We start from the raw sequence: 72,089 nt of genomic DNA on the forward strand, positions 1-72,089 counted from the left end.
TGGGTTGACGCCATTCTCTTGCCTCAGCCTCTCGAGTAGCTGGGACCACAGGCGCCCACCACCACACCCAGCTAATTTTTTTGTATTTTTAATAGAGCCACCACGCCCTGCCAAAAAGAGGTAATTTTCAACATGTAACTATACTAAATACTTTCGAATATTCTTTTCCATAACATTTATCAGAATTGCTAGTAACAGAAACTCACAAATTAGCAGGATGTTTTTTCTTCACTGCCTTTCAAGTATATCTATCCCTTGGAAGAGACTGAAGTGAGAAATTAAAAACATGAGAACTAGAAAGGAAAAATAGTCAAGAACATAGAAATTTTATTTGAATAATTAACACTATGTAGGAAGAGCCAGATAACAATAAACTTTTTATTTTTTAACAAAAGAAATTTTAATATGTTTTACTGTAGCATGACCTTAAAGGAAGGAGAAAAGGGAAGAAATGCTGATACGTTGCCTAGAAAAGATAGTGAACAGTTAAAAAGAAAAGAAAAGGAATGTGGGAAAGAAGTTGAAATGAAACAACAACTCAAACAGACTCTGACATCACTGGTCACAGAATTGAGGGCATTAAGAAAGAATTTGGATTAGGTAAATTAATTTTTGGTGAAAACTGACAGTAAAATTAACAGCCTAAAAATTAAGTTTCATCATGCAAGAGAAACACTCAGAGAAAAGACGTCGGTTTTAGAATGTTTCCAAAGAGACCTAGGCCAAGCACAGTGTCAAAAGAAAGAAATTGAACGAATGTATAAAAATGAACAAAGCAAAGTAAATAAATACGCCAAAGAAGCAGAAATCTATAGAGGACAGATGTGCTCAACTACAAAGAGAAAATAGGTTGCTTTGACAGCAACTGGATGATCCCACAAGAAAGCTGACAGTCAAGAAAAGACAATCAGTACTATCCAAGACCAAATCCATGCTGTTGTAAAAAAATCTAGCTGGGAGTGAAAAGCAGAGTCTTCTGCTAGAAGAGAAAAACAAGGAATTAATCAATGCATGTAATAATTTGAAAGAAAGAATATATCAATGTGAAAAAGAGAAAGAAAAAAGGTAAGTATCAAGAAAGGTATTTTTCAAACTGAAAGAAAATTTAAAGTAATATTTGGTTATGCTAGATGTTATGTATAGTTGAATATAAAAGTATGTAGAATAGCCCAGGCGCAGTGGCTCATGCCTGTAATCCCAGCACTCAGGGAGGTGGAGGCAGGCAGATCACCTGAGGTCGGGAGTTCAAGACCAGCCTGACCAACATGGAGAAACCCCGTCTCAACTGAAAATAAAAAATTAGCTGGGTGCGGTGGCAGACACCTCTAATCCCAGCTACTCGGGGGGCTGAGGCAGGAGAATCACTTGAACCTGGGAGGCGGAGGTTGCATTGAGCCGGGATCGCGCCATTACACTCCAGTTTGGGCAGCAAAACTCCATCTCAAAAAAAAAAAAAGAAAAGTGTGTACAAATACACTTACAATATAAGTGTATTTGCCGTGTTAGCCTAGAAACATACCAGCAAAAAGAAAGAACTGAAATATGCTTTACTTTGAGTAAAGAAATTATATCACTTTGGAAATGTTAAGAGGTTAAGTTACAAGTTTTTGGTAGATACAGACTAATATTTATGATGTAGACACACTGCTAAAATAATATTTGTATGTGGCCACATTTTAAGACCATGATGATGCAGATAAACAGAAATGCCTTGTATCTGAAATGAGTCTTTTGAAATTAAGATTCAATTAGGTGGGTTACTTTTTTAATTCAAGATTTCCCAGGTGAACTGAAGTATATACTGTTGTATCTCATAATACTTTTCATTCAGGGGTTTTTATGTATTTAAGTTGGTATAATTTTATTTTTATTCATATAAATTTGACTTTAATCTGAGACTGTTGCAATATCCCAGTATTATTATGACATCTCAATTGTTTAGAAGCATTTACTTTTTATTAAATCATAATTTGGGACAAATGTGAATTTCCAGCAAAACCATATTTGATTTAATCTTACCACTAGTATTTATAATTTGAATGTTCTTAAAAATAATTTGCCCATAATTTTTATTTCAAGGTTCAATGGCTATCATTTGGATATAACTTTGTCCCACACAAAGATAATTGTGGCTATCTGTGATTGCTTTGTTTGACATTGGTTCCCCATTTTCAATCTAATGGGAGGTGGCAGGATTCACATACAGTGAGAATGCGGTGAGTAGGGAAGAGATTTATAGGAGCTGAGGTCAGGGAGGGAAGTGGAGGCCAGGTGACTACCTAGAGCCTGGAAGGCCAGTGGACTTTTACTTGTATTCTGAGATAGAAATCTATTGGAATGATCTGAGCAGGCAATTGAGGATGTCAGTAGTGAGGTTTCTTTGAGCTTCTAATAAGAAGGAGGAAAAACGTTTTACAATGTTGCATTTTCTACTTCCAGCCCCACCCACATACTGATTTCTTTTTGAGACTTAAGTAGGAAGTTAAGCGTTACAAATGTATCAGGAATGAGTGAATAGTGAACTGAATCTAAGCAGAACACTAACTTGGCAGGAAATAACACCTTCTATGTCCTTAACTGAATTCAGTAATAAAGAAGCATGTATACACATAGGAAAAGAAGGTAAATTCATGTATGTGGTGCTATTTTTCAGAGTACACGTTAAATCTTATTACCATGATTTACTAATAAGGTAACATGTAAAATCAGTAACAAAAATATCTGAACAGGTAGTTATGAGACAACTTCAACAAGAACTGGCTGATACCCTAAAAATACAACCGATGTCAGAGCCTTCTCTAGAGGCTACACCACATTGCCATATTAATTTAGAAGAGACACAGGATTCATAGAAGGAATTAGGTAAAATCAGAAGTCAGGTATGTATGAAACATAACATGTCAATGGTTAATCTATAGGTGGTGGAATAATATCTAATGTTTTAGGATACTAATTGCATTGGATAGTTTTCTTTTTTATTTTTATTGTAATTAATTTTACTATCTTTATCGTGCACTTATTTCTTAACCTCTGATTTTTGTTCTGTCATGTTTTTCTCATAAGTATATACATTTAAAAAATAATATTTACCCTTAAGAAAGTTGGGAATTATACGTCATTCCTCACAGAAGTTGAGAGAGTTTTTTTCTTGAAACCATTATTTTTTAGCTGTTTCTCTACTGTCATAGTAAGGCAAACCAGATTAAAATCAGAGGATGTTTAATATAATGTTCCAAAGAAGTGTCTTACTGCTTGTCGTTACTTTCATGAATGGGTACAAAATCTGTGTCTGTTTATTGCATGAATTTCAGGATAAGTTGTACAGAAAGGCCATTAAACTCTTCTTCAAAATGCAAATGTTTTAGATTAATTTACAAAGTACTTGAAATGGTAGGCATTTCCTTCATTTTCGTTTCATTGTAAGTATATTGTAAAAGCATGGAAATACTCAGATCATGTAGAGTATATACATCCAAAGTAGAGAATTAAGAAATGTGTCTAGTAGATCCTGCCATTGGATTTTTTAAAACAACTGTGTTGACGTATAATTTGCATACCATACAGTTCACCCATTGAAAATATACAAGTCTCTTAGTATATTCATGGAGTTGTGTAGTCATCAGCAACATCAATTTGAGAACATCCTGTCAACCCTGAAAGGAAACCCTGCATCATTTAGCCATCATCCACCAGTTTGCCCTTCCTCAGCTCTAGGGAACCACCAGTCTACTTTGTTTCTATAGGGTTGCCCATTCTGGACTTTTCATATCAATTGAATCACAAAACATGTGGTGGTCTTTTGTGACTGGCTTCTTTCATTTAGCATAACTTTTTTTTTTTTTTGAGATGGGAGTCTTGCTCTGTTGCCCAGGCTGGAGGGCAGTGGCGTGATCTCGGCTCACTGCAAGCTCTGCCTTCCGGGTTCACACCATTCTCCTGCCTCAGCCTCCCAAGTAGGTGAGATTACGGGCGCCCACCACCACGCCTGGCTAATTTTTTTGTATTTTTAGTAGAGACGGGGTTTCACCGTGTTATCCAGGATGGTCTTGATCTCCTGACCTCATGATCCGCCTGCCTTGGCCTCCCACAGTGCTGGCATTACAGGCATGAGCCACCATGCCTGGCCTCACTTAGCATAACATTTTTAAGGTTCATCCGCATTGTAACATGTATCAGTACTCAACTTCCTCTAATTGCTGAGTAACATTCCACTCTGTGGATATACCAGTCATTTTATTTACCCATTCATCAGTTATGGACCTTTCGGTTGTTTCCATGTTTTGGCTATTAATCATACTGCGATAAACTTTTATGTACAAGTTTTTATGTTTGCATATGTTTTCCTTTCTCATGGGTGTATACTTACAAGTGGAATTGCTGGTGTATACTTACAAGTGGAATTTGAGGAGCTGCCAGTCTGTTTTCCAAAGTGGCTGCACCATTTTACATTTCCATCAGAATTGTATGGGGATTCTAGTTTCTCTATATCTTTACCAACATTTTTCACATTTTTGATTGAAGGTTCCATCCTAGTGGTGTGAAGTGATACCTCATTCCTTTTTTTTTTTTTTTTTTTTGAGATGGAGTCTCGCTCTGGCACCCAGGCTGGAGTGCAGTGACACGCTCTCGGCTCACTGCAGCCTCCCCCACACCAGGTTCAAGCCATTCTCCTGCCTCAGCCTCCTGAGTGGCTGGGATTACAGGTTCCAGCCACCACACCTGACTAATTTTTTGTATCTTTATAGAGACGGGGTTTCACCATGTTAGCCAGGGTGGTCTTGATCTCCTGATGTGATCTGCCCGCCTTGGCCTTCCAAAGTGCTGGAATTGCAGGCATGAGCCACCGCACCCGGCAAAGCAATACCTCATTCTTGTTTTGATTTGCATTTCCCTAATGACTAATGATGTTAAGCATTTTTTATGTGTTTAAGAGCCACTTGCGTATCTTTGGAAAAATGTCTATTTAAATGCTATGCCCATTTTTAAATTGCCTTCCCTTTTTTCCTGAATTTTAAGAGTTTTTCATATATCGTAGCTGTAAGACCCTTAACAGATACGATTTTCAAATATTTTCTTTCACTCAATGGCTTTTATTTTTACTTTCTTGATGATGTCTGTTCAAGTGCAGACATTTTAAATTTTGATAAAGACTTTTTAGTTTAGCTCTTATATTTAGCAAGTCTATTTTGAGTTAATTTTAGATATGGCATATGTTAGGAGTCCATCTTTATTCTTTTGCATGTGGATAGCCAGTTGTCCCATTACCATTTGTTGAAAAGGCTATTATTTTTAACAAATTAATAGTTTCATTTAATTGTTTTTTCACCCTTGTTGAAAATCAATTGACCATAAATATGTGGGTTTATTTTGGGATTCTCAATTTTAATATGTCGATCTATGTCTGTCATTATGCCAGTACCAAATCTAATTTTAGGAGAATTGTTTTTCAGTCATGTTGCTTATTATTCCAATTGTCCTAAGTAAGAATAGAAATTCGAGTAGTAGGATGCCTTTAATTTCACTGTTTGCTTCCTGAAGGAACATGCGGCCGGCTTATATTAATACCTTGCTGACTTCTGTGACTCAATGGGAAGTCAGGCTTACAAAGAGCATATTCATGTCTTTTTCTCTATTCAAACCGTTTTTCTCTCAGTCCCTACCTCTTCACTCCCATTTTCATCAAATCTTGATTACAGGATCTGCTGACTCAGTCTACTATTTACTGAATTATATTTACTAATTCATAATAAGTCATAGAATCGTGTAGATTTTTGCCGTGTAGGAAGGAGAAGATTAAGTCTGGGCTGTTGCTATCCTCATTGAAAATGGAGCTAATTCATCGTCTTACAGCTCACAAACAGATCCTCTTTTGACCTGGTGCTTGGTTCTTTGTATAACACTGCAGCTGATCCTGTTCTTGGCACAGATCCTACATTCTCAGACATTACAGTGTTCTGTATTTACCTGCTTTTACTTAACAGAAGTGCCTACCTATGCTTTATAGCTCATACATAATCAAATTACTAGTTCAACCCATTCAAATAAACATTTTCAGGAATGCAGCACCTAAAAATCAGGGGATGTGCAGGCATTTATCAGAGACAAATAGTCAAATTAGTTATATGAATTTCAAAATTTCAGAGCCAATTTGTATGATATGGAGCAGCATTTTGGTGCAATGTAAGGATGAGATGGTCTTACCTTCTCCATACAAATAAGCTTGAAGGGAAATTGTATTTAATTTTTTAACATGTAAAGGACACTACATTTGTTTTACTACTGAGAAGATTAAAACTGATTCCCTAGTATTCTTTTTATTTTCTCATTGAGGAAATTAAAATGAAGATCAAATACTAGATTGATTAATAATTACTCAGTGCTGCTTATCACTTTTAGAATTTTAGTTAATTGAAATCAGGTAAAATGTCTGATTTAGGTTATTATATCAAATACTTACAGTTTTTTTTTTTTCAACTTTTATACTTCAAATTATATATCCTTCCTTCCTCATCTTCCTTATCCCATAACTTGAGGGGCAAATGCTAAAGAGCCTCATTTGCTTAGTTGTGAGAATTTGTAACTGAGGGGAACTTTTTCTAAACATCCTCCTCAGTAGTTCATACGTCTGTCTCCTAGTTGTCTGTTGTTTCTCATTAGCATTGTTTCTCATTAATAAATTAACCTCAACATTTAGTAGATCCTACTTTAAAAGAGACTAATTACTACTGTGTAAGCTATTATATTTCTTATTGTCTTTTTATTTAAGTCCATTTTCCTGTTTTTTGCCCTAACAAACTACCCAAAGGTGAGTGGCTTAAAACAGCAGCATGTATTTAGTTCACCAACCTATGGTTTGGAAAATCCTTGTCCAGGACAACCTTCTCTGCTCCTCTCAGTTTCACTTGGAGTAAATCAAATGTTGGGGGACTGGAATCATCCGAAGGTCTGGTCACTGACATGTCTGGTCGTTGACAGTGGCTGTTGATTGTAACTTTAGTTGGGGCAGGCAGCCCAAATACTTGCACTGGAACTTCTGTGTGCTTTTTGTGACCTGAGCTTCCTCACAACATGGGGGCTGGGTTCTAAGGGCAAGCAGTCTGAGGTTGAGAGCCTCTTCTAACGTAATGTTGGAGGCCACAAGGTATAAGTTGTACCACATTCTTTTCATTAGAAGCAAGTCACTAAGTGTGGCCCATAGTCTATTTATAAGATGAATTTTTTATTTATTTATTTATTTGTTTATTTTTTATTGTTTGATAGTGTCTCACTGTGTTGCTCACGCTGCCCTTGTACTCCTGGGCTCAAGGGGTCCTCCTGCCTCAGCCTCGTGAATAGCTGGGACTACAGGTGTATTACATCATACCCAATTTCCTTTTTACTTTTTGTGGACGTGTATAATTGTACATATTTACGGGATTCACAGTGATATTTTGATAAGTGTAGCCAGTGTATAATGGTCAAATCAGGCTAATTAGCAAAGCCATCTCCTCAAGTATTTACTATTTCATTGTGCTTTGAACATTGAAAATCCTCTCCTCTAGCTTTTTAAAAATACATTATAAAATCATAATCATAGTGACCCTATAATGCCACAGAACACTAGAGTTCATTCTTACTATATAACTATAATTTTGTATCCATTAATCAACCTCTCTCCCCATCCTCCATTCACCCTGTCTTTCCCACCCTCTAATACCCACAGTTCTGCTCTCTACATCCATGACCTCAAATTTTTTATTTTAGCTCCCACGAGTGAGAACATGCAGTACTTATGGTTTCGGACCTTATTTCACTTAACATAACGTCCTGCAGGCTTATTAATGTTGTTGTAAATGACATGATTTTATTTTTTGACTAAATAGTATTCCATTGTGTATGTATATCCTATTTTCTTTATTCATCAACCACAATCATCTGTTGATAAACATTAAGGTTAATTCCACATCTTAGTTATTGTAAATAGTGCTGCAATAAACATGGGGGCACTGGTGTCCTTTGATATATTGATTTTCTTTCTTTTGGATAAGTACTCAATAATAGGATTGCTGGATCATACCACAGTTCTATTTTTAGTTTTTACAGAAGCCTCCACACTGTTTTTCATAACTAGTTTACTATTTCCTACACCAGTGCATAAGAGTTCCCTTTTTCTCCCCAACCTCACCGGCATTTTTTACTTTTTGTCTTCCTGATAGTAGCCATTCTAACTGTGGTGAGATGATATTGAGTGCTTTTTCATATATTGGCCATTTGTATGTCTTCCTTTGAGAAATATCTACTCAGAGCCTTTACCTACTTATTAGTTGGACTACTAACTTTTTCACTGTTAAGGTGTTTGCTTTCCCATATATTCTGGATTTAGACCTTTGTCAGGTGAATAGCTTACAAGTATTTTCTCTCATTCTATGGATTTTCTTCACTCCTTTGGTTGTTTTCCTTGCTGTAATGAAACTTTTAATATAGTCTCATTTATTTATTTTTGATCTTTGTTTTTATTTTTTACCGGTTTTTTTTTTTTTTTTTTTTTTTTTACGTCTTAGCCATAAAATAATTGCCTAGACCAATGTCTTAAAGTATTTTCCCTATATTTTCTTCTAGTAGTTTCATAATTCGGGGTCTTTTTTGTTGTTGCTGTTATACTTTCAGTTGTAGGGTACACGTGCACAACGTGCAGGTTTGTTACATATGTATACATGTGCCGTGTTGGTGTGCTGCACCCATCAACTCGTCATTTACATTAGGTATATCTCCGAATGCTCTCTCTCCCCCCAACCCCCTCCCCACAATAGAACCCGGTGTGTGATGCTCCCCTTCCTGTGGGGGGGATCTTATGTTTAAGTCTTTAATGCATTTCAAGTTGAATTTATGGTGAAAGATAAGGATCTGCTTTCATTCTTCGTCCTACTGATATCCAATTTCCCCAGCCCAATTTGTTGAAGAGAATGTTCTTTCCCAGTGTTTGTTGTTGACACCTTTGACACCTTTGTCAACAATCATGTGCCTGTAAATACGTAGATTTATTTCTGGGTTCTCTATTCTGTTCCATTGGTCTATCTGTTTTTATATCAATCCATGTTTTGGTCACTGTACTTTGTAATTTTTGTTGTTGTTGTTGAGAGGGAGTCTGGCTCTGTCACCTAGGCTGGAGGGCAGTGGCGCGATCTCAGCTCACAGCAAGCTCTGCCTCCTGGGTTCACGCCATTCTCCTGCCTCAGCCTCCCCAGTAGCTGGGACTCAGGTGCCCACCACCACGCCCGGCTAATTTTTTGTATTTTGATAGAGACAGGGTTTTGCCGTGTTAGCCAGGATGGCCTCGATCTCCTGACCTCATGATCCGCGCGCCTCAGCCTCCCAAAGGGCTGGGATTACAGGCCTGAGCCACTGCCCCTGGCCCCTTGTAATGCATTTTGAAGTCAGGTAGAAGTGATGCCTCCAGCTTTACTCTTTTTCCTCATGATTAGGTGGACTAGTCTGGCTTTCTTTTTTTTTTTTTTTTTTTTTTTTTGCTTCCATGTGAATTTTAGGATTGTTTTTCTATTTTTTTGGCAAGTTTTTTTGTTTGTTTTGTTTTGTTTTGGAGACAGAGTCTCTGTCGCCCAGGCTGAGTGCAGTGGCGCCATCTCGGCTCACTGCAAGCTCCGCCTCCCAGGTTCACGCCATTCTCCTGCCTCAGCCTCCCGAGCAGCTGGGACTACAGGCGCCCGCCACCACGCCCGGCTAATTTATTTTTGTATTTTTTTTTTTTTTTTTTTTTTTTTTGAGACAGAGTCTCGCTCTGTCCCCCAGGCTGGAGTGCAGTGGCCGGATCTCAGCTCACTGCAAGCTCCGCCTCCCGGGTTTACGCCATTCTCCTGCCTCAGCCTCCCGAGTAGCTGGGACTACAGGCGCCGCCACCACGCCCGGCTGGTTTTTTTTTGTATTTTTTAGTAGAGACGGGGTTTCACCGTGTTAGCCAGGATGGTCTCGATCTTTTGACCTTGTGATCCGCCCGTCTCGGCCTCCCAAAGTGCTGGGATTACAGGCTTGAGCCACCGCGCCCGGCCTTATTTTTGTATTTTTAATAGAGACGGGGTTTTACCGTGTTAGCCAGGATGGCCTCAATGTCCTGACCTCGTGATCCGCCACCCCGGCCTCCCAAAGTGCTGGGATTACAGGCGTGAGCCACTGCGCCCACCTTTTTTGGTGAGTTTTAAAAAGCATTTTATTTATTCGTTTTCTTTCTTTTATTTTAGATTGAGGGGGTACATATGCAGATGTTTTTACAAAGGTATATTGCATAATGCTGAGGTTTGGGTTATGATTGACCCTGTCACCCAGGTAGTGAGTATTTACTACTCAATAGGTCATTTTTGATTCTTGTTCGCCTCCCATCCTTCCCCTTCTTGTAGTCGTCAGTGTCTGCTGTTGTCATCTTTCTGTCCATATGTACCCAGTGGTTAGCTCCCAGTTCTAAGTGAGAGAGAACATGTAGTATTTGGTTTTCTGTTCCTGCATTAGTTTGCTTAGGATAATGGCTTCCAGCTGCATCCATGTTGCTGCAAAGTACATGATTTTGTTCTTTTTATGGCTATATAGTGTTACATGGTGTGAATGTACCATGTTTCCTTTATCCAGTCCACCTTTAATGGGCTCCTGGTTGATTCCATGTCTTTGCTATTGTGAATTGTGTGGCGATAAACATACAAGTGCATGTGTCTTTTTGGTAGAATGATTTATATTCCTTTGGGTATATACCCAATATTGGGATTTCTGGGTAGCATGGTAGTTCTGTTTCCAGTTGTTTGGGAAATCACCAAACTTCTTTTCACAATGGCTGAACTAATTTACATTCCCACCAGCAGTGTGTAAGTTTTTCCTTTTCTGTACAACCTCACCAGCATCTGTTATTAAATATTTTTGACTAATAGGCATTCCAATTGGTGTGGGTTAGTCTCTCTTTGTGGTTTTGATTTGCATTTCTCTAATGATCAGTGATAGGGATCTTTTTTTAAAATGTGCTTACTGGATGCATGTATGTCTTCTTTGGGGAATATCTGTTCATGTCCTTGGCCCACTGTTTTATGGGGTTGTTTTTTCTTGTAAATTTGTTTGTTCCTCATAGATGCTGGATATTAGTCCTTTGTCAGATGCATAGTTTGCAAAAATCTCCCATTCTGTAGGTTGTCTTTTTACTCTGTTGACAGTTTCTTTTGATGTACAGAAGCTCTTTAAAGTCCCATTTGTCAATTTTAGCTTTGTGTGTTGTTTTTTGAGACAGGGTCTTACTTTGTCGCTCAGGCTAGAGTGCAGTGGTGCAAACACAGCTCACTGCAGCCTCAACCTCTTGGGCTCAAGCGATCCTCCTGCCTCAGCCCTCCAAGTAGCTGGGACAGCATGTGTGTGCCAGCATGCCTAGCTAATTTTTGTATTTTTTGTAGAGACAGGGTTTTGCCATGTTGTCCAGGTGTTCTCAAACTCGTGGATTAGGGAGGGATCCCTCTGCGTCGATATTTTGGAATAGTTTCAGCAGGACTGAGAACAGCTTTGGTTCTGATTCAGCTGTGAATCCATCTGGTCCAGGCCTTATTTTGGTTAGTAGGTTTTTTATTATTGCTTCAATTTCAGAACTTGTTACTGGTCTGTTCATGATTTCAGTGTTTTCCTGGTTCAGTCTTGAACATTTTTGTGTTTCCAGAAATTTATCTGTTTCCTGTAGAAATTCTGATTTGTGTGCATGGAGGTGCATGGAGGTGTTCATAATAGTCTCTGAGGATGTATTTGATTTCTGTTGGATGGGTTGTAATGTCATCTGTGTCGTTTCTGATTGTGCTTATTTAAATATTCTCACTTTTTGGTTAATCCAATTAGAAGTTATCAATCTTTTTTAATCTTTCAAGGAATCAATTTTTGTTTATCCTTTGTGTGGGTTTTGGGGTTTCAGTGTCATTCGGTTCTGCTCTGATTTTAGTTAATTCTTTTCTTCTGCTAGCTTTGGGGGTTATTGTCTTATTTTTTGGTTCCTCCAAATGTCATGTCAGATTGTTAATTTCAGATCATTCTAACTTATTGGCATTTGCATTTAACACTGTAAACTTTCCTCTTAGCACTTCTTTTGCAATATCCCAGAGGTTTTGATATGATGTGTATCTGTTTTTGTTTATTTTGAAGATTTTTTGTTTCTTATTTAATTTCATTGTTTACCCAAAAGTCATTCAGGAACAAGTTTTTTAACTTCATGTGATTCTGTGGTTTTGAGATATCTTGGTATTGATATGTTTTTATTGCAGTGTGATACAAGAATGTGTTTGGTATGATTTTATTTTTTAATTTATGGAGACTTGCTTAATGGCCAAGCATGTGGTTGACCTTAGAGTCTGTTCCATGTGCACATGAGAAGAAAGTATGTTCTGTGATTTGGGGATAGAGTGTTCTATAGATGTCTGTTAGGCCTAATTGATCAGGAGTCAAACTTAAATCCAGAATTTCTTTGTAGGTTTTGTCTCAGTGGTTTGTCTAATTGCTGTCAGTGAGGTGTTGAAGTCCCCTATTATTATGTGGCTTTCTAAATTTTTTCATAGGTCTGGAAGTACTTGTTTTATGAATCTGGGTGCTCCAATGTTGGGTGTGTTTATATTTAGGATAATGAAGTCTTCCTGTTGAATTGAGCCTTTTATCATTATGTAAATGCTTGTCTTTGTGTTTTTTTACTGTTGTTGATTAAAGTCTGTTTTATCTGATACAAGAATAGTGGCTTGGCGCAGTGGCTCAGGTCTGTAATCCCAGCACTTTGGGAGGCCAAGGCGGGCGGATCATGAGGTCAGGAGTTTGAGACCATCCTGGATAATATGGTGAAACCCCATCTCTACTAAAAATACAAAATTAGCTACTTGGGAGGCTGAGGCAGGAGAATCACTTGAACCTGGCGGCGAAGCTCGCAGTGAGCCGAGATCACACCACTGCACTCCAGCCTGGGTGACAGAGCAAGACTGCATCCCAAAAAAAAAAAAAAAGAATGGCAACCTTTACTCTTTTTTGCATTTTATTTGCATGATAGATCCCTCTTCATTCCTTTATACTGAGCCTTTGCATGGTATTATATGTGAGATGGGTTCTGAAGACAGCCGATGGTTGGTTTTCGTTTTTGTGTTCAACTTACCACCCTGACTTTTGAGTGGAGCATTTAGACCATTTAATTTGAGGTTAGTACTGGTATATGAGATTTTGATCCTGTCGTGATATTGTTAGCTGGTTGCTCTGTGTTCTCCATTGTGTAATTGCTCTGTAGGATCTGTGGGCTATGTACTTAAATCTGTTTTTGTGATAGCAGCTATTGCTTCCTTCCTTTATGTGTTTGTAACTCCCTTAAGAATTTTGTTTGTTTGTTTGTTTGTTTTTGTGACACAGTCTCACTCTGTCACCCAGGCTGGAGTGCAGTGTTGCGATCTGGGCTCACTGCAAGCTCCACCTCCCGGGTTCACCCCCATTCTCCTGCCTCAGCCTCCCAAGTAGCTGGGACTACAGGCGCCTGCCACCATGCCCGGCTAATTTTTTTGTATTTTTAGTAGAGACAGGGTTTCACTGTGTTAGCCAGGATGGTCTTGATCTCCTGACCTTGTGATCCACCCGCCTTGGCCTCCCAAAGTGCTGGGATTACAGGTGTGAGCCACCATGCCCAGCCTCCCTTAAGAATTTTTTGTAACACTTCTAGCAGTAATGAATTCTCTTAGAATCTGCTTTTCTGAAAAAGTTTCGTTTTTCTACTTTACTGATGAAGCTTGGATTGGCAGTATATGAAATTCTTGGTTGAAGTGACTTTTTTTATTTTAGGATGCTGAAAATAGGTTCTCACTTTGTTCTGATGTGTAAGAACATCAGATTTTTTGTTGAAAAATCCACTGTTAGCCTGATGGAGTTCCCATTGTATGTCATCTGACCCTTTCTCTAGCTGCCTTTAAGACTTTTCTTTCGGCTGGGCGTGGTGGCAGACGCCTGTAATTCAAGCACTTTAGCAGGCCGAGATGGGCAGATGACCTGAGGTCAAGAGTTCATGACCAGCCTGGCCAGCGTGGCAAAATCCCGTCTCTACTAAAAATACAAAAATTAGCTGAGCGTGGTAGCAGGTACCTGTAATCCCAGCTACTCGGGAGGCTGAGGTGGGAGAATTGCTTGAACCTGGGAGGCGGAGGTTGCAGTGAGCCGAGTTGCGCCACTGTCCTCCAGCCTGGGTGATAGAGCAAGACTCTGTCTCAAAAAAATAAAAAATAAAAATAAGAACTTTTTCTTTCACTGTACTCTTGGAAAGTCTGATTGACTTTGTGTCTTATACATGTGATCATCATGTATAGTGTTTTGTCTCCAAAGCTTTATTTAAAGAGTGATTATTTACTTGATATTTTGGTTTCTCTCTGAGGTTGAGGCATTTTTTACTGCATCTACTTGGCCATCTTTTCCCCCCTAAAAACATCATAGATATTTTAACAGAGATCGCATTGAATCTATAGATCGCTTTGGGTAGTATGGTCACTTAACAGTATTAATTCTCCCAATCCATGAGCATGGCATATTTTTCCGTTTGTGTGTCCTTTTCACTTTCTTTCATCGTGTTTTGTAGTTTTTCTTGTAGAAGTTTTTCACCTTGGATTAATTTGTTCCTAGATATTTTATTATTTTTTTAGCTGTCATAAACAGGATTTCTTTCTTGATATCTTTTTCAGCTAGTTCGTTATGGGTGTATAGAAATATTTCAAATGCTCTTGGCTTTATTTTTATATATTGATTTTGTATTCTGCAACTTTGCTGAATTCATCAGTTCTAAGAGGTTTTTTTTGGTGGAGTGTTTAGGTTTTTCAGTATATAAGATGGCGTCATGTGAAAAGAGGGATAATTTGACTCCCTCTCTTTTAATTTGGATGCTCTTTCTTTCTTTTTCTCACCAGTTGCTGTGGCTAGAAGTTCTAATACTGTGTTGAATAAGAGTGGTCAAAGTGGGTATCTTTGTCTTGTGCTGGTTCTTAGAGGAAACGACTTTCAGCTTTTCCTCATTCAGTGTAATGTTAGCTATGAATTTGCCATGTATTGCCTTTATTGTGTGTGCTGAGGGATGTTTCAACTATGCCTAGTTTGTTGAGAGTTGTTACAATGAAGAATGTTGAATTGTATCAAATGATTTTTCTGTGTCTATTGAAAAAATTGTATGGTTTTTAATCTTCCTTCTGTTGCTGTGACACATCCCATTTATTTAATTGTAGATGCTGAAACATCTTTGCATCACTGGGATAAATCCCATTTGATCATGGTGTATTATCTTTTTGTGGTGTTGTTGGATTGCTTTTGCTAGTATCTTGAGGTTGTTTGCATCTCTGTTCTTCAGGGATATTGGTCTGTAGTTTTACTTTTGTGGTGTTGTCTACTTTTGGTTTTGGGGTCATGCTTACCTTGTAGAATAACCTAGGAAGAAATTGGAATAATTTGAGAAAATTGGTGTTAGCTTTTCTTTAAAAGTTTGATATAATTCAGCATTAATGTTATAAAGTTTTGGACCTTTATTGGGAAAGCTTTTGTTGCTGATTTTGTTATTTGTCTGCTCAAGTTTTCATTTATCTTCGTTCATTCTTAGTAAGTTATACAGTTCCCGGGATTTATCCATTTTCTCCTGGTGTTCCAATTTGTTGGCATATAGTTATTCATAATTGTCTTTCATGACCCCTTGTATTTCCCTGTTATCAATTTTACTATCTCCTTTCTTGTTTCTGATTTTGTTTCCTTGTTTTTTTTCTCTTTTTTTCTTGTGTAATATTAGCAGTTTATCAACTTGGTTTATCTTTTCTAAAACCAACTTGTTACCAAAATCCTTTGTATTTTTATTTTAGGCTCTACTTCATTGAGTTCTCTTCCTTTATCTTTTTTTTTCCTTCTACTAAGTTTGCATTTGGTTTGTTCTGGCTTTTTTTTTTATTCCTTTGGGTGCATTCTTAGGTTGTTTATTTGAAGCCTTTCTAATTTTAGATGTGTTAGTTACTGTAAACTTCCGTTAACAGCTTTTGCATTTTTTTCACAGGTTTTGATGTGTTGTTGTTTCCATTTGCATTTGTTTCAAAAAATTGATTTTTTTTCTTAATTTATTCATTGACTCTGGTCATTCAGGAGTATGTTAGTCTGATATGGATTCCCTTGTATCTGACTTGGTGTTTTCCTCTTGCCTTTTTTAGAATTCTTTCTTTGTCTTTGACTTTTGACATTTGACTGTGATGTGACTAGAAGACCCTTTTAAATTGAATTTATTTGGACTCTTTTGAATATCTTTATCTAGATGTTTATATTTCTCACAAGACATGGAAATTTTTCGGCTATTATTTCATTAAATGGATTTTCTATGCTTTTCCCCATCTTTTGTCCTTCTGAACCCCAGCATTCAAAAAAATTTTTGCCTCATTGTGTCCCATATGTCATGTAAGCTTTCTTCATTCTTTTTTTTTTTTTGAAATGGAGTCTTGCTCCGTCGCGCAATCTTGGCTCACTGCAACCTCTGCCTTCCAGATTCAAGGGATTCTCTTGCCTCAGCCTCCCGAGTTGCTGGGAATACAGGCACGTGCCACCACACCTGGCTATTTTTTGTATTTTTACTAGAGACAGGGTTTCACCATAATGGCCACAATGGTCTTGATCTCTTGACCTAGTGATCCACCTGCCTCGGCCTCCAAAGTGCTGGGATTACAGGCGTGAGCCACTGCACCCAGCCTCTTCATTCTTTTTGGATTTTTATTTTTCTGGCTTGGTGTAAAGATCTGTCTTCAGGTTCAGAAATTCTGTCTTCTGATTGATCTACTCTCCTGCTGAACTTCTCAGGCATTTATTTTATTTATTGAATTCTCAGTTCCTGTATTTCTGTTTGCTTCTTTTTAATGCTATCTATGTCTCTGTTCAATTTCTTATTTAGATCATGAATTGTTTTCCTGATTCCTTTGTATTATCTATGTGTGTTATTTTGTGTCTCACTATGTTTCCTTAAGATCATTATTTTGAATTCATTTGTAGGCATTTTGTAGACTTGCTTTTCTTTGGGATCTGTTACTGAAGAATTACTGTGTTCCTTTGGAGTTGTCATGTCTCAGTGCTTCTCTTCCTGTTTTTCATGTTTCTTGTGTTTTTATGTTTTTATCTGTAGGGATATAGTCGTGGAAATAGTCACTTTTTCCATGTTCAGGGCCCGGCTTTCATAGGGAAAGACACTTTTCTTGTAGCTGAATCTATATTGTTGGTTGAGTAAGGTGTTTTGGTATTGAGTGTGGTAGTGGTGACTGTATGGTGGGCACATGGGTATAGTCTCCATTTGCTTATGCTTTGAAAAAAGCTGTAATCAATGTCAGCAGTTTCTGTAAGTTCCTCAGTGGCTCAGGCTGCTACTTGGGGGAGGCTGTGGTGAGGCCTTGATGGGCATGGGGAGGTCAGCAGTCTGGTCCTCAGGCATTTTGGTGGCATGCATGGGTACTAGTACTGGCAGCACCAGGCCAGGCATACCAGTCCTTGGTAGCAGTGGGTTGCCTCGGTGGGTTGGTCCTGGGGCCTCCAGGTAGTGGGTGCTGGGATAGGAGGTGGCAGTGGCATGACAGTCCTAAGGACCCTGGGTAGAACTTGTGTTACCTACAATGACAATAGCAGTGAGGGGCCAGATCCTGGGTAGCATGAACGAGCACTGGTAATAGTGACAGCAGTTTGGCTGGGCATTTTCCTGGGCCCCTGTGTGGCACATTTGGGTGGGTTTCTACAGCCATGGGTGGGGCAAGTTTGTTTTTGGGTTCACTGAGTGCACATGCAAAGCCTTTGTCAGTGGCTGGTGGGGGAGCCCTGTCCTCAGGCTCTGGAGGCATGTGTGGGTGCCAGTGGGGCAATGGAATTGTTCTCAGGCCCATGGACAGTGTGTATGGACACTTACAGAAATAGGGATGCTAATCCTCAGGCCCCCAGAATACAGGCACTTGTGGTGATAGTGGCCGATGGGGCAGGCCTGTCTTCAGGCCCCAGGATGCACGTAGGCCTGGGGGTGATGGGCTCATCCTTCAGGCCCTGGACGGCATACGTAGGCACTGGCAGCAATAGTGGCAGTGGCAAGCAAGGTGACCTTGTCTTCAGGCTCCCATATGGCTCACATAGGCACTGCCCCTGGTGGGTTGGGCAGGCTGGCTTTCAGGATTTAGGATAGTGCACATGTGACAGTCAGTCGTCAGGCCTCCTGAAGGTATGCACGGGTGTGCAGCAGTGCTGCCCCTGGAGGGGACAGGGTTACTGTTCGTGGCAGTGGCCTCAGTCAAGTGGCTCTCAGGCTCTGGGAGCACACACTTACGATTCCTTTGTCCTAGAGTAGCTTTTCTGGTGTAGGGTGCTGCAAGGTTAGGGTTTTGGGGACCCAGCCACATCAGCTGTTGTGGGTCCAGCTGGCGCATGATGCCACAAGTCCTCTCTGTGAACACTGTGAAATGTCACCGGGGCTCCACTCAATGTGGAGATGCAGCAGCTGTTGGGTCTCTGGGCAGGATGTAGTCTGGTTGGGGGGGGCGGTGGGTTGGGCTCTTAAACAGATGCTGATTTAGGTGCTGCAGCTTGAGTCTCAGGGTGAGTGGGACAGGCTTCCACTAACAGTCTCTTTGAAGCCCTTTCAGCGTTCATTCTTACTCTTCTCTAGGTCCTTTCAGCTTCCACCTAGCTCCTGGCCCAACGGTATCCTGCCGTGTTTTAGTAGTATCTTTTAATGGCAGTAACCCATAGTTAGTGTCAGTATCTGTATGTTACCTATTGCCGTGTAATACATCACCTCAAAATTCAGTGTCTCCAGACAGCATCTATTTTGTTCACAATCTGCAGTTTTAGGAAAGGCTCAGTGGGGCCAGCTCACTTTCTCTGGTATCAGATGAGGTGACTTCAAACTCTCCAGTTTGAAGAATCATTGAAAATATTAAAGTCCTGTTGATTTGCCTGTGTGGCAGTTGAAGCTGGCTTTTGGCTGGGAAGTGAAGCTGGGGCAGTCAGCTGGAACCACCTACATGAGGATTCATCATGTGGCTCAGTCTTCCTCACGATGTGCTGGCTGGATTCTAAGAACAAGCTTCCCTGGAGAGAAAGTCAGGTGAAAGCTTTATTATAATACATTTTCTTATCCAGCGTTAGAAGTCACACCCAGTTCTGCCATATGATGTTCACTAGAAACCAGTTGCCAATGCCAGCTTGTATTCAGGAGAGGGAATTTCATGGGAGACATGTCCCACAATTAGCAGTGGTGCGACTCCATTTATCTTTTTTAAATAAAATATTCATTCTATCTAAAGGAAAATTATTCTTTCCAACTCAGTAGCACTGAAATTTTATCAAGATCTTTTGTTATCATTGTTTAGTATGGCACCCTTACTTTGTGTAAAGTAACAGAGGATTATTATAAGATTGTGCTATTGAATTCAGACATTTTTGTTCAGAAAAATTGTGTGGATCATCATGCTGCTGAACTTTTATACTAGGAGATATAATTGCTGCTTAACCCCAAGAATCATTACTCCTTGAAATATAATTCAAATTAGCATAAAACATTTATAGTTCAGAAAAAGGCGTATAACATTGGAATCCACATTTATAGGATTTACAAATTAGAGTCTTATTTTCAAAGTTTTATTTTGGGAACCATGTATTGACTGAGACCTAAATAATTCAATATGATTTCCCTGAGACCTCTTTGGAAATTATGGAGAATGACAATGTAGGGGAAAGAGTAAAAGTCTTTGTAGTAAGGGGTGATATAGAGGCATTATAATAGAAAAAGAAGTGTAAATGTTGTATGGTACAAATGATGACAGTAAAGAATATATTTTTGTGACTCCTAGTGGTTTTAACTTTCTTTTTGATTTTGTGAATAACTCAAGGGTCCAAATATTATGAATCTACTACAGTAGATATAACATTTTATTGCAGCTGAATTTCTTTCAAAAGTGGTTATGGGTTTTGTGTTAGACCATTCTCGGCCTTCCTCCTTCATTACCAAACTATTTTATTTCACTCATGCAGGTTGATCTTCCAGAAGCATGGAAAACCACATCTTCAAAATGTCTACATCTGGATGCAGAGAATGAAGTTCTTCAACAGACGTTAAACAATATGGAAGAAATAAGACAATACAGAATATGAAAACAATGCAGAAGAAATATGAAAACAATAAAGGAGAATTGTGAAACACTACAGAAGAACAATAGGCAGTTAGCACAGGTAGTATTAAACCTCAAAAGTTATATGGAAAGAAATATGTTAGAACATGGTAAAGCTGAACAATATAAATGAGAGACGAAAGAAAGAGCAAGACAGGAGATTGTAGAAAAGTTAAGTCAATCTCTTCTTGCAGGTTGTTGTGTTTACCTGTAATGTGCTTTCATTCATTTCACTGCAAATTATATTTTGGATATACACATTGTATGTGTTTTCCCTACTTACCTTTACAGCAATTTGTTTGGTAGATTTTAAGAAGGATGGTAGTAGCTGTTTCTTCCTTTAAATAATTTTAGTTCCCATCATTATTATAATTAAGTTGATCTGCCATAATAATGATTCTTATTAGAGAATCCTTTGATTACTAAGACCAGTTGGCATAAAACAAGATGAAGAGAGAAATAAAACGTTTGTGATTTAGAAATTAAACCATATTCTTGGATTGTTCTTAAGTTATATTGTTCAAATTTTTAAATTTAAAATTCATTATATTATGCTTTGGAGTATCACATTACATAGATACTACCATAAGAATGACTCAGTTTTTTTTTTACAATTCAGATTAAGTTGTGAATTCAGTTGATACTCATGATAAATGTATTAAACTTTAGCTTCTTTTTAAAAAATACCTAAAATCACTCTCTGAACCACTGACTGAAAACTAAATGAAGCAAATACACAATAATTATTCAAGCAATAATTACTATTAAAATGTCTCTTTTAAATGCTCGTTTAGACAAAAGCAGCATCTCAAGAAGAGTTAGAGCAGTTAAGAGAAGACAGTGTTACTTCACTAAAAAGTCCGATGAAACTCAGAGTTAAAGATCTGGAAGCCAAACTCTCCAAAATGAAAACTTCACAAGCAGACTTTAATAACAGTGAATTGGTAAACTATAAGCAGCTGTATCTGGAAGAATTAAAAATTAGTGGATCCGTTCAGGCGCAGTGGCTCACATCTGTAGTCCTAGCACTTTGGGAGGCTGAGGCAGGCGGATTATGAGGTCAGGCATTTGAAACCAGTCTGGCCAACATAGTGAAACCCCATCTGTACTAAAAATACAAAAAAATTAGCTAGGCGTGGTGGCGGGCACCTGTAATCCCAGCTACTTGGGAGGTTGAGGCCAGAGAATTGCTTGAAGCCAGGAGGCAGAGGTTGCTGTGAGCCAAGATCGCTGCAGTCCAATCCGGGCAACAGTGCGAGATTCCATCTCAAAAAAAAAAAAAAAGTTAGAGGATCCTTGTCAGGTGAACTAAATAAGTCAAGACACAGAATCACTGAAAATAAATTAAGCTCATTAATTTGCCTTCAAAACATAATTTTTAGTGAGACAGGTTTCTGAGATTCGTGGGAAGTGAAAGCTAATTAGATTCGACAATTTTCAAAAGTGATGTTAGTAGATGAACTTACCTTTAAAATGTTAGTCCGGGACAGTTCATGTGCCTCCCCTGTTTTTGAGGTTTCATCTGGCATTTTTTCCTTAATATTCTCATGTAGTTAACCTGATCTATTAGGTTTTCAGCTAAGTATTTTTTATCTTTATAATTTAGACAGTGATAGTATCATAAAATTGTTAGTCATCATTCCCCTAAATAGAAATATCAACAAATGTAATTATTTTCTGAAAGATGACAAAGCAAGAGTCAAGTACTACTATTCTGGGCACATTCTGGCACTCAGTAAATTTCCTTTCCTTGGTTGTGATCTATCTTGGGTATTATCATTAGAGGGTGCCTTGAGACAACAAATACTGTATAGTTTTTCCACTCCACATAAAGGCATACTTCTGAAATAGGGAATGATTAACATTAGGCAGAAGGGAAGTATAACCCACAAAGTGGTGAAAAATAACACCTTGGTCAGCCTGAGGGGGTGTGTGGAAGACGGAAAGGGCAGGCCCCACCTCTGATGCCTGGGCCACAGTGTTAGGAGCTAATTGCCTTTGGAGCTGCTTTAGTTGTCTTTGATCTCAGCTATCTCATTCTCCCCCAGGAGTTGTTGCTCTGTGATATGGTTTGGCTGTGTCCCCACCAAAATCTCTACAGTTCCTGTAATCCCCATCTGTCGTGGGAGGGACCCAGTGGGAGGTAACTGAATCGTGGGAGCGGTTCCCCTGCCCCAGCTGTTCTCCTGATAGTGAGTGAATTCCCCTGAGAGCTGATGGTTTTGTAAGGGGCTTTTCCCACTTTGCTCGGCACTTCTCTCTCCTGCTGCCCTGTGAATCAGTGACTTCCACCATGATTGTAAGTTTCCTGAGGCCTCCCGAGCCATGCAGAACTGTGAGTCAATTAAACTTCTTTTCTTTATAAATTACCCAGTCTTGGGTATTTCTTCTTTCTCCGTATTGAAAACAGAGTAATACACTCTGAATAATTCCTCAGTGGCAAACCCTTAATTTTTCCCAGACAATGGGTTAAATGTAAAAGGCTGGTGAAAATGATTGCTCAGCAATGTCTTTGAGGGATAGTTTTCTAAAATCTCGCTGGTTTACTAAATACAAGTATTTCTAGCTTTTTTGAACTTTTTTTATCGTATAATTTAAGAAGTACAACGTGATGTTTTGATATGTTTATATGCACAGTGACATGGTTATTATAGTCAAGAAAATGAACATATTCATCACTTCACATAGTTACCCTTTAAATGCAAGTATTTTTAATGGCATCCCTAAGAAGCTCATAGGTAGAGCCATTCCAGAAAGCAAGAAGTGTTATCTGTTAAGCCATACATTATTGAAAGCCTTTTCCCTCCCCTCCCTATTTTGAATTACTTGTTTGCTATAAATCCCCCTAGAAATATTCGTACTTCTTCAGAACAATTTAAAAACTATAATTGCATACAGTAGGCATGCTCTAACACATTTTTGGAGTTAAAACACGACTTACGGTATATTCCACTTACTCTTATGGCAACTTTTAAAATGCTGCAAGTCATTTAGGAAAAAAATGAAATACTAAGCTTTTGTCTTTTGCAATCTTCACAGAACTAATGACATGCTAGCAGACGTCAGCACCCTACTTCCTGTGGAGAAAGAGCAGACCAGATCTTTAGTCACTGTTCATATTAGGAGGCCAGTCTTAGAGTCACTGTGTGCTGGAAATCTTAATGATAGTTTGGATCTCAACAAAAACCATATTCCAAGAGAAAACTTAAGGATCTCTGCCTCAAGCTCACAACACAGAGAACTGTTTGTTGAAGGTCAGTTATATTATCTTTTATCCTTTGGCTTTCAGATTTCTGATATAATTCTTGCATTTTATTTGGAGAGCTGTTTGTCTTATGCATGGAAATAGAGGTCATAATTATCTGTGTTAATAGAAAGAGGAAACAGAAATTTTTTTTTCTTTTTTTTTTTTTTTTTTTGAGACGAAGTCTTGCTCTGTCGCCCAGGCTGGAGTGCAGTGGCGCGATCTCGGCTCAGTGCAACCTCCACCTCTAGGGTTCAAACGATTCTCATGCCTCAGCCTCCTTAGTAGCTGGGGTTACAGGCACCCACCAGCACACCCGGCTAATTTTTTTGTATTTTTAGAAAAGACAGGGTTTCACCGTGTTAGCCAGGATGGTTTCAAACTCCTGACCTTGTGATCCGCCCACCTTGGCCTCCCAAAGTGCTGGGAATACAGGCATGAGCCACAGCACACGGCCAAAAACAGAGATTTTACAGTTATATTTAAGTCCGTGGAACTCTCATTTTCCAGAGATACCCATTTAACTTTATTCAATAATTGTAACTGAACTGACACATTTTAATTTGTGTTGAAAACTCCATTTAAGTTACATTTTAGAAATGGAATGTGATTGCCTAACAGCTAAAGGTATACTTTGGGCTGCTTACTTTGTAGTTGATTTTAGTTTGGGGTTAATAACACCTTTAAAGTTTTCCTGCACCATCTCAAGTTTTCTACCTCAAAAATGTGAATGAATGGTATCCAAAATTTAACCACATGCAATGTTCATTATTTAAAGGAATCCAAGATAATATTTTTATGAATTGCATGAACCTGTATTACTAAAAAGATTAATTTCTATTTTTTTAAGTTAAGCTTTGTGTCTTTCTTACAAGTGTATCCTTAATTGCTATTGTATTTACAACATTTTACTTCCAATTATGTGGTCAATGTTAGACTAAGTGCAGTGTGGTGCTGAGAAGAATATATTCTGTTGATTTGGGGTGGAGAGTTCTGTAGATGTCTATTAGGTACACTTGGTCCAGAGCTAGTTCAAGTCCTGAATATCCTTACTAATTTTCTGTCTCACTGATCTGTTAATAGTGACATTGGGGTGTTAAAGTCTCCCACTATTATTGTGTGGGAATCTAAGTCTCTTTGTAGGTCTCTAAGAACTTGCTTTATGAATCTGGGTGCTCCTGTATTGGGTGCATATATATTTAGGATATTTAGCTCTTCCTGTTGCTATTGATCCCTTTACCATTATGTAATGCCTTTCTTTGTCTTTTTTGATCTTTGCTGGTTTAAAGTCTGTTTTATCAGAGAGTAAGATTGCAACCCCTGCTTTTTTTTGCTTTCCATTTGCTTGGAAAATATTCCTCCATCCCTTTATTTTGAACCTATGTGCGTCTTTGCATGTGAGATGGGTCTCCTGAATACGGCACACCAATGGGTCTTGACTCTTTATCCAATTTGCCAGTCTGTGTCTTTTTATCCAATTTGCCAGTCTGTGTCTTTTAATTGGGGCATTTAGCCCATTTACATTTAAGTTAATATTGTTATGTGTGAATTTGATCCTGTCATTATGATGCCAGTTGGTTATTTTGCCTGTTAATTGATGCCGTTTCTTCATAGCATTGATGGTCTTTACAATTTGGCATGTTTTTGCAGTGGCTTGTACCAGTTGTTCCTATCCATGTTTAGTGCTTCCTTCAGGAGCTCTTGTAAGGCAGGCCTGGTGGTGACAAAATCTCTCAGCATTTGCTTGTCTGCAAAGGATTTTATTTCTCCTTCATTTATGAAGCTTAGTCTGGCTGGATATAAAATCCGGGTTGAAAATTCTTTTCTTAAGAATGTTGAATATTGGCCCCCACTCTTCTCTGGCTTAGAGGATTTCTGCAGAGAGATCCTCAGTTAGTCTGATGGGCTTCCCTTTGTGGGTAACCCAGCCTTTCTCTCTGGCTGCCCTTAACATTTTTTCCTTCATTTCAACCTTGGTGAATCTGACGGTTATGTGTCTTGGGGTTGCTCTTCTCGAGGAGTACCTTTGTTGTCTCTGTATTACCTGAATTTGAATGTTGGCCTGTCCTGTTAGATTGGGGAAGTTCTCCTGGATAACATCCTGAAGAGTGATTTCCAACTTGGTTCCATTCTCCCTGTCACTTTCAGGTACACCAGCCAAACTTAGGTTTGGTCTTTTCACATAGTCTCATATTTCTTGGAGGCTTTTTTTCATTCCTTTTCATTCTTTTTTCTCTAATCTTGTCTTCACACTTTATTTCATTAAGTTGATCTTCAATCTCTGATATCCTTTCTTCTGCTTGATTGATTTGGCTATTGATACTTGTGTATGCTTCACGAAGTTCTTGTGCTGTGTTATTCAGCTCCATCAGGTCATTTATGTTCTTCTCTAAACTGGTTATTCTAGTTAGCAATTTCTCTAACCTTTTTCCAAGGTTCTTAGCTTCCTTGCATTAGGTTAGAACATGCTCCTTCAGCTCAAAGGAGTGTGTTATTACCCACCTTGTGAAGCCTACTTCTGTCAATTCGTCAAACTCGTTCTCCGTCTGGTTTTGTTCCCTTGCTGGTCAGGAGTTGTGATCCTTTGGAGGAGAAGAGGTGTTCCAGTTTTTTGAAATTTTCAGCCTTTTTGCACTGGTTTTTCTCATCTTCATGGATTTATCTGCCTTTGGTCTTTGATGTTGGTGACCTTCGAATGGGGTTTTTGTGTAGATGTTCTTTTTGTTGATGTTGATGCTATTTCTTTCTGTTTGTTAGTTTTCCTTCTAACAGTCAGGCCCCTCTGCTGCAGGTCTGCTGGAGTTTGCTGGAGGTCCACTCCAGACCCTGTTTGCCTGGGTATCACCAGTGGAGGCTGCAGAACAGCAAAGGTTGCTACCTGTTGCTTCCTCTGGAAGCTTCATCCCAGAGGAGCACCCACCAGATGCCAGCTAGAGCTTTCCTGTATGAAGTGTCTGTCGACCCCTGTTGGGAGATGTCTTCCTATTTGGCCATCTTCAGAAGCATTTTTTACAGTACAACTTTATGGCATTAAGCACATTCACAATGTTGTCACATTCACTGTTATATTCTGATTTTTTCCTGTCTTTTTAAAAATTTCATTTTATTGGCCGGGCGCGGTGGCTCAAGCCTGTAATCCCAGCACTTTGGGAGGCCAAGACGGGCGGATCACGAGGTCAGGAGATCAAGACCATCCTGGCTAACCCGGTGAAACTCTGTCTCTAATAAAAAATACAAAAAAAAAAAAATAACCAGGCGAGGTGGCGAGCGTCTGTAGTCCCAGCTACTTGGGAGGCTGAGGCAGGAGAATGGCGTAAACCTGGGAGGTGGAGCTTGCAGTGAGCCGAGATCCGGCCACTGCACTCCAGCCTGGGCGACAGAGCGAGACTCCGTCTCAAAAAAAAAAAAAAAATTTCATTGTATTTTAAATTTCAGGATATGTGTGCAGGACATGCAGGTTTGTTCTGCAGGTAAACGTGTGCCATGGTTGGTTTGCTACACTTACCAGCTTATTACCTAGGTATTAAGCTCCACATGAATTAGCTATTAATTTTGATGCTCTCCCTCCCCCTGCTCCCCTGATAGGTCCCAGTGTGTAGTATTCTCCTCCCTGTGTCCATGTATTCTTATTGTTCAGCTCCCACTTATAAGTGAGAACATGTGGTATTTGGTTATCTGTTCCTGTGTTAGTTTGCTGAGAATAATGACTTCCAGCTCTATCCATATCCCTGCAGAGGACATGATCTCACTCCTTATAATGGCTGTATAGTATTCCATGGTGTATATGTACATTTTCTTAACCAGTTAATCACTGGTGGGCACTTAGGTTGATTCTGTGTCATTGCAATTGTGAATAGTGCTGCAGTGAACATACACGTGCATGTATCTTTATAATAAAATGATTTATATTCCTTTGGGTATATACCCAGTAATGGGATTGCTGGGTCAAATGATATTTCTGGTTCTGGGTCTTTGAGGAATTGCCACACTGTCTTTCATAATGGTTGAACTAATTTACATTCCCACCAACAGTGTAAAAGTTTTCCTATTTCTCCACAGCCTCACCAGCATCTGTCGTTTATTGACTTTTTAATTCTCACCATTCTGACTAGCTTGAGATGGTATCTCATTGTGGGTTTGGTCTGCGTTTTTCTAATGATCAGTGATGTTGAGCTTTTTTTCATATGTTTGTTGGCTGTATAAATATCTTCTTTTGAAAAATGTCCATTCATTTCCTTTGCCCACTTTTTGACGAGGTTGTTTGTCAATTTGTTTACGTTTCCTTGTGGATGCTGGATATTAGACCTTTGTCTCACATGGACAGATTGCAAAAGTTTTCTCCCATTCTGTAGGTTGTCTTTTCACATTGATGATAGTTTCTTTTCCTGTTCAGAAGTATTTTAGTTTAATTAGATCCCATTTGTCAATTTTTGTTTTTGTTGCAATTGCTTTTGATGTTTTCATCATGAAATCTTTGTCCATGTCTACGTCCTGAATGGTCTTGCCTAGATTTCTTCTAGGGTTTTTATAGTTTGGGGTTTTACATTTAAGTCTTTAATCCATCTTGAGTTAATTTTTCTATAAGGTGTAAGGAATAGGGTCCAGTTTTTCTGCATATGGCTAGCTAGTTTTCCCAGCACAATTTATGAAATAGGGAATCCTCTTCCTGTTGCTGGTTTTTAATCAGGTTTGTGGAAGACCAGAGGGTTGCAGATGTGCAGTCTTATTTCTGAGTTCTCCATCCTGTTTCATTGGTCTATGTGTCCATTTTTGTACTAGTACCTTGTTGTTTTGATTACTGTAGCTTGGTAGTATAGTTTGAAGTCAGGTAGCATGATGCCTACAGCTTGTTTTTTTTGTTTTATTTTGGTTTTGTTTTTTGTTTTATTAGGATCGTGTTGGCTATATTGGCTTTTTTTGGTTCCATATGAATTTTAAAGTGGTTTTTTCCAATTCTGTGAAGAATGTCAATGGTAGTTTAATGGGAATAGCATTGAATCTATAAATTACTTTGCTCAGTATGGCCATGTTCAGGATATTGATGCTTCCTATCCATAAGCATGAAATATTTTTCCATTTGTTTGTGTCCTCTTTGATTTCCTTGAGTAGCGGTTTGTAGTTCTCCTTGAAGAAGTCCTTTACTTCCCTTGTTAGTTGTATTCCTAGGTATTTTATTCTCTTTGTAGAAATTGTGAATGGGAGTTCATTCATGATCTGACTCTCTGCTTCTCTATTGTTGGTGAATGCATATGCTTGTGATATTTGCACATTGATTTTGTATCCTGAGACTGTGCTGAAGTTGCTTTTCAGCTTACGAAGTTTTTGGACTGAGACAGTGGCATTTTCTAGATATAGGATTATGTCATCTGCAGACAGAGACAGTTTGACTTCCTCTCTTTCTATTCAAATACTATTTATTTCTTTCTTTTGCATTTATTGCTTTCTACTGCCCTGACCAGAACTTCCAATACTATATTGAATAGGAATGGTGAGAGAGGGCATCCTTTCCTTGTGCTGGTGTTCAAGGGGAATGCTTTCAGCTTTTGCCCATTCAGTATGCTATTGGCTGTGGGTTTATAATAAATGGCTCTTATTATTTTGAAGTATGCTCCATCAATACCTAGTTTATTGAGAGTTTTTAACGTAAATGTTGAATTTTATTGAAGGTCTTTTCTGTATCTATTGGGATAATAATGTGGGTTTTGTCTTTAGTTCTGTTTGTGTGATGAATTATGTTTACATGTATTCATTTGCATATGTTGAACCAGCCTTGCATCCCAGGGATGAAGCTGACTTGATTGTGGTGGATAAGCTTTTTGATGTGCTGCTGGATTCGGTTTGCCAGTATTTTATTGAGAATTTTGGCATTGCTGTTTATCAGGGATATTTGCCTGAAGTTTTCTTTTTTTGTTGTATCTCTGCCAAGTTTTGGTATCAGGATGATACTGCCTCATAGAATGAGTTAGGGAGGAGTCTCTCCTTTTCAATTTTTTAGAATAGTTTCAATAGAAATGGTACCAGCTCTTTTTTGTGCCTGTAGTAGAATTCAGCTGTTAATCCGTTTGGTTCTGAGCTTCTTTTTGTTGGTAGGCTACTTATTTCCACCTCAATTTCAGAACATGCTATTGGTCTATTCAGGAGTTTTATTTCATTCTGGTTTAGTCTTGGGACAGTGTATGTCTCTAGGAATTTATCCATTTCTTCTAAATTTTCTAGTTGATTTGCATAGATGTGTTTATAGTATTCTCTGACCTTTGCTTGTTTTCTTCTCGGCTCAGTGGTGACATCCCCTTTATCTTTTTTATTGTACTTATTTGATTCTTCTCTCTTTTCTTCTTTATTAATCTGGCTAGTGGTCTGTTTTATTAATTTTTTCAAAACACCAGCTCCTGGATTCAATAAATTTTTTAAGGATTTTTTGTTTCCCTATCTCTTTCAGTTCTGCTCTGATCTTGGTTATTTCTTGTCTTCTACTAGCTTTGGGGTTTGTTTGCTCTTGGTTCTCTAGTTCTTTTAATTGTGATGCTGGGGTGTCGATTTGAGAACTTTCTGCCTTTCTAATGTGGGCATTTAGTTCTATAAATTTCCCTCTTAACACTGTTTTAGCTGTGTCCCAAAGATTCTGGTATGCTGTCTCTTTGTTCTCATTGATTTCAAAGAAGTTGATTTCTGCCTTAATTTCATTATTTCCCGGGAGTCATTCAGGAGCAGGTTGTTTGATTTATATGTAGTTGTGTGGTTTTGAGTGAGTTGCTTATGTGAGTTCTAATTTGATTGTGCTGCAGTCTCAGAGACGTTATGATTTCCGCTCTTTTGAACTTGCTAAGGAGTGTTCTAGTTTCAATTATATTATCAATTTCACAATAAGTGCCAAGTGGTGCCGAGAAGAATGTGTATTCTGTTGCCCTTGGGTGGAGAGTCCTGTAGATATCCATCAGGTTCACTTGTTCCAGAGCTAAGTTAAAGTCTTGAATATTCTTGTTAATTTTCTGTCTTGATGATCTAATATTGACATTGAGGTATTAAAGTCTCCCACTATTATTGTGTGAGAGTCTAAGTCTCCTTGTAGGCCTCTCATATGAATCTGGATTCTCCTGTATTGGGTACATATATATTTAAGATAGTTAGCTCTTCTTGTTGAATTGATCCCTTAACCATTATGTAATGCCCTTCTTTGTCTTTTTTGATCTTGTTGGTTTAAAGTCTGTTACATGAGAAACTAGGATTGCAACCTCTGCTTTTCTGTGTTTTGTATTTGCTTTGTAAATTTTTCTCCATTTCGTTGTTTTGAGCCTATGTGTGTCTTTGCATGAGATATATCTCTTGTGTACAGCACACTGATGTGTCTTAACACTTCATCTAGGTTGCCATTCTGTGTCTTTTAACTGGGGCATTTAGCCCATTTGCACTTAAAGTTAATATTGTTATGTATGAATTTGATTCTGTCATCATGATGCTAGCTGGTAATTTTGCAGACTTGTTAATGTTATTGCTTCATAGTGTCATTGGTCCCTGTGCTTCAGTGTGTTTTTACAGTGGCTGCTACTGGTTTTTCCTTTCCATATTTAGTGCTTCCTTCAGGAGCTCTTGCAAGGCAGACCTGGTGGTGACAAATTCCCTCAGCATTTGCTTGTATGAAAAAGATTTTATTTATCCTTCATGTATGAAGCTTAGTTTGGTCAGATATGAAATTCTGGGTTGGAGATTTTTTTCTTTAAGAATGTTAAATATTGGCTTCCAACCTTTTTTTTTTTTTTTTGAGATGGAGTCTTGCTCTGTTGCCAGGCTGGAGTACAGTGGCGTGATCTCAGCTCACTGCAACCTCTGCCTTCCGGGTTCAAGCGATTCTCCTGCCTCAGCCTCCTGAGTGCTGGGGCTACAGGTGTTCACCACCATGCCCAGCTAACTTTTTGTATCTTAGTAGAGACAGGGTTTCACCATGTTGGCCAGGATGGTCTCAATCTCCTGACGTCATGATCCGCCCACCTCAGCCTCCCAAAGTGCTGGGATTACAGGTTTGAGCAATTGTGCCTGGCCGGCCTCTAATCCCTTCTGGCTTGTAGGTTTCTGCTGAGAGATCTGCTGTTAGTCTGATGGGCTCCCCTTTGTAGTTGACCTGGCCTTTCTCTCTGGCTGCTCTTAACATTTTTTTCTTTATTTCAACCTGGGAGAATCTGATGATTATGTGTTTTGGGATTGATCTTCTCATGGAGTACCTTACTGGGGTTCTCTGGATTTCCTAAATTTAAATGTTGGCCTCGCTTGCTTGGGGAAATTCTCCTGGATGATATCCTGAAGTATGTTTTCCAACTTGGTTCTGTTCTCCCTGTCTCTTTCAGGTATCCCAATCAGTTGTAGGTTTGGTCTTTTTACATAATCCCATAGTCCTCAGAGGTCTTGTTTGTTCCTTATCATTCTTTTTTCTCTAATCTTCTCTGCCTGTCCTATTTCAGCAAAATGGTGTTCAGGCTCTCAAATTCTTTCCTCTGCTTGGTCTATTCTATTCTATTATTGATACTTGTGTTGCATTGTGAAGTTCTCACGTCTTGTTTTTCAGCTCCATCAGGTTGTTTACGTTCCTCTCCAAACTGGTTATTCTGGTTAGCAGCTCCTGTAATGTTTTATCGTGGTTCTTACGTTCCTCTCCAAACTGGTTCTTCTGGTTAGCAGCTCCTGTAATGTTTTTTTGTAGTTCTTAGCGTTTTTGCATTAGGTTAGAATATGCTCTTTTAGCTCAGTGAAGTTCATTATTAACCACTTTCGGAAGCCTCCTTCTGTCAATTCATCCATCTCAACCTCTCCCCAGTTCTGTGCCTTTGTTGGAGAGGTGTTGTAATCATTTGGAGGAAAAGAGGCATTCTGGCTTTTTGAGTTTTTAACATTTTTTTGTTGATTCTTTTTCATCTTCATGAGTTTATCTAGCTTTGATCTTTGTGGCTGCTGACCTTCAGTTGGAGTTTTTTGGGGGACTTTTGTGTTGATGCTGTTGTTGTTGTTGTTTTTCTTTTTCTTTTAATAGGCCCCTCTTCCATAGGGCTGCTGTGGTTTGCTGGGGGTCCACTCCAGACCCTGTTCACCTGGGTCCCTCCCACACCTGGAGGTGTCACTAGTGGAGGCTGCAGAACAGCAAAGATAACTAGCTGCCCCTTCCTCTGGGATCTCTGTCCCAGAGGTGCACCTACCTGATGCCAGTGGGAATGCTGTTGTGTAAGGTGTCTGACAACCCCTGCTGGGGGTCTCACCTAGTCAAGAGGCATGGGACCAGGGACCTGCTTAAGGAAGCACTCTGGCTGCCCCTTGTTGGAGGAGCTGCACTACACTGGGGAGAATCCCACTCATCTGTACTGCCCAGATTCCTCAGAGCCAGCAGGGGGAAATACGAAATCTGCTGATCCATGCAGACCATGGCTGCCCCTCCCCGCAAGGCTCAGTCCCAGGGAGGTCAGAGTTCTGCCCCTAAACCCCTGGCTGGAGCTGCTAAAATTCTGCAGGGAGGCCCCACTCTGTATGGAGGGGTGGATCAGAGTCTGGCCTAAAGAGGCAGTCTGGCCACAATCTGCCACAGCTGATGTGCTGCACTGTGGGGAATTCCTCCTGGGTCCAAACTACCCCATCTCCCAGCACCAGCAGGGGAAAATGGCAGACTGGAGCTGCAGTGATGGCTGTCACCCCTCCTCTGAGGGAGCTCAGTCATCTTCAGTAGAAGACAGCTGCAGTGATAATGGCCACCCCTTCACCAGGACACTTGGTCGTTTCTAGCAGTCTCCAGCTGAGTGGCCTCTGAGAATCTGCACAGCTCTGTGTTTGGAACCCAAGGCCCCAGTGATGTGGGCTCACAGGAGGGGTCTCCTGATCCACAGGTTACACAGATCTGTGGAAAAAGTGTGGTTTCCCTGGCAGGGTATCATGATCACTAACCGTCTCCCTTGGCTGTGGGTGGAAGATCCCCTTGCCCCATGTGGCTCCCAGGTTGAGCCATTGCACCACCTTGCTTTTTCTCACTCTCCATGGGCCATGCTAACTACCTAGTCAGTCCGAGTGAGAGAGCCTGGATACCTCAGTTGCTGGTGCAGGATTCACTTGCTGTTTTCATTCTTCCTGGGAGTCTCCAACTGCAGCTGTTTCTAGTCAGCCATCTTGGCCCCTCCCACTGTATTCTGATTCTTAAGAATTAAGCCTGGATCACAACCTAGAGTCACAATTTGCCATAATTTGTCACAATTTGACAGCCTCTCTATCCCTTCACCACTTATTTTGCCAAAGCAACTTGTCATTCCAGGGTGCCTTCTACTGGGTTTGTTCATGTTCGTCCATCTGCCTATTTTTGGTGGTGAAGAGGCATATGAAATCACTCCAGCAGGCGACTGCCATGCATGAGTGAAATGCAGCTGAGGATTACCCATGGACGTGCATAAGAGAGTGAGAATACATCATGAATCCTCAAGATGAATGGTAAAAACATGCACCTAGAACAGAGTGTTGCAGCGGGAGTATGTTAAACCCAAAACCAAGGGTGTATGGTTCAAAACTAAACCCTGCTAGGTCTGGGTCTCTATCACACCACTCCTGTATTTGACACCACAAAAGTCAATTTAGTATCCCCCTTTCACTGAGCCACCTCAGGAGGACACAGAGTAAGATGTTAACCTCCACAGTCATGGTTCTCAAAGGGCGTAGTGGCGTTTCCTGAGTTAGGAAAAGTAGGGGAGTGATATTTTGCCCCAGACAGATGGAGTTTCTTACACACACACTCCTCTCCTGTTCTCTGCAGTGTGAAAGCCTCAGCCTATGGGAGGGATTGTGAAATGAAGTTTTTAAGCCCTAGAATATAGATGTCATCAGCTCTGACAAGATGAGAGTTTTCTGCATTTGAATGAAGCAATAGAATGGGGTGCATTTGAACAGATTTGCTGAAGCAAATCAGTTGGGGAGCCTAGGCTAGGAGTTTTCTCTTACTTGGTGAGCTAGGCCCCATTCTACAGAAAATCTTTCAGAAGAGAAGCATAATTTGGTATTTTGGGCAAATGGTCACAGTGGCACGGGTATGTGAGGAAGAGATGAGACTTGTTCTGGAAGTACCTTCTCACATACCTCTGGGTCTTTCCCTCATGACTTTGGCCTGAGAGGGGGACAGGGAAGGGGTGATGGTGGGAGAACCTCTGCTTTGATCATTTGGGGATATACACCCTTTCTCCATGAGAAAGCTTAATTTATTCTTTTTTTTTTTTCTTTTTTTTGAGACGGAGTCTCGCTCTGCCGCCCAGGCTGGAGTGCAGTGGCCGGATCTCAGCTCACTGCAAGCTCCCCCTCCCGGGTTCACACCATTCTCCTGCCTCAGCCTCCGGAGTAGCTGGGATTACAGGCGCTCGCCACCTCGCCCGGCTAATTTTTTTTTTGTCTTTTTAGTAGAGACGGGGTTTCACCGTGTTAGCCAGGATGGTCTCGATCTCCTGACCTTGTGATCCGCCTGTCTCGGCCTCCCAAAGTTCTGGGATTACAGGCTTGAGCCACCGCGCGTGGCCGAGAAAGCTTAATTTATTCTAAGAAAATTATGTGACTTCTAAGGCACCAGTACTTTTGTTCTACTTTAGTATAGATGCACCATGCATTTCACTCACGCATGGCAGTAGCCTGCTGGAGTGATTTCATATGCCTCTTTACCACCAAAAATTGGCAGATAGACAAACATGAACAAACCCAATAGAAGGCACCCTGGAATGACAAGTTGTTTTGGCAAAATAAGTGGTGAAGGGATAGAGAGGCTGTCAAATTGTGTATATTCAATTATTATTCTGTTTTTAAACATTTTTAGGGTTGCCAATTATTTTGTCATACACCTATTGCTGCAAGAAGTATCTTGGTTTATGTATTTTTGTGTACTAACGTTTTTAATTATTTATTTTTGATTTTATGAAATTGTGGTGAAATACACATAAAATGCACTGTCTTCAATTACAATGTTATGCCACCATCACCACCATCTGCATTCCTCTTTTCACCTTGTAAAGCCAAAAAATTGTAAGCATTGAATACTAACGCCCCATTCTTCCAACTCTTTCCTCCTTGCCCCCACCCACTCCCTGGCAACCACTATTTTTCTTTCTGTCTCTATCATTTGACCTCTCTAAAAATTTCACAGCATTTTTCCTGTGGTTTAAAAAAATAAAAAAGACAAAAAATCCCATAAATTTTACCGTGTGTTAAAAAATGATTCTATGACCCTTTTAAAACCTGGCAAGGAAGACTTTATTCAGAGCCATTCTGATAGGTACAGGGATCACTGTATGTGAGTCTTCCAATGGGGAGGAGAGATGGGGCTCTCTCCAAATTCAGCATGGGCGGTTGGAAATTGATAGCTGCGGTTAAGGAGTGGGGGGTGGGTACAGTGGATGGAGAATGACAAAGAGTAAACATCAGTAGTGAAGGGGAGGCAGACCGTTGGACCCTGTCACACCAGATGAATGAATCATGCTTGTCCCCAAAATAGGGCCCAGTTTGTGAAGTAAAGTAGGTCCATCATGGCGATATGAATTGTGCTTGTGTGTAATTGAGGAACCTAAGGAAAGCTCTGAGGCCCTAGACCATGCATGTGGTCTTGGGCCAAAAGCAATGTTAGCTTTCCATCTAGCTATGGGGTCCCTAAGGCTAGGCTAAGAACTGTATGACCACGTAAGCCAAAAAATACCCCATCTCTCTTGTTCTTAGAAGCTCAGAGAGGTAGTGACCAAATAGGACTTGAAATAAAAGAACTACCACGTCCCATAGGCTTTTGGCTTTCTTATTTGACGTGAAACAGCCAGTCAATTCTCTCTTTGCTCTCCTAGGGCAGGAGGAGGATTTCTCTCAAATGGCAAAGGATGAAATGGCCTTCACATCTGAAGTCACATAAACAGCTATGTCTTTTACACGACTGAGAAAACAACACTCAGTGAGATCTCAGTGTTTTGAAGTCACTGATCTCAAGAAACGGTATAGCATAATTGGTCAGTCTAAAGTGTTTCACCCATACATGACACACAAGCAAAGATAAAATGACAAATATATATACACACACATAAATGCATATATTTTTGTGTATGAAGAAATAGGTACCATATATGAATATACACAACACATAAATGAATAAAATTAAAATGGAGGTATTTATATATACAGTGTTATAGAGTGGTCTACCGGTTGGTGGTGGTATTTCTCTATACAAGAGAAATAAAAACATATTTTTTCATAAATATATATTTAAAAATAAACATAGATATTACCTATAATGACAGATATATACATAATAAACGTATGTGTATATAAAATATATGTATAAAATACATATAGTGCAGAGAAATACGCAGACACACTGAAATGCACACAGATGCACTTACATCTAAACTAGATGCCATAAGGTTGTCTCATCACCTATTTTGGCAATAAAAGAAGCCAGAAAGACACAGAAGTCTTTCCATGCAGGTTTCATGTGACCCTACACTAATGGCAAACACCAGGCCAGAGGCAAACCAGATCCAGCCCAAGCAGCATCTCCCAACAGTGGGAAAACTGTCCGCTTCTAGACAACCTCTTGATCAGGATAGGTGCCCTTCTTTGGAACATCTGAGGTGGGTGCATCCAATGGTGTCCCAGTGTGACACTTCACTCTGTGAAGGAAAAGCTTTTCTCAGAGAGTTGGAAAGGCTAGGTCGAGACCTGAGGTTGTGCTGGGATAAGATGATATCAGGCCAGAGCAACACCAGGCCAGGGTTGAACTGAAATGCAAGACACTGGGAGCTTTTCAGAGCCAGGAAAATGGCCCCAGAAGCCAAAGGCTTGAGTAATTCTATTCTGCCTGTTTCCAGCTGATTCTAGAGAACCCTACAGGGCAGTACTAAAGAATCTCAGAATCAGAGACACCCGAAAAGCCAGGTGTCTGAGGCCTCCTCCACAAGTTTCAGAAGCAAGAAATACAGATGTCTGGCTTGACAAACACTTCTGGATGCTACAGTAGCTGTTAGAAAAAGAAAACTAGGTTAGAGGCAGACTGTTGGACCCTGCCACCCCAGGTGAATGAATGATGCCTGTGCTCAAACTAGAGCAGGTGAGATGAGTCCGTCCTGGCAGATAAGAACTGCACGTGCACAAGCCAGAAAACTACAGAGGGCCTGGAGTTTCTGAGCCAGGCATGTAGCCCTGGTTCAGAAGTGCTGGTCAGTGTCCGACCAACCTTTAGGTCATCAAGGGTATTCTGAGAAGTGTATGGCCATATAAGCCAAAAAACTTTTGCATCTTTTCTGTTCTTTTTTTTTTTTCAACAAACAAGTGTTTATTGAGCACCTACTATGTGCCAGGCACCATTCTAGACCCCCCAGAAGAGAAAAAGACAAAACACAAGATAGAAACAGCAAACACAAATTCTGAGGGAGAGGAAAGGAGCAGTTGAGTAAGACAACTAAGGGGAACTGAGAAGCCTGGGGTGATGGGGGGCCTCTGCCTTAGGCCTCTTCTTCAGCCTCCTTACTGAAATCCTCCTCCTCTTCTGTGGTAGCGTCCTGGTACTGCTGATACTCAGTGATGAGGTCGTTCATGTTGCTGTCAGCCTCAGTGAACTCCATCTCGTCCATGCCCTCGCCTGTGTACCAGTGGAGGAAGGCCTTGTGGTGGAACATGGCAGTGAACTGCTCCGAGATGTGCTTGAAGAGCTCCTGGATGCCAGTGCTGTTGCTGACGAAGGTGACAGCCATCTTGAGGCCATGAGGTGGCTGTCACAGACAGCTGTCTTGATGTTGTTGGGGATCCATTCCATAAAGTAGCTGCTATTCTTGTTCTGCACGTTGAGCATCTGCTCATCGACCTCCTTCATGGACATCTGACCACGGGAGACAGCAGCCATGGTGAGGTATCGGCCGTGGTGGGAGTCACGGGCAGCCATCATGTTTTTGGCATCGAAGACCTGCTGGGTGAGTTTGGGCACGGTGAGAGCTTGCTACTACTGGCTCCCACGGCTGGTGAAAGGGGCAAAGGCAGGCATAAAGAAATCGAGACATGGGAAGGGAACCATATTGACTGTCAACTTGTGGAGGTCAGCACTGAGCTGGCCAGGGAAGTGGAGGCAGGCGGTGACACCTCTCATGGTGGCTGAGACGAGGTAGTTCAGATCCTAGTCGGTTGGTGTGGTCAGCTTCAGAGTGTGGAAGCAGATATCCTAGAGGGCCTCGTTGTCAATGCAATAGGTCTCATCGGTGTTCTCTACCAACTGATGGATGGAGAATTGTAGGGCTCGACCGCAGTGTCATATACCTTGTAGGAAGGTACCACACTGAAGGTGTTCATGAAGCAGTCAGGATACTCTTCTTGGATCTTGCTGATAAGGAGAGTGCCGATTCCAGAGCCTGTGTCCCAGCCAAGTGAGTGGGTCAGCTGGAAGCCCTGCAGGCAGTCACAGCTCTCCGCCTCCTTCCATACCACATCCAGGAACAAATAAACCAGCTTGGTTCCCTGTGTGTAGTGGCCTTTGGCCCAGTTGTTGCCTGTCCCAGACAGATCAAAAAGAAAGTTATCTGGTCTAAAGATCTGGCCAAAATGACCTGAGTAAACAGGTTCTAGATCCCCCAGGATGGCACGAGGAACATGTTTGCCACCTGTGGCTTCACTGTAGTACACGGAGATGCGGTCCAGCTGCAGGTCGCTGTCACTGTGGTAGGTGCTGGTGGGTCGATGCCACGTTCATCACTGATCACCTCCCAGAACTTGGCACCGATCTGGTTGCCACAGTGACTGGCTTGGATGTGCGCAATTTCCCTCATGGTTAAAATTTAATTTTTTTGCTTGCCACAAGGTGTGTATGGAGCAAGAAAATATGTAATTTTTTTCTCTGCTAGTCGCAGGCTGAAAGGATGGAATGCGGCCCAGAGGCTGAGGCAGTGAGGTGCGAGCACCATGGCAGGAAGGCTCTGAGAGCTTTTCTGTTCTTAAAATCTCAGAGAGACAGTGTCCAAATAGGACTTGAATGGAAGACTGCCTAATATTACCAGGTTCCATAGACATTGGTTCCTTCATTTGCCCTGAAACAGTCAGCCAACTTTCTCTGCTCCCTCCTATAGGAGAAGTGAACTTTTTCTAAATGCCAAGGGAAGAGATGGCCCTGACACGTGAAGTCCAATGTGTAGCCGCATCTTCCCACTTAGACCAGAAAAAGCCTCAGCAGGATCTCAGCGTTTTGGAATCTGTAGTCTCAGGAAACAATGTAGCACAATCGATCAGTCTGGAATGTTTAAGCATACAGGGCACAAGTAAAACCATAACTGGAAATTAATATATACATACACATAAATGCATACATTTTAAATGAAATAGGAAACATTTACAAATATATCATCAACATATAAATAAACAGAAATCAAAATATAAATATTTATACATACAACATTGTAGCACTGTCTGCCAGTTCGTGGTGGTGCCTTTGCATGCAAGAAGAAAATCATATAGATTACAAATAATAAAATAATAGTTCTTACATGTAATAACACAAAAATATACATTTATGCATACATACATAAATACATATTTGTATAAATATGCATATAATAAACATAATGCAAGCACACACACAGACACACACACACACACATAGTTTGGCTTATAGTTATACTAAAGGCCGTAGGGCTAGCTTTTCACCTACTGGCAGGGAAGGGAAACAAAAAGGCAACAGTAATCTTTCCCTGCAATTTCTGTGTGACCCTACACCTACGGCAAGCACTAAGCCAGAGAATTTTAATCAGAGCAGCCCGAATTCTGTCACCTTCCACTGGGAGAGTTGTTTACTTTCACAGATGTGTCGATCAGGGTAGGTGCTTTTCCTTAGAACACCTAAGGTAAGTGTATAAAATGATGTCCCTGTATATCTGGGTAGAGAAAGGTCTTTCTACAAAGAGGAAGAAAGGCTAGATCTGAGCCTTCAGGATGCCCTGGGGTCAGTGTGAGTATTGGTGAGATAAGATGGTACTGGGCTGGAAAACAGGTAGGCTAGGGTAGGACCAGCTCCTCTACTACCCTCCAATATGTCCCATGAGGTGAGACAAGATAGTATCTCCTGTGAATGGTCCCAGAATAATAGGATAGCTAAATATTCACCTCCAATTTTTTTCTCCCTCTGAAAAAATAACATGGTTACTGGAAAACACTGTGTGTGTCACTGTGCAGTTTGGAGAAAGGAGCAACTTGGTCGAAGTGAAATCATTCCTCGTACACTTATGTGTGGCTCTTGGTCTGTAGTTTGAGAAGACGTCTCCGATTCACTCCCAAGTTCTGGGATATTTACAAAGGTATTCTAATCTGTGGAAAATTGTTAGTTGATTTTTTATGGAAGCAAGTAGAGTGAGATAGTTTCTATTCTAACAACTTGCTGACATCACCCTCTCTGGTAACAAATATCTTTAAAGAAGCATATTTAAACACATTATTGCATACTATACAGCTTGGTAAACACTTAAATTTACTGAATACAGTTAACAACACATCTTTTAAGTAGCATTCTTAGATTTATCTTTCAACATATAAACACCTCACTACATACATTACATACGTTAGATCCACTCATTAAAATAAAAGCTTTTTGCCATAGAATGTTTCTTACCCAAAATGCAATGGTAAGAAACATCTTTTAAAAAATATGCTTGGCTGGCCGTGGTAGGGTAGCTCACACCTGTAATCCTAACACTTTGGGAGACCGAGGTGGGGCAGATCACCTCAGGTCAGAAATTTCAGACCAGCCTGGCCAACATGGTGAAACCCCATCTCTATTAAAAATACAAAAATTAGCGGGGTGTAGTGGCGGTCACCTATAGTCCCATCTATAGGAGGCTGAGGCAGGAGAATTGCTTGAATCCAGGAGGCAGAGGCTGCAGCTAGCCATGATCGCACATTGCACTCCAGCCTGGGTGACAGAGTGGGACTCTGTCTCAAAAAAAAAAAAAAAAAAAATTGCTTAAACGCTTTACACATATATGATAGCTTATTAAACACTTAAATTCCCTGAATTAATCCAGCTAACAACATATATTTTAAGTGACATTATCAGTTTTATCTTCTGAACATGTGCCTGCAAACCTAGTGAGTAGGTGTATGTAGTTAAATATTAGATGTACTCTCTAATATAACACTCTTCACAAGAAAGATTTTTAAATGTATAATTTTAAAAATCTATAAATAAGCATGTTTAAGGACTTCGTTACATACTTTACAATTTGGTAAACACTTGCATTTAATTAATACTTACATTCATTGAATTAACACTATTATCAACTAATCAGGAACATTTTTAGATCATCTTTTAAGCATATGCTTATAAACACTTTACAGTGAGCCACATTCACTCACTGATGTAACAATTTTCAGAACAAAGCTTTTAAAATGCACGGAAAGAGGCCGGGCACCGTGGCTCACACCTGTAATCCCAGCACTTCAGGAGGCTGAGGCGGGAAGATCACCTGAGGTCAGGAGTTCAAGACTAGCCTGGCCAATATGGTGAAACCCCGTCTCTACTAAAAGTACAAAGAAGATTAGCTGGGCCTGATGGCACCCGCCTGTAGTCCCAGCTACTCAGGAGGCTGAGGCAGGAGAATCACTTGAACCTGGAGGGCAGAGGAAGTTGTACTGAGCCAAGATTGCACCATTGTACTCCTGCCTGGGTGGCGGAGTGAGACTCCATCTCAAAAAATATATATATGTATATATATATAAATAAAATGTGTGGTAAGAAAAATCTTCAAAGAACCATGTTGAAACACTTTATTACATACATTCCAGTTTGGTAATACTTGCTTGCTTTCACTGAATTAACATAGTCACCAACTCATTTTATCAATGACATTCTTAGATCATCTTTTAGGCATGTGTCTACTAACTATTTCCTGCATAGTATTACATCCACTCACTGAAATAACACTCTTCATTACAAAGCTCTTAAAATGAATAACAAAAGCATCTTTTAAAACATGTTTAAACACATTATTGCATGCTTTATCATGTGGTAAGCACTTGCATTCAATGAGTTAACATAGTTACCAACTCATCTAATAAATAACATTATTAGAATTATCTTTAATGTAAGTGTCTACAACCTCACACTACATATCCCCTTACTAAAAGAACACTCTTCACAACAAAGATTTTAAGATATATCGTAAGGAACTTCTTTAAAGAAACATATTTAAACATTTTATTATATATTTGCAATTGGGTAAACACTTGAAATCACTAAATTAATACATTTACAAATTCATTTTATCAACAACATCTTAGAAATATCTTTTAAGGGCCGGGTGCGGTGGCTCACGCCTGTAATCCCAGCACTTTGGGAGGCCGAGGCAGGTGGATCATGAGGTCAGGAGATCGAGACCATTCTGGCTAACATGGTGAAACCCCTTCTCTACTAAAAAATACAAAAAAATTAGCCAGGCATGGTGGCGGGCACCTGTAGTCTCAGCTACTCGGGAGGCTGAGGCAGGAGAATGGCATGAACCCAGGAGGTGGAGTTTGCAGTGAGCCGAGATCACGCCACTGCACTCCAGCCTGGGTGACAGAGCAAGACTCCATCTCAATTAAAAAAAAAAAAAGAAATATATTTTAAGTATGTGTCTACAAATACCTTGTTACATGTTACTTGTATAACACCCTTCACAGTAAAGCTTTCAAAATTCATAAGGACAGTGACATCACCAAAAAGGCTGAGTAGAAGCAAGCTGGTTTCCACTTCCTGACTGACAGAAAACCTTAAACAAATTCAAAGCACCAAGATTATCATCAGCAATATCACAGAACTCAAATATGCAAATAAGATAGTTACTGAAGTAATGGAGAAGTGAAAAAAATCTATGCAGATATAAAAGAGTAAGACTTTTATATTCCTGACATCCTAGCATAAATCTGCCGGACACCAAATGTGTAGACAATTTTTCGCCTATTAAAGCTTACTAGACCAAAAAAAAAAAAAAAAAAAAAAAAGAAGAAAAAGAAGATTCAGGAAGACAACCAGCTTTCCCGCCATCTTGGGATTCCAGACAGAAGACACCCACAAGAAGTATAGCCAGTGTCTTAAGGGAGGAAAAACTCCTGAGGACACCCAGAAACAAAGAGATTAGGTAACTAGTTTCCCCAGCCTGGGAAATGTAGCTATTTAGCCAAAGGAGATGCCAAATCACAGTGGCTGTTCGGTAACACCATGCTGTAGGAGCTATGTTTCATCGGTTCTCAGATCACAAATCCCTAGCTAGCCTTGCCAAGCTTCCCTGGTATTCCCTTTAGGACCTCCCTCATCTGGCACAAGTGCTCTGAATGGTTGCTAGAGCTGAGGCAAACCTGGGATTAAGGTGCCATCTAGTGCCAAAAAGGAGGTAGTGACACAGCAAAAAGGATATTCAAGGTAAATTGCAAACACTCTCTAACAAACACACCCAATAAAAAATAAAACAAGCGAGATAGAGAAGATTTGAATGAATAACTAATCCTTTAATGCAGACACATAGATGTACATTCATAAGAGAAAACAGCAGACAAAAAAACCATAATCTTCCCGAGTGGACAAAGCAAGAAGCCGCTGGCCAACACTAACTAAACAGTGGTAGTTAGTCTCTCTGATCAAGAATCCAAAATAGTAATTTTTTTTTTTGAGATGAAGTCTTGCTCTTGTCACCCAGGTTAGAGTGCAATGGCATGATCTCGGCTCACTGCAACCGTTGCCTCCTGGGTTCAAGTGATTCTCCTCCCTCAGCCTCCCAAGTACCTGGGTTTACAGGCACCCGCCACCACACCCAGCTAACTTTTGTATTTTTTTAGTAGAGACAGGGTTTCACCATGTTAGCAAGGCTGGTCTCGAACTCCTGACCTCATTATCTGCCCACCTCAGCCTCCCAAAGTGCTGGGATTACGGCGTGAGCCACTGTGCCCAGCCCCAAAAATAATATTTTTAAGGAAACTCAGTGATACACAAAATAATACAGAAAAGCAATTCAGAAATGTATCAGAGAAATTTGAGGAAAAGATTGAAATTATTTTTTAAAAACATCAAACGGAAATCCTAAAACTAAGAAGTATATCGGTTGAACAAAAATTCATGAGAGGCTCTCAATGGCAGATAAATCAAGCAGAGAAAGAAATCAGTGAGCTTAAAGACAGGCTGATGGAAAATACACAGCCAGATGAGATAAAAGAAAATAATGAAAAGTAGTAAAGAATGCCTATAAGATATAGACAATCACATCAAAATAGTAAATCTAAGAATTACTGATATTCAAGAGGAAGCTGAGCAAAAGCAAGGAATAGAAAGTTTATTCAAAGAGGCAGGGTGCAGTGGCTCATGCCTGTAATCCCAGAATTTTGGGAGGCTGAGACAGGTGGATCACTGAAGGTCAGGAGTTCGAGACCAGCCTGACTAACGTGGTGAAACCTTGTCTCTACTAAAATTACAAAAATTAACCAGGTGTAGTGGTGCGCAGCAGTAATCCCAGCCACTTAGGAGGCTGAGGCAAAATAATTGCTTGAATTTGGGAGTCAGATGTTGCAGTGAGCTGAGATCATTCCTCTGCACTCCAACCTGGGTGACAGAGTGAGACTTCTTCTCAAAAAAGAAAAAGAGGAAAAAAATGAAAGTCTGTTCAAAGAAATAATAACAGAAAACTTTCCAAAATTTGGGAAAGATATAAATCTCCAAGTATAAGAAGGTCAGAGATCACCAGACAGAGTAAAGCCAAATAAGATTACCCTAGGACATAGGATAATAAAACCCTCAAAGGCCTAAGACAAATAAAATACTAAAAGCAGCAAGGGAAAATAAGTGAATAATATAAAAGAGCTCCAAATGACTGGCAACAGACTTCTAAATGGCAACTGTCCAACCCAGGAGAGAGAGGGAGTATATGTAAAGTACTGAAAGACTAAAATTGTCAACTGCGAATACTGTACCCAGCAAAGCTATCCTTCAAACATGAAGGGGAGATAGTCTTTCTCAGACAAACAAAAGTTAAGAGAATGCATCCCATCAGACCCCTCTGACAAGAAATACCAAAGAAACTTCTTCATTCTGAAAAAGAAAAACACAAATGTGCAAAAAAGAAAACATCTAAAGTTATAAAAACCAGTGGTAATAATAAGCCCACAGACAAACTCAAAATTTTGTAATTGTAACTGTAGTATGCAGTCCACTTATCATTTTAGTATGATGACTAAAAGACAAATCTATCAAAAACAAAAGTATCTACAGAACCTGTTAAGAGAGAAGAAATACAAAGATACGTAAAGTGACATAATGAAATTGAAAATGTGGGGAAGTGTAGAGCTTTCTTAGTTTTTTTCTTTGTTTATATTATTTTGTGATTAAAGTCATCACTTTAAGATATTTTTGTAATCTTCATAATCACAGAACAAAATGTTCTAATAAATACACTGAAAATAAAAAGCAACAAATTAAAACACAGTACCATAGAAAGTTAACCACAAAGAAGAGACAGTGAGAAAGAGAGGAGTTACAAAACAACAAAGATACAAGTCACAAAATGACGATAGTACTTATTTATCAGTACTTATTTATCAAAAGAATGAACTCATTTCTTCAACTGAAAGACATTGAGTGGATGAATGAATAAAGAAACAAGATTCATATACACACTGCCTACAATGAACCCATTTCATCAATAAAGACACGTAGAAACTGAAAATGACAGGATGAGAAAAAATTCCACGCAAATGGAAACCAAAAAAGAGCAGGAGTGGCAATACTTATATCATAAAATAGACCACAAGTAAAATGTAAAAAGATAAAGATGGTCACTATGTAATGATAAAGGGGTCAATTTTGAACACCCCAGTGGAGAAGCTGAGGTCAACATCAGATTTTAAGTATTTAAGGTGGATACAAAACTATTTCAGCAATACAGACAATTAAGTGTGTTGTTGTGGACGATGATGCTGTTGGTAAAACAAGTCTCCTGATATCCTACACAACAAACAAATTTCCATCGGAACATGTGCCGACTGTTTTTGACAATTATGCAGTCAGTTACGATTGGTGGAGACCCATATACTCTTGGGCTTTTTGATACTGCAGAGCAAGAGCATTATGACAGATTACTACTACTGAGTTATCCACAGACAGATGTATTTCTAGTCTGTTTTTCAGTGGTCTCTCCACCTTCATTTGAAAATGCGAAAGAAAAGTGGGTGCCTGAGATAACTCACCACTGTCCAAAGACTCCTTTTTTGCTTGTTGGGATCCAAATTGGCCTCAGAGATGACCCCCCTACTATTGAGAAACTTTCCAAGAACAAACAGAAGCCTATCACTCCAGAGACTGCTGAAAAGCTGGTCCATGACCTGAAGACTGTAAGGTATGTAGAGTGTTCCGCACTCACACAGAAAGGCGTGAAGAATGTGTTTGACGAAGCAATGTTGGCTGCCCTGGAGCCTCCAGAACCAAAGAAGAGCCGCAGGTGTGTGCTGCTATGAACATCTCTCCAGAGCCCTTTCTGCCCAGCTGGTGTTGGCATCATACTAAAAGCAGTGTTTAAATCAAAATAAGATTAAAAATTAAAGTTCATTTTTGCAATAATGGCAAATGCCCTGCACCTACCCACATACACTCACGTGAGACAAGGCCATAGGTATGGCCCCTTCCCCCTCCCAGGACTAGGTGACTTTGAGTAATTGTGTATTGTCAGAAAAGTGATTAGTACTAGTTTTTGTTTTGTAGCTTGAAAAAATAATTTTTTGTTTGTTTAAAAGCAAGGTGTACAGACTAACAAATTGTTGAAGCTGCTTCCTGGTTCCACTCTGGAGAGTAATCTGGGACATCTTAGTGTTTTGAGTTTTTTTTTTTTCTCCTCTTTTTTTCGAGGATTGTGTGTGGGGTTTGTTTTTTAGTCTTGTTTTTTTAAATTCATTAACCAGTGGATAGCCCTTAAGGGGAGGAGGATGGATTGATTCCACCTTCCACTTCCTAGATCTAGTTTAGAAAACATGTTCCTCATCCAGTGCTCTTAGGAAGGAGTAGAGTAAATGCCTCATTTAGTAACATGCGGCTTTTTGAAAGTTGCCTTTTCTCTCCACCCTGGAGTAGATCCGGTATTGGATGAAACTCATGAAAGTGGGTGGAGCCTGTCTTGCCCCTTCTCTTTTCTAGGACACACTATATGTGATTGTGACTTTCAAGGACATTTGTTTGCCATTTGCTGATTTTTTGGGGAAGTTGATTTCTAACTTCTCTCACTGATAAATGAAGAAAAGTATTGCACCTTTGAAATACACCAAATGAATTGAGTTTGTAATTTAAAAAAATTTTTTCCCTGTCTAAAAAAGGGAGTCAATCTAGCAAGAAAATATAACAATTATAAATATATACTCAAAACAAGAGCACCCGAGTACATAAAGCAAACATTAATAGATCTAAACAGAGAGAAAACTGCAATATATTAATAGTAGGGTACTTCAACACTCTGAGGAAAGAACAGCTCATTCCGACAGTAAATCAACAACAACCACAAAATTGGAGTTAAGCTACACACTTGACCAAATGAGCCTGACATTTATAGAACATGTCAGTCAGTTGCTTCAGAGTACATCTAATTCTCATCAACATGTGAAACATTCTCCAGGCCTATATGTTAGGCTACAAAATAATCCTCAACAAATGCAAAAAAAGTCAAAATTATATCTTTTTTTTAACCACAAGAGAAAAAAACTTGACAACAATAACAAGAGGAACCTTGGAAACTACACAAACACATGGAAATTAAAGAACATGCTTCTGAATATTCAGTGGTTCAGTAAAGAAGAAGAAAATTTAAAAATGTTTGGAAACAAAAATAGAAATGCAATATACAAAAAAACTGAAGAATACAACAAAAGCAGTGATGAGAGGGAAGTTTATTGCAATAAGTGCCGACATTTAAAAAAAAAAGAAAGGTTTTATATAAACAACGTAACAATATACTAAAGTAACTAGAAAAGCAAAAACAAACTAGATCCAAATTTGGTAGAAGGAAAGAAATAATAAAGATCAGAGGAAAAATCAATAAAATTGAGACTAAGAAGGTATACAAATGACCAATGAAACAAAAAGTTGAGGATTTGAACAGATAAACAAAAGAGACAAATCTTTAGCTAGACTAAAAAAGGATAGAAGACCCAAAGAAATAAAATCAGAAATGAAAAAGGAGACATAACAACTGATACCACAAAAATGCAAATAATTATTAAAAACTTTTCTGAACAACTGTATACCCACAAATTGGAAGACCTGGAAGAAGTGCGTAAATTCCTGCACACAACCTACCAAGACTGATCCTTGAAGAAAAAGAAAATATGAAAAAAACCAGTCAGAGAAATGAGATTTAAGGCATTATAACAAGTCCCCCATCAGCAGAAAGCCAAGGATCTGGCTTCAGTGATGAATTCTACCAAATGCTTAAAAAGGAACTGATACCAATTCTATTCAAATTCTTTAAAAAAAAAAAAATTAAAAAGAGGCCAGGCACGGTGGCTCACGCCTATAATCCTGGAACTTTGGGAGGCTGAGGCAGGTGGATCACGAGGTCAGGGGATCGAGACCATCCTGGCTAACACAGTGAAACCCCATCTCTACCAAAAAAAAAAAAAAAAAAAAAATACAAAAAATTAGCCAGGAGTGGTGGCCTGTAGTCCCAGCTACTTGGGAGTCTGAGGCAGGACAATGGCATGAACCCATGGGCCGGAGCTTGCAGTGAGCCGAGATCACGCCACTGCACTCCAGCCTGGGCAACAGAGCGAGACTCCGTCTCAAAAAAAAAAAAAAAAAATTAAAAAGGAGGGAATACTTCCAAACACATTCTGTGAGATAGCATTTGCCTGATACTAAACCCAGATAAGGATATAACAATAGCAAACTACAGGCAGGACAATATCTTCAACAAACGTAGACAAAAATGTGCTCAACAAAATACTAGAAAATCCTCACTCAATCCATATTGAAAAGATCATTCACCATGATTAAATAGGATTCATCCCAGGATGCAAGCATGATTCAACATACATAAATCAATAAAATCTCATATCACATTAACAGAACTAGAACCAAAACCATATTATTATTTCAATTGATGTTTAAAAAGCATTCGACTTCATAGTAAAATAAATATAGTATATAGTAAATACAGTATAATTAAAATCCAACTTTTTAGTAAAACATTCAACAAACTGTGTAGTGAAGAAATGTACTTCAATGAGATAAAAGACTAAATATGACAAACCCACATCTAACTGCAAACTGGAAAGAATTGAAACTGTTTTCTCTAAGCTTTGAAACAAAACAAGGATACCCACTTTCACCACATTTATTCAATATGATATTAGAAGTCCTATCAGACCAATCGAGCAAAAGAAAGAGAAATAAAGGGCATGTAAATTGGAAAGCAAGAAGTCAAATTATCCTCATTCTCAAACAACATGATCTTGTATTTAGAAAACCCTAAATAGTCTACGAAAAAATTGGTTAGAACTGATAAATGAATCAGTAAAGTTAGGGATACAAAATCAACATATAAAAATCAGTAGCATTTATGTATGCAAGAGTGAATACTCTTAAAAAGAAATAGGCTGGGCGTGGTGGCTCACGCTTATAATCCCAGCACTTTGGGAAGTTGAGGTGGGCAGATGGTTTTCAAAAATATTTTAAAGGAGTATCTTTAAACACTTTATTATATGGTTTGCTTGCCACTTATACTCACTGAATTCACATTGTTAGCATCAGTTTTAAGAAAATTATTAGAATCATTTTAAATGTATCTACAAACACTTCACTACATACATAATATGCATTAACTGACATAACCCTCTTCACAACAAAGAAGTAACATATATAAGAAAAAGTTTTTATTAAGGAAGTATGTTTAAACACATACATACTTTAGACATTGGTAAACACTTTTATTGATTGAATTAATACTATTTATTAATGCAACTCATAAGTAACATTCTTAAAATTATCTTTTAAACATAGGTGTAGTCAGACTTCATATATTACATTGATTCATTGAAGTAACACTTTTTTATTATTATTATACTTTTAAGTTCTGGGATACATGTGCAGAACGTGGAGGTTTGTTACACAGGTATACACGTGCCATGGTGGTTTGCTGCACCCATCAACCTGTCATCTACATTAGGTGTTTCTCCTAATGCTATCCCTCGCCTTGGCCCCCACCCATCGACAGCCCTGGTGCGTGGTGTTCCCCTCCCTGGGTCTGTGTGTTCTCATTGTTCAACTCCCACTTATGAGTGAGAGCATGCAGTGTTTGGTTTTCTGTTCTTGTGTTAGTTTGCTGAAAATGGTGGTTACAAAGCCTGTAAGCCTCATGCTACAAAATATCTTTGAAGTAAGTATGTTTTAGATATCACTACAGATATTATAACTTGGTAACCATTTACAATGAGTGAATTAACACTGTTAACAATACAGCTAATAAGTAATATTGTTAGATTTATTAAATGTGTCTATAAAATCTTTACTTTACTCATACGTGTATTCACTAATATAATACTACTTGCAGTGAAGCCTTACATAGTAAGAAACATCTTTCAAACAAATAACTTCAAACACTTTATTACATACATCAGAGTATAGGGTCAAACTGAAATAATCAAAAAGTTCAGTGTCTAGTTAAAAGAGAACTTATTCAAGTATAAAGATTAAGGATCAGCCAAGCATGTTACCTCATGCCTATAGTCCCAGCACTTTGAAAGGCCAAGGTGAGTGGATTTCCTGAGCTCAGGAGTTCAAGACCAGTCTGGGCAACATAGCAAGACCCTATCTCAACAAAGAATACAATAATTATCCTGGCATAGTGGCTCAGGCCTGCGGCCAGAGACATTTGGAAGACTGAGGTGGGAGGATCACTTAAGCCTGGGAGGCAGGTCATGCCACTGCACTCCAGCCTGTGTGACAGAGTAAGACGCTGTCTCAAAATAAGGATTAAAGGTGGTCACCCAGGAGCATAGATTCAAGTTGCCCTGAATATACATTCTGATTAGTAGTCCTTACAACTGGATTCTTTTAAAAGAAGTAGCAGGCGGCCAGGCGCGGTGAATCACACATGTAATCCCAGCTCTTTGGGAGGCTAGGTGGGCAGATCATAAAGTCAAGAGATTGAGACCATTCTAGCCAACATGGTGAAACCCCATCTTTACTAAAAATACAAAAATTAGCTGGGCGTGATGGCGCATGCCTATAGTCCCAGCTACGTGAGGCTGAGGCAGGAGAATCGCTTGAACCCAGGAGACTGAGGTTGCAGTGAGCAGAGATTGTACCACTGCACTCCAGCCTGGCGACACAGTGAGACTCTGTCTCAGAAAGAAAGAAAGAGAGAGAGAGAGAGAGAGAGAGAGAGCAAGCAGGGAGGGAGGGAAGGAGGGAGGGAGGGAGAGAAAGAAAGAAAGAAAGCAGGGAGGGGCCGGGCGCGGTGGCTCAAGCCTGTAATCCCAGCACTTTGGGAGGCCGAGACGGGCGGATCACGAGGTCAGGAGATCGAGACCATCCTGGCTAACACAGTGAAACCCCGTCTCTACTAAAAACACAAAAAGCTAGCCGGGCGAGGTGGCGGGCGCCTGTAGTCCCTGCTACTCGGGAGGCTGAGGCAGGAGAATGGCGTAAACCCGGGAGGCGGAGCTTGCAGTGAGCTGAGATCCGGCCACTGCACTCCAGCCCGGGCGACAGAGCAAGACTCCGTCTCAAAAAAAAAAAAAAAAAAAAAAAAAAGAAAGCAGGGAGGGAGGGAGGGAGGGAGGGAGGGGCAGGCTTGGTGTGGTGGTTCATGCCTATAACCCCACTATATTAAGAGGCCAAGGTGAAAGGACTGCTTGAGACCAGGAGTTCATAACCAGTCTTAGCAACATAGTGAGACTCCATCTCTACAAAAATAATGATTAGGGCTAGAATCTCAAAACAGGTGTTCTACAATTTTCTTCTGAAACATAATTTTGCTCTCCCAAGTTCTCCGTTCCTACCAAAGATAAATCTTAGTAGTACCAAGTTATTTGTAAAATAAGTTTTATAGTCTTACTATACTTGGTCTGATTATTTGCATAAAGTACAGCAAGAATAGTGATCCACCATAAAGGTTCTCATAAGTTGGCTTTGCTGGTACTTTTTCATAAGGAATATCAGATTAGACTTTTAAAAGCCTCTTGGGGCTAGAAGGCCAAGCCAAGGATTCACCATCGGACTGTGCCTGCAATGCCTGTATGAATTGGGTAAACTCTTCTCAATGTCCCAAAGTATTTTGAGGTTCATGGACCTGTCAGAAGGTGACATTTTTACTTACCATAAGGTCACAAACTTTGTAAGGAAACTGTACAGACAAAGTATTGGGCCAGTCTTTCCAAGGGCCCTTTTATCAGTTTGATAAAACCAACCTCCACTCCTTAAAGCAATCTAGTCATATCTGAAAATATGCCTTTCCAGTCCAAGCTTTGGTAAAATTATCAGTGTCTCCAACGTGTCCTCTTATAAAAGAAAATATATTATTGATGAACTTAGGCAAATAACTACATCGTTATAAATTAAAAATACTTAGATAGTTTCCAAATTCTGGAAAAAGCAGATAAAGAGAAATATAAATGTTTCAATTTTGCTCACAAAAATATGCTTTATTCAATTTTCATAAGCTATAAATAGCCCAAAAGAAAAAAAAATTGACTCTAGAAAACAAAACATCTTATTTACCAAAAACGTACTCAAGTCATGTATACTAAGAGGCATTTGAGTTACTTTCTATTTTTCTGATAAGATGTTTAATTTAAGCACTTACTTTTTCTTTAAGCCAATTAATTAGAGTTCTTTCATATATTTTAGTGGTAAAATATGACATACACATGACACATATAGACATACAGACTCACAGACAGGAGATTTTATAGCTTTATTAGGTTTCTCATTTTCCAGTTTTCAAATGATTTCTCTCCCCAATTTAAACTGCCAAGCCCTAAACAATTGTTAGCTAGGCAATCCTAAATTTGCACTTCTAATAGGATGGTTCCTTAAGTGAAAATTTACATCCCAAAGACACACAACCTAAATCTAAGCAGCGTTATTTGTGAGACAAGAAGAACATAGGTAAAGGCTCTGTCAAAACAAGTTTGACAGGGAAAGTATCTTAAACATAGGTAAGGCTTGCTATGTAAATATTAAGCAAATGTCTTTCCTATCTTAAAAGTTTCTAGTGGTTTGAATGCAGGAGAAAGATACCTTTACAAATAGAAATTTTCTTTATAGATGTAAATTTATTTTACAAAGAGTTTCAAAATAACTAGGTAAACTCCAGCAGTCATATTTTGGAGACCAATATGGTTAGAGAGATGGTCTTTTCAACTTAACCTGTTTCTTGATTAGATTGTTGACTTCAGGGTGGATCCCCTTAATGAGTAAGGCAACAAAAGCATGCCCTATGCCTGGACTCAGGATATATGACTCTGAAAAAGCAGCTAGCCTACTTTACTTGTGAAATTATCTTTTATAAACACTGTAACCAGCTTTTTTTTTTTTTAAAGGTAACTTTTCTAGTAATTCATCAAAACCAATAAACCTTACCTAGTGTTGTGACTTAACCAAAGAAGGTTGAACTAGAAATCTCCAAAGAGGTGAAAAGCAATCCTCTCAAGATCCACAGTCAAACCAGAGGCAGCTAGAAGAAAGAAAAGTCTCACTAGCTACAAATGCAGTGACCTGTATTTCTGTCCAGCTGTCTTTTCTAGGATCTCAGTTTCCCAGCTGAGTGCTTATACCTGAAGACCAAAAAGACTGGCGTGTCCCATAGATGGAAAGAGAGGAAATCACAAGCTGTCCACAGAAGAAAAGAGAATCAACAAATGGGTACCCCCTGTGAAAGGAAAATATCTTGGGCCCCTTCAAACTGGGAAGTCTTCAGGACAAATCGGCCTCCCATTCTATTCAAAGTCATCCTTCTGCTCACAGAGGTAGATGCATATTCTGATTAGCTCCTTTGGAAAGACTTATCAGAAACTCAAAAGAATGCAACCATTTGTCTCTCACCTACCTGTGACCTGGAAGCCCCCAGCATTGGGGGTTCCTTGCTTTGAACTCTCCCTACCTTTGGGAGGGAACGAATATACTTCTTACATACATTGATTGATGTCCCATGTCTCCCTAAAAGGTATAAAACCAAGCTTTGCCCTGACCACCTTGGGCACATGTTGTCAAGACTTTGAGACCATGTCATGGGCTCATCCTCAACCTCAGCAAAATAAACTTTCTAAAATAACTGAGACATGTCTCAGATTTTCAGGGGTCACATTTTGGTAGCCATGGGGGGATTGTGAATGGAGATGCCCCTGACTTTTGACAAATCTCCTATTGGTGCTTGGTACCAGCATGAGCTAACGTTATGGCTCAAACCAAAAAGACAAGTTGCTGAAGTCTGAGAGCACCCCCTCCAGAGAAGCCCTGATCTCCCAAAATGTGGTCAGGATCTAAAGTTTATTTTGCTGTACAACTCCTCTTTTTCTTGGAGGTTTACTTGCTTCCAACACAAGTAAGGCAAGTTTTTCCTGCTTCCATAATGATGAAAGGCAGGTAACTCCTTTGTGGAGTTTGAGCTCACTTCCAACAGGGAAGATGAGTTTGTTTTTTCTGCTTCTAGGATGTTAGAGAGTAGTCTTCAGCCTGAGACCCATCCCTAGGTAAGTAACTGAATTGGGGTTTGTCTTGGCCAAAGTTAAAATTAACAACCAGCTGGTCTTAATTTCTCCTTACGATTAGAGCACTCAGTGATCAATTGTTGGGTTTCTTTGTTGTTTGTTCCCTTCTGAAGTTGTTGTTTAAGGATCCTAATTCTAGTTCAGAGATGCGTTCTAAAGGGTCCTCTATTGCTTTTTCTCCCAAATTTAATCTTAATTTGGTTTTTCTGTGTGACTTTGCATGAGGAACTGAATTGTTGTTGTCATATGTTAATGAAACTGAGTTTTCTCAGCTGTGAAAAGGAAGGGCATTTTTGCCCCTCCCAGCCAAAAGGCACCCCTGGGCATCATGGGAGTGTCTGAGGGGTTGATCCCCCATGACATGCAGTGGCCCTGCAGGGAAATCCCCCCAAAAACTTAATTTTAAAAATGACTTATCCAGGAAACACATATGAGGGCTGATCACTTGGCGTTTTGAGCCGTCTCTGAGGTCACAGACCTTTGGAGAGAGAAACTGAGGCACATAAAAGGGTGCAAACGACTCAGTGGTGACACACTGTAGAGTCCTGCCCACAAGCAGCACCTATCAGTCCACCACACAAAAACCTTGACCACAGCTCTGTTCCTCCTTTTAAGAAAAAAAAAAGCAAGAAACAAGTGAGGAAAAAACAAGGAGAAGGACCTCCTTTTGAGCACTCTGTAGATTTAATGGCACCTCTGCTTGCCAAAGTTTATGGAAATAATATGGTCTTTGTGCACATTTACATTAAGGAAAAATAGCCCTAAAGTCGACCTGCAAACTAGAGCGTTCCTAAGTCCCCCTTTTCTCTATTTCTTCTTTTCTGCCACTCTAAATCTGCTGTTATTTTTCTATTAAGATAAAAACCACTGTTGAGATCCAACAAGTTTCTTTTTTGCAAGCCGGTATATTTGTATTTATCTCATGGCTAAAAGTTCTGAAGTAAAAGCTATAGGATCTTTGTGTGTGTGTGTGTGTGTGTGTGTATTTTAAAGGACTTTATAATTCCTATAATCCAACCTTTTTCTCTTTGTATTTTATAATGTAAATATTTGACTTTCACCTGAGTTGCTTCCTTTAATATGCAAATTTAAGGCTATTTAGCTGACAATTGCCCAGGGTTGTAAAACAGGTTATCAAGAATCTAAAAGTCTAATATAGGAAAAAAAGGTTTTTATGAATCTATGAAAACATAACATACCTAACCTATGTATTTATGTGTTGTGTACACAATGTTTCACTACTAAAAATACATAAAATAGTTCCAATTGGCTTACAAAAAATAAAAGCACTTAAATCAGATACTAAGAAAGAACACGTTTTACAAGTTCATGTAACTTAATTAAAATATTTAATAAATAAGCTAGCTGTAAAATTATTGGTAAAGTAATATTAGAAATGTCTTAAGAATTGCCAGCATACATTTTTGTTTGCGTTTATTAATCAAGCAGTTTCATACTTATCCCAGCGAAATACTATGAGGTGTCAAAAATGTGGCATAGGGGTTACAAAACTATAAACCTGGCCCAAAAGAGAATGATCTTTGCTTGTGTAATGTCTTTTTTTTTTTTGAGATGGAGTCTCACTCTGTTGCCTAGGCTGGAGTGCAGTGGTGTGATCTTGGCTCACTGCAACCTCTGCCTCCTGGGTTCAAGCAATTCTCCTGCCTCAGCCTCCCAAGTAGCTGGGACTACAGGTGCCACCACCACGCCTGGCTAATTTTTTGTATTTTTAGTAGAGATGGGTTTTCACTGTGTTAACTAGGATGATCTTGATCGCTTGTGTAATTTTTTTTTTTTTTATTATACTTTAAGTTCTAGGGTACATGTGCATAACGTGCAGGTTTGTTACATATGTATACCTGTGCCATGTTGGTGTGCTGCACCCATCAACTAGTCAGTACCCATCAACTCGCCATTTACATCAGGTTTAACTCCCAATGCAATCCCTCCCCCCTCCCCCCTCCCCATGATAGGCCCCGGTGTGTGATGTTCCCCTTCCCGAGTCCAAGTGATCTCATTGTTCAGTTCCCACCTATGAGTGAGAACATGCGGTGTTTGGTTTTCTGTTCTTGTCATAGTTTGCTAAGAATGATGGTTTCCAGCTGCATCCATGTCCCTACAAAGGACACAAACTCATCCTTTTTTATGGCTCCATAGTATTCCATGGTATATATGTGCCACATTTTCTTAATCCAATCTGTCACTGATGGACATTTGGGTTGATTCCAAGTCTTTGCTATTGTGAATAGTACCACAATAAACATACGTGTGCATGTGTCTTTATAGCAGCATGATTTATAATCCTTTGGGTATATACCCAGTAATGGAATGGCTGGGTCATATGGTACATCTAGTTCTAGATCCTTGAGGAATCGCCATACTGTTTTCCATAATGGTTGAACTAGTATACAATCCCACCAACAGTGTAAAAGTGTTCCTATTTCTCCACATCCTCTCCAGCACTTGTTGTTTCCTGACTTTTTAATGACTGCCATTCTAACTGGTGTGAGATGGTATCTCATTGTGGTTTTGATTTGCATTTCTCTGATGGCCAGTGATGATGAGCATTTTTTCATGTGTCTGTTGGCTGTATGAATGTCTTCTTTTGAGAAATGTCTGTTCATATCCTTTGCCCACTTTTTGATGGGGCTGTTTGTTTTTTTCTTGTAAATTTGTTTGAGTTCTTTGTAGGTTCTGGATATTAGCCCTTTGTTGCTTATCAGCTTAAGGAGATTTTGGGCTGAGACAATGGGGTTTTCTAAATATACAATCATGTCATCTGCAAACAGGGACAATTTGACTTCTTCTTTTCCTAACTGAATCCCCTTGATTTCTTTCTCTTGCCTGATTGCCCTAGCCAGAACTTCCAACACTATGTAGAATAGGAGTGGTGAGAGAGGGCATCCCTGTCTTGTGCCAGTTTTCAAAGGGAATTTTTCCAGTTTTTGCCCATTCAGTATGATATTGGCTGTGGGTTTGTCATAAATAGCTCTTATTATTTTGAGGTACGTTCCATCAATACCGAATTTATTGAGCGTTTTTAGCATGAAGGGCTGTTGAATTTTGTCAAAAGCCTTTTCTGCATCTATTGAGATAATCATGTGGTTCTTGTCTTTGGTTTTGTTTACATGCTGGATTACGTTTATTGATTTGCGAATGTTGAACCAGCCTTGCATCCCAGGGATGAAGCCCCCTTGATCATGGTGGATAAGCTTTTTGATGTGCTGCTGAATCCGGTTTGCCAGTATTTTATTGAGGATTTTTGCATCGATGTTCATCAGGGATATTGGTCTAAAATTCTCTTTTTTTGTTGTGTCTCTGCCAGGCTTTGGTATCAGGATGATGTTGGCCTCATAAAATGAGTTAGGGAGGATTCCCTCTTTTTCTATTGATTGGAATAGTTTCAGAAGGAATGGTACCAGCTCCTCCTTGTACCTCTGGTAGAATTCAGCTGTGAATCCATCTGGTCCTGGACTTTTTTTGGTTGGTAGGCTATTAATTATTGCCTCAATTTCAGAGCCTGCTATTAGTCTATTCAGGGATTCAACTTCTTCCTGGTTTAGTCTTGGAAGAGTGTAAGTGTCCAGGAAATTATCCATTTCTTCTAGATTTTCTAGTTTATTTGCGTAGAGGTGTTTATAGTATTCTCTGATGGTAGTTTGTATTTCTGTGGGGTCAGTGGTGATATCCCCTTTATCATTTTTTATTGCATCTATTTGATTCTTCTCTCTTCTTTATTAGTCTTGCTAGTGGTCTGTCAATTTTGTTGATCTTTTCAAAAAACCAACTCCTGGATTCATTGATTTTTGGAGGGTTTTTTGTGTCTCTATCTCCTTCAGTTCTACTCTGATCTTAGTTATTTCTTGCCTTCTGCTAGCTTTTGAATGTGTTTGCTCTTGCTTCTCTAGTTCTTTTAATTGTAATGTTAGAGTGTCAATTTTAGATCTTTCCTGCTTTCTCTTGTGGGCATTTAGTGCTATAAATTTCCCTCTACACACTGCTTTAAATGTGTCCCAGAGATTCTGGTATGTTGTATCTTTGTTCTCATTGGTTTCAAATAACATCTTTATTTCTGCCTTCATTTCGTTATGTACCCAGTAGTCATTCAGGAGCAGGTTGTTCAGTTTCCATGTAGTTGAGCGGTTTTGATTGAGTTTCTTAGTCCTGAGTTCTAGTTTGATTGCACTGTGGTCTGAGAGACAGTTTGTTATAATTTCTGTTCTTGTACATTTGCTGAGGAGTGCTTTACTTCCAATTATGTGGTCAATTTTGGAGTAAGTGCGATGTGGTGCTGAGAAGAATGTATATTCTGTTGATTTGGGGTGGAGAGTTCTATAGATGTCTATTAGGTCTGCTTGCTGCAGAGATGAGTTCAATTCCTGGATATCCTTGTTAACTTTCTGTCTCGTTGATCTGTCTAATGTTGACAGTGGAGTGCTGAAGTCTCCCATTATTATTGTATGGGAGTCTAAGTCTCTTTGTAAGTCTCTAAGGACTTGCTTTATGAATCTGGGTGCTCCTGTATTGGGTGCATATATATTTAGGATAGTTAGCTCTTCCTGTTGAATTGATCCCTTTACCATTATGTAATGGCCTTCTTTGTCTCTTTTGATCTTTGATGGTTTAAAGTCTGTTTTATCAGAGACTAGTATTGCAACCCCTGCTTTTTTTTGTTCTCCATTTGCTTGGTAGATCTTCCTCCATCCCTTTATTTTGAGCCTATGTATGTCTCTGCATGTGAGATGGGTTTCCGGAATACAGCAGACTGATGGGTCTTGACTCTTTATCCAGTTTGCCAGTCCGTCTTTTAATTGGAGCATTTAGTCCATTTACATTTAAGGTTAATATTGTTATGTGTGAACTTGATCCTGCCATTATGACAGTAACTGGTTATTTTGCTCATTAGTTGATGCAGTTTCTTCCTAGCCTCGATGGTCTTTACATTTTGGCATGTTTTTGCAATGGCTGGTACCAGTTGTTCCTTTCCATGTTTAGTGCTTTCTTCAGGGTCTCTTGTAAGGCAGGCCTGGTGGTGACAAAATCTCTAAGCATTTGCTTATCTGTAAACGATTTTATTTCTCCTTCATTTATGAAACTTAGTTTGGCTGGATATGAAATTCTGGGTTGAAAATTCTTTTCTTTAAGAATGTTGAATATTGGCCCCCACTCTCTTCTGGCTTGTAGAGTTTCTGCCGAGAGATCTGCTGTTAGTCTGATGGGCTTCCCTTTGTGGGTAACCCGACCTTTCTCTCTGGCTGCCCTTAAGATTTTTTCCTTCATTTCAACTTTGGTGAATCTGGCAATTATGTGTCTTGGAGTTGCTCTTCTCGAGGAGTATCTTTGTGGCATTCTCTGTATTTCCTGGATTTGAATGTTGGCCTGCCCTACTAGGTTGGGGAAGTTCTCCTGGATGATATCCTGAAGAGTGTTTTCCAACTTGGTTCCATTTTCCCCCTCACTTTCAGGCACCCCAATCAGACATCGATTGGGTCTTTTTACATAATCCCATACTTCTTGCAGGCTTTGTTCATTTCTTTTTCTTCTTTTTTCTTTTGGTTTCTCTTCTCGCTTCATTTCATTCATTTGATCCTCAATCACTGATACTCTTTCTTCCAGTTGATCGAGTTGGTTACTGAAGCTTGTGCATTTGTCACGTATTTCTCATGTCATGGTTTTCATCTCTGTCATTTCGTTTATGATCTTCTCTGCATTAATTACTCTAGTTATCAATTTTTCCACTCTTTTTTCAAGATTTTTAGTTTCTTTGCACTGGGTGCGTAATTCCTCCTTTAGCTCTGAGAAGTTTGATGGACTGAAGCTTTCTTCTCTCATCTCGTCAAAGTCATTCTCCATCCAGCTTTGATCTGTTGCTGGTGATGAGCTGCACTCCTTTGCAGGAGGAGATACGCTCTTATTTTTTGAATTTCTAGCTTTTCTGCCCTGCTTTTTCCCCATCTTTGTGGTTTTATCTGCCTCTGGTCTTTGATGATGGTGACGTACTGATGGGGTTTTGGTGTAGGTGTCCTTCCTGTTTGATAGTTTTCCTTCTACCAGTCAGGACCCTCAGCTGTAGGTCTGTTGGAGATTGCTTGAGGTCCACTCCAGACCCTGTTTGCCTGGGTATCAGCAGCAGAGGCTGAAGAAGATAGAATATTGCTGAACAGCGAGTGTACCTGTCTGATTCTTACTTTGGAAGCTTCCTCTCAGGGGTGTACTCCACTCTGTGAGGTGTGGGGTGTCAGACTGCCCCTAGTGGGGGATGTCTCCCAGTTAGGCTACTCAGGGTTCAGGGACCCACTTGAGCAGGCAGTCTGTCCCTTCTCAGATCTCAACCTCCGTGCTGGGAGATCCACTGCTCTCTTCAAAGCTGTCAGACAGAGTCGTTTGCATCTGCAGAGGTTTCTGCTGGATTTTTTTTTTTTGTTGTTGTTGTTGTTGTTTAGCTGTGCCCTGTCCCCAGAGGTGGAGTCTACAGAGACAGGCAGGTTTCCTTGAGCTGCTGTGAACTCCACCCAGTTCGAGCTTCCCAGCGGCTTTGTTTACCTACTTAAGCCTCAGCAATGGCGGGCGCCCCTCCCCTAGCCTCGTTGCTGCCTTGTGGTTAGATCGCAGACTGCTGTGCTAGCAATGAGGGAGGCTCCGTGGGCGTGGGACCCTTCCAGCCAGGTGTGGGATATAATCTGGTGTGCCCGTTTGCTTAAAGCGCAGTATTGGGGTGGGAGTTACCCGATTTTCCAGGTGTTGTGTGTCTCAGTTCCCCTGGCTAGGAAAAAGGATTCCCTTCCCCCTTGCGCTTCCCAGGTGAGACGATGCCTCGCCCTGCTTCAGCTCTCGCTGGTCGGGCTGCAGCAGCTGACCAGCACCAATTGTCCGGCACTCCCTAGTGAGATGAACCCAGTACCTCAGTTGAAAATGCAGAAATCACCGGTCTTCTGTGTTGCTCGCTCTGGGAGTTGGAGACTGGAGCTGTTCCTATTCGGCCATCTTGCTCCGCCCTTGTGTAATTTTTAATAAATAAGACACCAGTATAGGTTTAATGAAAATAGCTGCATCTTAAATTTGGTAAGATTACCATAACTTCCAATCTTGTGGCTTTAGGCAGTCTAGTCCACAGGCAATAAGGAGGTTTGTTTTGGGAAAGGACTGTTACCATCTTTGTTTCAAAGCTATAAACTAAGTTCCTCCCAAAGTTAGTTCAGCCGATGTCCAGGAATGAACAAGGAAAGCTTGAAGGTTAAGAGTGAGATAGAGTCAGTTAGGTCAAATCTTTTTTCACTGTCTCAGTTATAATTTTGCAATGGTGGTTTCATAACTTTGAATCATGACTATCACAGTTTTCATAAATAATCTACATAAACAATTAAAATTAAGTAATTATGTAAATGTAATGGGATAAATACTTGTAGCCACACCAGTCATAATTTGGAATATAAAGCTATACTGAATTAAATAACATAATTTCATTATTTGGGTATTTCCCAATAAATATATACTGTAGGAAAACATTCTTGCAAAAGAAAAAAAAGTGTCCTTTTAAAAAAATGTGAACAAGTTTTGTCTCATTCAAAGCTTATTTAAAGGTTATGTATAAAACAAAAGGAACCAAAAAAAAAAAAAAAAAAGAAATATAAAGATTTATAAGAACTATTTTGTGGCAAGAAAGCTTTAAGAGAAATAATTTTATATGAAAAACAATCTTGTATGGTAAATTTAGTCCTAAAATAAAATGAAGGGTTGTTTAAGAAGGAGGAATGTTCAGGACAAACCAGAAAGTCCAAGCACGTCATGAACAGTTGGTGCAAGTCACAATAAGAGGATTTATGTTTTAAAAAAAAAACTTTGGCTCCAGGCATGGTGGCTCACTCCTGTAATCCCAGCACTTTGGGAGGCCGAGGCGGGCAGATCACAAGGTCAGGAGACCAAGACCATCCTGGCTAACATGGTGAAACCCCATCTCTACTAAAAATACAAAAACAAAATTAGCCAGGTGTGGTGGTGGGCACCTGTAGTCCCAGCTACTCGGGAGGCTGAGGCAGGAGAATGGTGTGAACCCAGGAGGCAGAGCTTGCAGTGAGCCGAGATCGAGTCACTACACTCCAGCCTGGGTGACAGAGCGAGACTCTGTCTCAAAAAAAAAAAAAAAAAGAACTTTGATGTGATCAAATTGTCATATTTAAGTTTTGGTTTGCTTAGAAAAAGAATTGAGAGAAAAAGATTTTTTTTTTTTTTTTTTTTTTTTTTTGAGACGGAGTCTTGCTCTGTAGCCCGGGCTGGACTGCAGTGGCCGGATCTCAGCTCACTGCAAGCTCCGCCTCCCGGGTTTATGCCATTCTCCTGCCTCAGCCTCCGGAGTAGCTGGGACTACAGGCGCCCGCCACCTCGCCCGGCTATTTTTTTGTATTTTTAGTAGAGACGGGGTTTCACCGTGTTAGCCAGGATGGTCTCGATCTCCTGACCTCGTGATCCGCCCGTCTCGGCCTCCCAAAGTGCTGGGATTACAGGCTTGAGCCACCGCGCCCGGCCAAGATTTTTTAATAAAGGTTATTACATCCTTGTGTCTTCCTGTATGTGCTTTTAAAATCCTTGTGACATTAAGTTACAGGGCTTTGATTCCTAGGTCTAAAAGGGACATCAAGTCCTGCTAATTCTTAAACATTGACACCAATCAAAGCCTCATTTCAGGCCGCATAGAAGATGCCAATAAAAACAAACTGCATTCCTGAGACACAGGGCAATAAATTAAAGCTATTGAACTCCTTGAGGCCCAGGGACTATTGCAGAAGAGGTGGGCATGTAAGACTGTAAGGGTCAATTTTAAAAGATAAAGTTCAGTTTCTCTATAAATTATTAATTTCAAAGACACACTGATACAAGACCAGCATATGGGCCCGTGTGTGGGATTAACAAGGTTTTTTTGAAGCACTAACCAACTCCTTAATAAAGATTACAAAAGGCTTACGGGGCCGGGCATGGTGGCTCATGCCTGTAATCCCAGCACTTTGGGAGGCCAAGGAGAGTGGATCACGAGGTCAGGAGTTTGAGACCAGCCTGACCAACATGGTGAAAACCCGTCTCTACTAGAAATAAAAAAATAAGCCAGGCGTAGTGGCATGCTTCTAAAATCCCAGCTACTCAGGAGGCTGAGGGAGGAGAATTGCTTGAACGTGGGAAGTGGAGGTTGCAGTGAGCCATGATCATGCCACTGCACTACAGTCTGGGCAACAGAGCAAGACTCTGTCTCAAAATAATGATAATAATAATAATAATAATAATTTTAAAAGGCTTATGGAAACTATATCTTATGGTCAAGATTAAAATTTTTTTTTTTTGAGATGGAGTCTTGCTGTGTTGCCCAGGCTGGAGTGCAGTGGTGTGTGATCTTGGCTCACTGCAAGTTCTGCCTCCTGGGTTCACACCATTCTCCTGCCTCAGCCTCCCAAATAGTTGGGACTGCAGGTGCCCATGACCACGCCCAGGTAATTTTTTGCATTCTTAGTAGAGATGAGGTTTCACTGTGTTAGCCAGGATGGTCTCAATCTCCTGATCTTGTGATCCACCTGCCTCACCCTCCGAAAGTGCTAGCATTACGGACGTTAACCATTGTGCCTGGGTAAGATTAAAATTTTATAGATTGTTTACAAAATTTTGAAAAACAGGCCAGGCACGGTGGCTCAAGCCTGTAATCCCAGCACTTTGGGAGGCTGAGACGGGCAGCTGCCTCCCCGCGGGGCAGGGCTTGGGACCTGCAGCCCACCATCTCTGAGCTCCTCCCCCTGCGGTGGGCTCCCGCGTGGCCTGAACCTCCCTGATGGGTCCACCCCATGCTCCATGGCGCCCAGTTCCATCGACAGCCCAAGGGCTGAGGAGTGCAGGCGTGGCTTGGGACTCGCAGGCAGCTCCGCCTGCAGCCCTGGTGTAGGATCCACTGGGTGAAGCCAGCTGGGCTCCTGAACCGGATGGGGACTTGGAGAAATTTTATATCTAGCCAGATATGTGCACCAATCAGCACTCTGTGTCTAGCTCAGGGTTTGTAAATACACCAATCAGTACTCTGTATCTAGCTAACCTAGTGGAGACTTGGAGGACTAGCACTCTGTGACTCTGTGTCTAGCTCAAGGATTGTAAATGCACCAATCAGCACTCTGTGTCTAGCTCAGGGTTTGTAAATACACCAATCAGTACTCTGTGCCTAGCTCAGGGTTTGTAAATACACCAATCAGTACTCTGTATCTACCTAACCTAGTGGAGACTTGGAGGACTAGCACTCTGTGACTCTGTGTCTAGCTCAAGGATTGTAAATGCACCAATCAGCACTCTGTGTCTAGCTCAGGGTTTGTAAATACACCAATCAGTACTCTGTATCTAGCTAACCTAGTGGAGACTTGGAGGACTAGCACTCTGTGACTCTGTGTCTAGCTCAAGGATTGTAAATGCACCAATCAGCACTCTGTGTCTAGCTCAGGGTTTGTAAATACACCAATCAGTACTCTGTGCCTAGCTCAGGGTTTGTAAATACACCAATCAGTACTCTGTATCTACCTAACCTAGTGGAGACTTGGAGGACTAGCACTCTGTGACTCTGTGTCTAGCTCAAGGATTGTAAATGCACCAATCAGCACTCTGTGTCTAGCTCAGGGTTTGTAAATACACCAATCAATACTCTGTGCCTAGCTCAAGGTTTATAAATACACCAATTGGTACTCTGTATCTAGCTAACTCTGTATCTAGCTAACTAGCACTATTTGACTCTGTCTAGCTCAAGGATTGTAAGCCCACCAATCAGCACTCTGTCAAAACGGACCAATCAGCTCTCTGTAAAGTGGACCAATCAACTCTCTGTAAAATGGACCAATCAGCAGGATGTGGGTGAGGCCAGATAAGGGAATAAAAGCAGGCTGCTCAAGCCAGCAGTGGCAACCTGCTTGGGTCCCCTTCCACACTGTGGAAGCTTTGTTCTTTTGCTCTTTGCAATAAATCTTGCTGCTGCTCCCTCTTTGGGTCCATGCTGCGTTATGAGCTGTAACACTCTCGGGAAGGTCTGCAGCTTCACTCCTGAAGCCAGCGAGACCAGGAACCCACCAGGAAGAACGAACAACTCCAGACGTGCTGCCTTTAAAAGCTGTAACACTCACCAGAAGGAAGAAGCTCCAGACACATCTGAACATCTGAAGGAACAAACTCCGGATACACCATCTTTAAGAACTGTAACACTCGCCGCGAGGTTCCGCGGCTTCATTCTTGAAGTCAGTGAGACCAAGAACCCAGGAATTCTGGACACAATATTTTGTGTATGCAGTCCCTGTACAGGATTTTTAATCTGTGGTAAGTAAAGAATGTCACTTTCTGACAGGCCTGGAAGCCCTAGGATTATCTTAGAACCTCAAGAGGAGAGAAAATTCACCCAACTTGTATGTATTTGATGACACAAATCTGTGACTGGCTCAGCTTTAAAAAGTCTTATCTGAGATTCCTCCTGTGGAAGAAGTTCCATCAAAGCCAATTTAAAAGCCTATATAAAAAATAATTATTCTTGATGTACTGTATACAAATAATTAGGTCAAGTATAGTAAAGCAAACCAGTCCTACCATGATTTATCTTTAGTACAAATAGGAAATTGGAGAGAGAAAAATTGTGTTTCAAAACTGTAGTATACCTGTTCTTAGATTCTAGTTTTGCCTAATGTTTTTTCAATTTTTTTTGTTTTCTACATAACTGAATTTATTTTCTAGAACTGAGTTCTAATTTTTCTCTTTCTTTTCTTTCTTTCCCTTCCTCCCTTCCTCCCTTCCTCCCTCCTTTCTTTCCTTCCTTTCTTTCTTTCTTTTCTTTTCTTTCTTTCCTTCTTTCTTTCCGTCTGTCTTTCTTTCTTTCTTTTCTTCAGAGTCTCGCTCTATTGCCCAGGCTGGAGTGCAGTGGCACAGTCTCAGCTCACTGCAAGCTGTGCCTCCTGGCTTCATGCCATTCTCCTGTCTCAGCCTCCTGAGTAGCTGGAACTACAGGCGCCACCACACCTGGCTAATTTTTTGTATTTTTAGTAGAGACAGGTTTCACTGTGTTAGCGAGGATGGTCTTGATCTCCTGACCTCGTGATCCACCTGCCTCGGCCTCCCGAAATGCTGGGATTACAGGCGTGAGCCACTGCGCCCAGCTGAATTCTAATTTTTCTTGGCTACAAGTCTTCAAAATAATGTTATCAATTTTTTTGCTTTTTTTTCTCTCATTTTTTCTTAATTTGGACTAAAACCAAGCTATGCTTTCTTAAAGCCCTGCGAACTGAAGCCAGACAACTTAAACTTCAGAAGAAAATAACAACAATTCATTTACATACATAAGCCACTTTCATACCTGCCTACTAATGTATAGACTTCAGAATAATGTGGCCTATATTATTTTTCTAGAATTGTTCTTTTGTTTGTTGTTGCTTTTCTCACTTCCTCTCCCATTTTCTCTTCATAGGACAGGAGACTTCAACATGCTAAAAATGAGCTTTTAAGACCTACCCATCTAGGAATAAACCACCCTACCCATGAGTGACCAGATGAAACCTGAGACCAGAGACTCATTTTCTTGTAAAATGCTTTCTCCAAAAGATATTAAAAAAAGAAAAGGGGAGAAATGTGAAAGGAAAATATCTTGGTCCTCTTCAAGCTGGGAACCACTCAGGGCAAATCTGCCTTCCATTCTATTTAAAGTCATCCCTCTGCTCACAGAGATAGATGCATATTCTGATGGGCGCCTTTGGATAGATGTATCGGAAACTCAAAAGAATGAAACCATTTGTCTCTCACCTACCTGTGACCTGGAAGCCTCTGGGGTGGGGGACTTGCTTTGAGTTGTCCCCCACTTTCTGGACACAAATAATGTACTTCTTACATATATTGATTAACACCTCATGTCTCCTTAAAATGTATTTAAAAAGCAAGCTGTAGCTGGGCATGGTGGCTTACATCTGTAATCCCAACACTTTTGGCGGTTGAGGCAGTCAGATCACTTGAGGTCAGGAGTTTAAGACCAGCCTGGCTAACATGGTGAAACCCTGTTTCTACTAAAAATACAAAAATTAGCTGGGAATGGTGGCACAAGCCTGTAATCTCAGCTACTTGGGAGGCTGAGACAGGAGAATTGCTTGAACCCAGCAGGCAGAGGTTGCAGTGAGCCCAGACCACACCACTGCACTCCAGCCTGGGTGACAGAGTGAGACTCCATCTCAATAAAAGGAAAAAAAGAGCCACAGGCTGTGCCCCGACCACCTTGGGCACATGTTGTCAGGACTTCCTCAGACTGTGTCACAGGCCCATCTTCAACCTTGGCAAAATAAACTTTCTGAATTAACTGAGACCTGTCACAGATTTGCTGAGTTCATCCCCCAAAGGGTAAAGAGTCATACAAATAATGTAAGACAAGTGGCACTGATCGCCTGACCAGGAATCGAACATGGGCTGAAGTCGTAAAAGCACAGCATCTTTGCCACTGTACCACAGGGTGGTGTGTAAGCTCAACAGGGGTCCAAAGTAGGCAGCTTGAACTTTTAAAGGACTTTATAACTTTTTTAGATTAGATTTTTGCTCTTTAATTTTGTCAAGAGAATTTCTAAGGCTAACCATGACACTATTATGTTTTTCTTTTAATTTGATCTTCCCTAAATACAAATAAGGGGATTGTTTAGAATGAGATGTCTAAAATCTTGTCTTAATTTAGTAGTCATTCTAATGTAAAGGATCCATTTCTTGGTCACTGATATTAGAATTTCTAGTGGTGTATTTAGTCCAATAGCAACTCAATATCTCATTCTCACCAAGAAAGTACACCAGAGTCACTACATCCAAGATGAGTCATACAAATCCTTTTTTCATATTAATAGGAAATTTTGCAAGGAAAAAGAGATGAACAGTGATTTTTCCTTTGATTAGATTCCACAGAGAGACTGGGAACCTGACTACTGAGAAATTCTTACCCTTTCTGCTGGCTTCTCCAGTTCTGGGTTTTATTCGCTATGAATTCAAGCAGAGCAGCTTTGGCATCTTGCTCACAGTGCCAAGCTGTAGCAGCCAAGAGATGCATTCTCTTACCCTCTGAAGTTTATGCTGAAAAAACCAACTGACAAAATATTAATAATCTTTTGTTATCCTCTTGCAAAAAAATTACTTATTTAGAACCTTCTTTTTAGAAGCTTCTACGTACATTGAAAATAGCTCTCTTGGTTATTCTGTTTTATTTTAGCCAGCTTTTTCTTCCTGAACATATCAACAAATCAGTTTAGGCATTTCAAAGGTACCCTATTTTGGCCATTGTAACTTGGGTTCTCCATGAGTTATGCAGGAGAGTTTTTTCTAAATATATACATGAAGAGCCACTGCTGTCTGTGAATCCAGCTGGAGTTTTTAAAGGTGAATCACTCCTTTAGAAATACATTTCCCCATAATTTTGATTTTCTTTTTGAATGGCCAAAAAAGCCTAGTGGGAGGAATTTTGGTCACTCAAGAAGAAAGTTTTGATTTGTTAATTGAACTTGTTACAGGTAGTTAGATAGGCATGAGCGGGGCAGTTTTCCCCCTACCCACTAGAAATGTCATGTGATGGCTTAACAGTCATCACACTGCCTCTCTAAAAATGATAACTCAGCAGATAGTGCCACAGAGAGTCAATCTCTTGATGATCCACAGTTGTTAACTTTAAAATATTAATTGAATGCAGATGCCAGGGAGAAGCAACTTCCTAGGCATGTGCATTAAGAGACAAAATGGTAAAGTATGACCTTCTGGGGAAGCCCCACCAGAAAAGGGATTGAAGGCCTCAGATGAGCATGCGTACAACTTCCTAAACACACTGCACATGCTCAATTCCCAAGGGTAAGGAGAGCACTGCATGCGGCAGCCTACCTTAAGAGAAGAATCATAGGAAAGAGGTGAACCTATAAAGTCATAGAATCAAGGATAGAAAGCACTTCTTCAAGTCACCGGCTTGGGTCTCTTTCAAAGTGTTCCTTCTTTACAGTTCTAAAAGCCTTTTTAAATAAACTCCCACTCCTCTGAAACGCACCTCAGTCTCTTCTGCCTTATGCCCCTCAGTTGAATTCTTTCTTTTGAGGAGGCAAGAATTGAAGTTGCTGCAGACCTGTATGGATTCACTGCCAATAACTTGGACACTTTCCACTAGTAACAAACTGAGTTTCAGAATCTGGCCAGTTTTACAGATTACTTCTTGGTTTTTGTTTTGTTTCTTTGCTTTTTTTCTTGTTTGCATGTTTGTTTTCGGTTAAGCTACAAAGATTTCAGTTTCTTCTTTGGAAAAAATTTGTTTTCTCCTTGACCAAATTTTAAACAAAAGATTGCAAGCTCTAACAAGTAAGGCAAACAAAATCTTAACCTCAGAGAAAAGTGAAAATCACAAATCTTCAGTCCACAGAATCTCTAGAGAATAATAAGAAAACTTCTACCTTAAAGTCTTAAAATAGATCTTCAGTTTCAGCCCCATCAAGTGTGGAATTGGATTTGAATAAAGTCTCAATCCAAAAATCAGAGAGGCTCACACTCCAAGAAGAGACTCATTAAAAGAGACCAGTGGAGGCTCAGCAAGGGGGGATAAATAAAAATGTGTTTGTGCTGGTAGCAAGTTCTTGATTGTTGGTGAAACGGAGGAATCTCTGGAAGTTCACTTTGGACCCTTTTGTGGTTACCAAAATGTTAACCTAAAATAATCAAGAACGTTTACTTTATTCAAGTTGTTTTTTCAAGAGAGTTTATTCAAGCACAAAGCTTCAGGATAGCTACCCTGGGGTATAGATTCAAGTTGATTGAATGATTTAAAATTCAAATCATAATTTGTATGATACAAATTACACACTCCAATTAGCAATAGTTACAAGGGAATTTTTCAGGAAAAAAAAAAGGCAGCTCCCAAAATTTTAAATTTGTTTTTATTTATTTTTTATTTTATTTTTTAAATGAGCTCTCTCTGTTGCCCAGGCTGGAGTGCAGTGGTGTGATCTTGGCTCTGCTTCACAGGTTCAGGCAATTCTTCTGCTTCAGCCTCCCAAGTAGCTGGGACTGCAGACTCACGCCACCATTCCTGGCTAATTTTTGTATTATTAGTAGAGACGGGGTTTCACCGTATTGGCAAGGCTGGTCTCAAAATCCTGACCTCATGATCCGCCCATCTCGGACTCCCAAAGTGCTGGGATTACAGGTGTGAGCCACCATGCCCGACCAGCCTCCAAATTGTTTACCAAAAATAACATAATTTATTGATTGGCTGTACATTGTTCTTTGTATCAAAATTTTCGGGAATATGAGTATAGTGGGTGGGTCAGCTAGTAAGGAACAAAAATGCCTTCAAACAGTTGTCCCTGGGCATGAGTGTTAGGGATACAACTGAAGCCCTATACTCATGTCTCTCTGGGCCTAGTAAATTTTGCATAGCTCAGACTGTTCTGAGATACTAGTTTTCTTTTCTCAATAGTAACAACTTAAAATCACAGAATTAACACTGCTAACAAATAATCTTAAGAGTAACAGTCTTAGAATCATGTTTCAAACGTGTCTACAACCACTTCATGCAAATTTTATTTTATTTTATAATTTCATCTCATTTTAGAGTTGGAGTTACATGTGCAAGTTTGTTACATGGGTAACATGTTTGTTACATGGTGTGGTGCTGAGGTTTAGAGCATGAATGATCCCATTACTCAGGTAGTGAGCATAGTATCCAGTAGGTAGATTTTTAGCCTTTGCCCCCAACCAAGTAACCCCCAGTGTCTATTATTCCCATCTTTATGTCCATGTGTACCCAATGTTTAGCTTCCATGTGTAAGAGAGGATATATGGTATTTGATTTTGTGTTCCTGGTTTAGTTCAGATAATGGCTCCAGCTGTATTCATGCTGCTGTACAAGACATGTGTATTGTCCATTTTCACACTGCTATGAAGAAATACTTGAGACTGGGTAATTTATAAAGAAAAGAGATTTA

The 72,089-nt window shown here is 39.9% G+C and overlaps 2 pseudogenes; one reads left to right on the forward strand and one right to left on the reverse strand.

Moving 5' to 3' along the window:
* Positions 1 to 37,649: 37,649 nt before the first annotated feature.
* LOC103226040 (tubulin beta chain pseudogene) lies at positions 37,650 to 39,191 on the reverse strand (annotated as a pseudogene).
* A 1,192-nt stretch (positions 39,192 to 40,383) lies between these two features.
* On the forward strand, positions 40,384 to 47,711 carry LOC103227352 (cell division control protein 42 homolog pseudogene; annotated as a pseudogene).
* Positions 47,712 to 72,089: the final 24,378 nt, after the last annotated feature.

The sequence above is a fragment of the Chlorocebus sabaeus genome, chromosome 21, assembly GCF_047675955.1.
Source record: "Chlorocebus sabaeus isolate Y175 chromosome 21, mChlSab1.0.hap1, whole genome shotgun sequence".
NCBI lineage: Eukaryota > Metazoa > Chordata > Mammalia > Primates > Cercopithecidae > Chlorocebus > Chlorocebus sabaeus.